This window comes from Leopardus geoffroyi, chromosome E3 (genome assembly GCF_018350155.1).
Source record: "Leopardus geoffroyi isolate Oge1 chromosome E3, O.geoffroyi_Oge1_pat1.0, whole genome shotgun sequence".
In the NCBI taxonomy this organism is placed as follows: Eukaryota; Metazoa; Chordata; class Mammalia; order Carnivora; family Felidae; genus Leopardus; species Leopardus geoffroyi.
In genome coordinates, this window is record NC_059340.1 from 30,474,322 (window position 1) to 30,546,410 (window position 72,089).

Genomic DNA, 72,089 nt, shown 5'->3' on the forward strand with positions numbered 1-72,089 from the left:
AGAACTACCCTATGACCCAGCAATTGCACTACTAGCTATTTATCCAAGGGATACAGGGATGCTGTTTTGAAGGGGCACGTGCACCCCAATGTTTATAGCAGCACTGTCAACAATAGCCAAAGTGTGGAGAGAGCCCAAATGTCCATCGATGGATGAATGGAGAAAGAAGATGTGGTATATATATATATATATATATATATATATATATATATATATACACACACACACACACACACACACACACACACACACTCCCACATCATGGAGTATTACTCGTCAATCAAAAAGAATGAAATCTTGCCATTTACAACTACATGGATGGAACTAGACGGTATTATGCTAAATGAAATTAGTCAGAGAAAGACAAATATCGTATGACTTCACTCATGCGAGGACTTTAAGACAGAACAGATTGAACACAAGGGAAGGGAGGCAAAAATAATATAAAAACAGGGAGGGGGACAAAACAGAAGAGACTCTTAAATATGGAGAACAGAGGGTTACTGGAGGGGTTGTGGGAGGGGGGATGGGCTAAATGGGTAAGGGGTATTAAGGAATCCTGAAATCATTGTTGCACTATATGCTAACTTGGATTCAAATTTAAAAAATTAAATTAAATTAAATTAAATTAAATTAAATTAAATTAAATTAAATAATTAAATTAAAAAAACAAAAAACAGCCAGACACTTAACCAACTGAACCACCTAGGCACCCCAGGTATAACCTTTATTTAACAAACACCTATGCATGGCTTTCTATGTTCCAGCCCTATCCATCCTTCCTTCCTTCCTTCCTTCCTTCCTTCCTTCCTTCCTTCCTTCCTTTTTCTTTCTTTCCTACTTTCTTTCTTCCTTTCATATAAGTTATTACCAAATTAGCTAACATACAGTGTATACAGTGTGCTCTAGGCTTTGGGAGTAGATTCCCAGGATTCATCGCTTACATACAACACCCAGTGCTCATCCCAACAACTGCCCTCCTTAATGCCCATCACCCATTTTCCCCTCCTCCCCACCTCTCCCCCCAATCAATCCTGTTTGTTGTCTGCATTTAAGAGTCTCTTATGGTTTGCCTCCCTCTCTGTTTGAAACTATTTTTTTCCCTTCCCTTCTCCCCATGGTCTTCTGTTAATTTTCTCAAATTCCACATTTGAGTGTCTTTCTCTGACTGACTTATTTCACTTAGCATAATAACCTCCAGTTCCACTCATGTTGTTGCAAATTGCAAGATTTCATTCTTTCTCATTGCCAAGAAATATTCCATTGTATATGCATACACACACACACACACACACACACACACACACACACACACCACATCTCCTTTATCCATTCATCATTTGATGGACATTTGGGCTCTTTCCATACTTTGGTTGTTGTTGATAGCACTGCTGTTAAAATTGGGGTACATGTGCCTCTATGAATCAGCACTCCTGTGTCATTTGGATAAATTCCTAGCAGTGTTATTGTGTTTCAGCACTGTTTTAAGCACAAACACTACCTGGTTTCACCCTCCTGACAATGGCAAGGGAGATACTACTATTAATCCCATATTCCAGATGGGAATATGAGCCCCTACATATGAGCCCCTACACTGAGCCCACTTGCATGACTGCAAGTGTGTAACTTGCAGTCATGCCATTAATAAGGGGTACAGCCAGGATTCAAACCAGGATGTTTGACCCCAGGGTCTGGGCTCTGAACCCCTATTCCAACAGCCTTTCAAAAAAGCAAACTTGGCTTTCTATTCAATGGAGAGCCATCCTTAAAATGGAAGAGCTGAGAAAAGAAAATGCACATGAGCCAGTCGGATCTGACTCTGAGGGCAGTGCAAGCTTCTGGAAAGCTCCGGGGATGGACCCAGCCATTTCCTTCTCTGTCCCCACCATGAAGAGCACCCGGGGTCCCATGCAGGGCGTGTGTTCTGTAATGCGGCTAGATTCTCACAGAGGGGGAATGGCTGCAAAGCCTGAAAAATACTGAGAAATGAGGGAAAGTATTCGTCTCCCTGTAAAAGATAATTAGACCCAGAGAGAGGCTTTTAAAAGCTGCCTTTTAAAAAAAAGGGCAGACACAGCTGAATGCGCTTCCAGTCCTCAGCTGTGTTCTTTGTAAGATGAGCTCAGAGCAGGGGAGGGGCAGGGGTGACAGGGGCATGCACATTTATGTTTGCTCACGAAAGCTCCAGGCTTGGGGCATCCTGGGTGCTGAAAAGGAGCAACCACTTGTGTCTGCTCTCTTGGGCACGGATGGTGTGGTCAAAATTGCTGACACTCTGCCAGCAGGTTCGGGCACGGCTCTGGACCCTGCCAGTGGGTGCATGTTACTGTAATAAACTGACAGGAGAAACAACGTCGGGGTTGCCACGTGCAAAGGAAGTTTCTGTAGGGGCTTTGGGGGAGCAGTGAGGGTCTCTGAGAACGGGAGGCCTCCAGGTGGCTGGAGGCTGTTCATGGGGTCTGAGATCATCAAATTCTCTCTATTCTGGGTTTGAGTTTTGTTGGTGGATATGAAGATGAAGCCAACTAGTTAAAGCTTTTCACGCGTGATGGGGAGAGTGGGTTTAGTTCTCTTACAAGGTGGGACTGAGGGGGTTGTCAGAGGAAGAGCCTGGTGGGAAGCAATGCAGGAGGAGACCCGGCTGGCCTGGGTTGAAGCTGCATCCCTGACTTGATCAGCCATTGAGTTGGGATTTCTGGAACCGCAGCTCTGGAGTGACCAGAGAACCTGGAAAAGTCTTACAGAGAAGGAGCGCTCATCCACACTTCCCAAATTTGGCCTGGAGGGAGAACTCCAAAGCGTACATCCTGCTGGTCCGGGGATGAAAAATACCTAGCACGTATGCTGCCCCTTTCCTGTCCTGTGCTCATGGCAGCCATCGCTAATCAATCCCAACAGGCTGTCTTAAAAGCCTGGATGTGGCTTCACAGCCCTTTTCAATACCCCTACTACCAATCAGATGGACTTGGCATGAGAGAAGAACTGTGTGGGGCCTCCCTGAAGCCCTTCCCAAGACTTCACTCACGTCTTCTTCCTGACCTCCACCACATTGGAGGGAAGCATTAGTTAGGTTCTGGTGTCCAACCACTGGGGTGTGAATCCCAGGCCCACCTCCCACTGTGTGTCCTCTTTGTCTTATTGTTTGTTCATACCAAGCTTCAACTTCCTTTCCTGTGCAATGGGGCAACACCAGCATCTACCTCATAGGAGATGTTGTGATTATGATGGTATGGTGCGTGTGTGTGTGTGTGTGTGTGTGTGTGTGTGTGTGTGTGTAAATATCTAGCATAATGTTTGACCAGATGCTCTACAAATGAGGTTCCTTTTTTTCCCCTACGAGGAGTCCCACAGAAGGTGTGAGGGATGGGTTTGGCATCAGCTGGAAGATAGAAGTCTGAGAGGTGGGATGGAAGGGAGGGAGATGGGGCAGTCAGGGGCTAGATCATGCATGGCCTTGAGGCCAGTGTAGGGACTTTTGTTTTTTTCTTAAGGTCAAATGGATTAGGAGATGGATGGAGTTTGCCATGCTCCCTCTCGCCACAGGGCTTTGGTTCAAGCTTGTCCCCTTTGCTAGAATGTTCTTTGTCTCCTCTCTCCAACCCCTACTGTATCTCATTAACTCCTGAAGGTCTTCCAGTTGGCTCTCAACCATCACCTCCTCAGGGAAGCCTTTCCTGATCTCCCACCCCCTTCTGTTCTATGTTCTCAGGTGGCCACATGGTCAATCTCCACCCGACCCCACCCCCACCAACTTGCAACTTCATACTTATTTGTGTTGTTATGTGACAAAACCATTCTCCACACTAGATTGTGGTTGGTGAGGCTAGGGGCTTGGCTTTGTCCACTGTTTTCTCTCCAGGGCCTAGCACCTTGCCTGATATGTGGTAGGTACCCAATACTTGTTTTGTTCTAGAAATGTTGTTCAGATCATATGGTAGAAGGGACATAGGACCGCAGTGGAGGCAGGGAGATTAGCGAGGAGGCTGTTGCTCCAAACCACGTGAAAGTCAAGGTGGCCTTGAACGAAGATGGTGACAACATGGGTGGAGGGAAGTGCATGCTGTCAAGAGCTAGGAAAGAAGCTTTGTCTTGACAAATTACCAGCAGGCATTTTTTTGTCATTCCTCTTTTCTTCTGTGGATTTTACAACTGCCTTCTTGCTTAATACAAATTCCCAAAGGAGAAGAAGGAAAGGAAAATAGGAAGTATTCGCAAAGTGGGATGGTGGAAGGCTTATCATCCGCATGCTAATCAGAAGTGGGCAGAGCCCATGTGGTGGACCTTTCCTCCAGTTCCTCGCCAAGGTTGTTACCAGCCTTGCACCTGCACCTCGCTCTGCCAACTCGCAGCTCAAAATGCCCAGTAGGAGTGTCTTATGAGTTCAGGGAATTAACCGCTGAGTGGCAAGGAACAGGCTTATTGAAGTCGTCAAAGCTGAAAGCGTGTTTGAACTGTGATGCGTCCTGTTGAGCATTTTATGAATATGCAGAATCAAACAGGAACCTGCGGACGCCAGAGGGAACAGGCAGAAAGAGGCTGTCTTTAAAATCCCAGCCAATGGAAGCACACATTTCAACTCATTAAAACACACAACAGGCTGTTATAGACACTTTCAAACAGGGCTTTCTATTGAGGAATATCCTGGGGGACTTTTATTTATTTTCTTCTTTGTAGAAAGTTTTCCAGGGGCGACACCCACTGTTCTAAGGCAGGTGGTTGTCTCAAAGGGCTGGACGGAAGCGAAGGGCAACTTTCCTGTGGGTGACAAATCAGATCCCCGATTTGGGCTTTCAAAAGGCACTTTCCTCCTTTTCCAATTTATCTGTCTAATCTCCCTGATTCATTTACACATTTCAGTTTGATGGTCTCCACTTGACAGTGGGGCCCATATGCTTGCTGCTTTTGATGGAAATGGTTCTGCCTGAATTGCCTTATTTAGTTTTAATTTCCTAATTTTAGGTTCAGCTCTTGGTGCTTAACCACTTGGGGAAGTGCACGGCTTCCTCTCCCGCCCCATGCCTCAGTGGAATGTTCCCTCTCTCCCCGCAAAGCCTGAAATCCCTGCATGGGGTCACCTTGAGAATTTCTTGGGGAGAAGAGCTGGTGTGGAGCAAACCCTTATTGCCAATTCCTTAGGAAGGATACACCCTCCTGGGAGCTCCCTCCCTCTCTTGTGGGGTGGCAGCAGACGTTGTGATTTTCCTTATTTGGTTGGAAAGTTTTCTCTTCCTTCAATTCCTTTGGAATCCAGGGTTTTCTTACTTGACATTCCAAATCCACAGGAGGCTTCTATTTCCATATTCCCTCTACACAACAAGCACGTAAGGAAAAGTAAAGAAGATGTAACTACTATGGGCAGCTAAAATCTACTTTCATTGCCCAATACCAGCTAATTAGACCCAAGACTGTCCTTACCACCACCTTCATGGCAGTTTCCTTGGATGTAAAAATGGTACTGATTCTTTACCTCTCCTGAGAGCTGTGTCACATGACTTTGCACCTTCCTTCCCCCTCTGACTCTGGACGGCCCTGTGGCTTGATTTGGCCAATGAGATATTAGCAAATGTCACACAAGTGGAGGCATGGAAATGCTTCACAACTGGCCTCTCTGCTCTTGCCCTTGGTCATTGCCATGAGAAGGGCACTTCCAGGCTAGCCTGTGGTCTCAGGGGAAAGATGAGAGACAGACACAGAGGGGCAGAACTGAATCTCCTAGTCATCTCATCTTCTGGTCTAGCTGAGACCAGAAGAACTGTGAAGCCAAGTGGAATTGTGAGCTAAAATTGATGTGGGAAACAAAGGCAGAAGGAAATGGCAGATAAAATTAAATTTCCTTATAAGCTGCAGCCCCTTGACAGATACTTGAGGCCAGCAGAGTAAAACATTTCTCCAGGAACTCCCTATGTCTTCATGCTGATGCTTTGCTAGAGGGCAAACGACCCTCATCTGGCAACAGCTAGACCTTCCCTATTCCGGGAGTGTTCTTTAGCATATGAAAATCTCACTGGAAACTTCCCCTGGACTTTACCTCCCCCAACCCCTTTAGTATATAACTTGTCTCTCCTCATGGTGCCCGAGCAGCTCTTCCAGCCATGGGTCCTGTCCCTGTGCTTTAATGAAATCACCTTTTTGCAGCAAAGATCTCCAAGAATTCTTTCTTGGTCGTTGACTCTCGTCCCCCACCACCACCCCAAAACCTCATCAAAATAACTATCTGTTGTTTCAAGACACTGGGTTTTGGGGCTGTGTGCAGCATTGTTGTAGCAGTAGATAACTGCTATCTCCTGAGACGTCACCTATGAATTCACGATGGCTCTGTATATTGCTTCCTGTTGCAGGGAATACAAGTGAAGCAGTTGTGTGGGGGGGGGGCTGGGGGGAGAAAACCATGGCATTGACAAGAGTATGTCAACTGGGCTGGTTTCTTTAGGAGAGACACCTGAGAACTTTCAGCTGAGAAAACGCAGAAACTGAACCCCTGGAAGCCAAAGGAGGTCTGCCCTAGTTTTAGCTTGTTTCTCCTTTATTCTCTTGGTTGGACAAGGTCCCACTGAGAGATGATGAATATCGCTGACACCACACCACCTGCTTGTCGCGTGTCTGGCATGTATAACAATGGTCAGTGAGAGTCTGAGTGGATGCTTTTGTTACCACATCACATCCCCCCGCCCCCACCTCCGCTTTATTGAGATACAATATTGTGTAAGTTCAAGGTATACAACGTAATGGTTAGATATACATATATACCGTGAAATGATTATCACAGTAAGATTCGCTAACACATCCATTACCATTTTACTTATTTGTTTGTTTGTTTGTTTATTTATTTATTTTTGGTGGTAAGAACTTTTAAGATCTACTCTTTTTTTTATTATTAATGGATATTTATTTTAGAGAGAGAGAGAGAGAGAGTGTGCACAAGCGGGGGAGGGTCAGAGAAACACGGAGACAGAAACTGAAGCAGGCTCCGGGCTCTGAGCAGTCAGCACAGAGCCCAACGTGGGGCTCGAACCCACAAACTGTGAGATCATGACCTGAGCCAAAGTGAGACTCTTAAATGACTGAGCCACCCAGGCACCCCTAAGATCCACTCTTTTAGCAACTTTCAAGTATACGTTATAGTGTCTTTACAGTATAGTTAGCATGCTGTACATCACATCCCCAGAACTTATTCATCTTATAACTGAAAATTTATACCTTTTGACCAACCTCTTCCCATTTCTCCCCCTTTCTAGCTGCTGGCAACCACCAGTCTACTCTTTGTTTCTATGAATTCAGCTTCCTTTAGAGTCCATACGTAAGTAAGATTGTACAATGTTTGTCTTTCTCTGTCTGACTTACTTCACTTAGCATAATGCCCTCAAGCTTCATCTATGTTGTTGTAAATGCAGCAGGATTTCCTTAATTTTTTTACGGATGAATAATACTCCATTCTCTCTATAGACATAGATATATAATATCTAATTTCTTATTCATCCATCCATCAGCGGACAGTTGGACTGTTTCCATGTCTTGCCTAATGTAAATAATGCTGCAATAAACAGGGGGGTGCAGAGATATCTTAGACATAGGGATTTCATTTTCTTCAGATATATACCCAGAAGTGGAATTTCTGGAAGGTATGTAACCATATTTCTTAATTCCTACATGCTGTTGACTGCAAGACAAACTATTGACTTTAATAGCAGCTCTTTTTGGGGGGAAAAAGTGACATTAAATACACATATCAGTTACGTGACATATCCCAATTTCAGAAGAATTAAAATATGAAGGAAAAAAAAAACCTTAGAAACAAGTAAATAGAATACAGTTTACTCTTGAACAATGCAGGGGTAAGGGCGGTCCAACCCCCATGCAGTCGAAAATCCATGTATAAATTTTGACTCCTCCAAAACTTAGCTAGCAGCCTACTGTTGGCCAGAAGTCTCACTGATAATATAAACAGTCAATGAACACATTCTGCATGTTATATTTATTATGTACTGTATTCTTGCAATAAAGTAAGCTAAAGAAAATGGTATTAAGAAAACCATAAGGAGGAGAAAATACATTGCATGCATTTATCAAAAAATGACCATGTAGAAGTGAACCCGTACAGTTCAAACCCATGTTGTTCAAGGCTCCACTGCATATTCGATTCCACAGTATCGACTCTGTCCACTTGGGTTCAAACCCCAGCGCTGTGTGTGACCTTGGGCAAGTTACGTGACCGCTCAGATTCTTCCTCTGTAAAATGGGGTTGCCAATAGCACCTACCTCACTGAATTACTGCAAGAATTAAATGAACTATTGCATGTAACGTCTTAGACCAATGTCTGGCATGTGGTAAGGACCATGTGAGTCCTACCTCGTAGTAGTATCCACATGATTATCAGGCAGACTGGACGGGGTGAGGCAGAGCCTCCGTTGTGCTGCACTGACTAAGCTTAAGACCTGAGATGCATGCTTTGAGTTTGACTAAGCCAAGCTCTGGTTAGCCCCAGTGTGCGATGTACCGTGTTTTTAACCGCACTTGCAGGTGTGTCTGTATACACACGTAGATGCTATAGAGAAATGCAGGTTCGTCTCACGCCAACAAAATGGATGCAGGTGGATGGAGGCTTGCTCCCAGCTGTCCCGTATCCAAGGAGTCGCTCGGCCAACCTCTGGCTCTTCTCACGCTCTCCTGTCCTGCAGTGACACTGCGTGGTTTCTTAGCAAAGTAAGGACGAGCAGCTGTTTCTCAAGAGCGTTCTAGCAAGTCATTTTCGGCTGGCATCTGGAAGCTGCCGATGCCACTACTACATGCTGAGTCACCACGCTGCTCTGTCAGAGCCAAGGTGTGCAGAGAGGAAGGCACCGATTCGGGAACCATCATGGAAGCCATCGCCTTATTCTCCAAAGTAACTGGGTGTGGTGACCTTTTGCAAAAGACATTCCAGAAGACCATTCCAGGACCCCGTGGACCAGTTATTCATTGGGATTTACCCAAATTGTATTACCTTGAAGCCACTTAGCCTTCTTAACCTTTAGTTTTCCTCATCTGGAAAATGGGAACAATGGTGGTTCTTGTCTCAGATGGGGAACGGCAGGATTACAAGAGAATGCATAGAGCAGGGGTTGGCAAACTACTGCCTACTGGTGAAGAATGGATTTTACATTTTTGAATGGTCCAAAAAAAAAAATCAAAAGAACAATAATATTTCACAACCCCGGGGAAGTTATATGAAATCAAACTGCAGCGTCCACAAATAAAGTTTGTAGAAAACACAACCACACACTCACCACTTTGCACATTGTCTCCACGATCTTTTGCTACAACGGCGGAGTTGAAAAGCTGCCATAAAGACAGCCCAGCTCACAAAGATGAACGCGTTTACTAAGTTTGCTGACGCTGCTGTAGAGCATGACCTTGGTTTGATTTCCCACAGAGGCAGGCCTTCAGGCAAGAGTCGGAATACAAGCGCTATATATACACGAGGTGATCCCAAGAAACATCATTAAAGAGTAACAGCATAAAGCAAGGGAAGGGAAGCCAGTAAAAGGTTTAGTATCCCAGGTGGGTCCCTGGGGCCCAATCCCATTAGACATCTCTGGGAATCAGGGTAGAATACAGACTTGGTGCTATTCAAACCGAAGAGTAGGTTCACTTGTTGGATGAGGGCTGACCTGGGGAAGGAGGGCGGCCTTGATTTCCTGGCACTTCTGAGAACGGGCATACCATCTTGAATGTAGTAAGGGCTCCATAAGTAGTAGCTATTAATAAAAAAAAAAAAATGATAAGAAAGTCCACTTTGGAAATTGGCAACGTGCGTCAGTTAAGTCAGGCTCTGTGTGACCTTGGGCAAATACTGAACTTCTCTGAACCTCATCAAGACTGTAGTCAGGATTAAATGAGATAATCCTTGGCACCAACTACACATGCCATAAATTTTAATTGCTACTAATACTTGTTGGATTGAAATATGTTCACATATTGAGCCAGATTCATAAAACTTTTATGAAAATTGTGTCTGTTTCTTTTAAAATCCCTGAGCATGTAATAAGATTCTGTAATTAAAATATTCAAGATATCTGAGGGTCAGAGAAGTCAAATATTAATGAGTTAAGGAAGGGGAACATGGTCCGATGGTCCCATTCTGTGGGAATGTTATGGAAGTGCCTGGATACCTGTGTCTGAGCACAGAAATGTCCTAATAATTAATTTCCAAGGTCTCTGCCACAGGTCTCATTTTTATGGAAGCCAGAAGGCTCAGGAAGTTTGGGACACACTGCTAAAAATCCTCTTGGTATCCTGGAGAATTTTCTAACCAGTTTACTTCGACAAACTATTGTCTCGGTACACTATGGGCCAGTCATTGTGAGAGACCGGAGACAGAGCTCGCTGAGGCAAAGTGTCCACCTTCAAGGCATTCCTAGTCTGCATGAGATGTTTTTACCGTGAACCCATGAGCCCAACAAATGCTATTGAAAATAGTGGAGGGAGGTTAACTCTGAGCTTGAGAGTCAGCAGGGAAAAGGCGTGGGCCTGGAAGGAGGAGGCAGATTTTATAGTCACCAAAGAGAAGAAAGGACAGATTTCCGGCAGAAGAGGGAAACTTGAAAGAATGCTTAGTGTCTGTGCTTTTAGTCCATTAGGAGGGAGACTGGCTCATGTTGCAATGGCGTCGTCTTGCAATGGCGTCTCCCATTTGATTTTGAACTTTATTGAATTAGCAATGGAGAGTGATCTGCTGTTTCGGAGCAGGGCGCTAACGTGATAAAGTGTTCCGTTAAAAATTCTTCTGGCCCGAGCATGAAGGATCTTAGGTGGGGAAGAGCGGGAAGCTGGAGAGGGACTGTTCCAGTCAAAGGCCCAGATAAGAGGCCGGAGTTAGAGAAGTACTAGAAGAAATAGAAAGGTGTGCCTGTGGTGGCCTGAGTCTATTAATAATGAGCTTTTCGCCAGGGGGCAAAAAGGAGAAACAGAGGCAGGGCACGGATAAAATGGTACGTTTGTTGCCTTGCCAGTTAGATGTCCATTCCACCGTCCCTAGTGGGAGCTACTCTTCCCTTTGAATACTGGGTCTTCTTTGTGGATGGGCTGGCGACTTAATCCTTTGGCTTGGTCTTTTGGTCAAATTGGTGCTTACGAAAGTTAGTCACATTTGAACATGGATGGAAGAGGGATGATGGAAGGAGAAAACCAACAGGTAGCACAAAGGCTAGGAAAAGACAGACTCCTTGGAAGGGGGGGTAGTCTAATTAGGAGAGAAAGGTGTGAGAAAATAAAGAGGTGGGTGCTTTTTATTAAAAACTTGAGCTAAAATTCCTACAACCTAAAATTAACGTTCACCGTTTTAAAGTTTGCAATCCCATGGCATTTAAAACGTTCATGATGTTTTGCAACCACTATCTCTTTCTAGTTCCAAGACATGTCTACTGGCCCAAAAGGAAACCTCACACCTTCGTTCCTGTCTCCTCTCACTGCCCTCCAGGCCCGGAAAACCATTAATTTGCTTTTTGTCTCTGTGGGTTTGCTGAATCTGGGTGTTTCATATACATGGAATCATTGAACACGTGACCCTTTGTTTCTGGCTTCTTTCACTTTTCATCGTGAACCTCAAAGACTGTCATGCTAGGTCATGCCTTTGATAAGGCGGCAGGTAGACAGTATGTTCCATTTTCAGGAAATTTGCCTGGAATGCTTTGCCTGGAACGCTTTCTCCTGGCACGTACAGGCCCGTATCTGTGCTCAAGTATCACCTCTCAGAAAACTCACCAGAGGGACTGGGAAATGAGCTGAAGAGCAAAGAAAAAGAAGGCCTCAAGAAGGTAGACTTGGACTGTCAGTGAGAGGGAACTCCCCAAGGTCATGATCAGGATAAGCCCACTGATGCTTCATTGATCTCCCTTGTCTCTGCTGGTTTTATCTACTAAGTACTCATGCATGTGCATGGAAGGAAACTCTAAGACCCGAAGATCTCTTGGGGAAGATGGTTCAGACTGTGTTTTAAAATGCATGTTTTGGGACACCTGGGTGCCTCAGTTGGTTATGTGACTGACTCTTGGTTTTGACTCAGGTCATGATCTCGCGGTTGTGAGATCCAACCCTGCATTGGGCTCTGTGCTATCAAGCATGGAGCCTGCTTGTAATTCTCTCTCCCCCTCTATCTGCCCCTCCCCTGCTCACACTCACTCTCTCTCAAAATAAGTCAATAAACTTAAAAAAAATTTAAATGCAGGTTTGGTTAATATTTAAGTTCAGCAAAGTCAACAGATCAGGGGACAGCTGCCAGTGAAGAGTTAAGTTTGTTATACTTACGGTTCCCTGCAGAGGAAAAATGCCACACCACGGAGAGTCACCCAGGGAAGCAATGAGCTTGGTTAGGAGGGGAGAGAAGGAGGGGAAAACGTGGGCTGGAGTCTTTACTGGAAGGTTAATCAGGAAGGAAGGGGTGAGGCAGGGTAAGCAGGTTTAGGATTGGTTTGTGTGAATAATTTCCACAGGCTCTGGGGTGTAAGGGCTCTTCCTGGTTGTCTGGTACATGGATGGCCCTGGGGGTGATTTGGGCGATGGGAATAGTAGCCTGGAATGTGAGAGTCCTATAAAGAAGGCATTTGGTGCTATGGGCTCTGGGATAGTCGGTTTGCATGGGAAAAGGTGTGTTTTGCAGTTGTTTTCCATCTCCAGGAATGAGCTAAATCTGGGAGGGTCGGTCCCTCTAGGGCAGCAGGGCCCTGTGTGCCACAGCATCAAAATATAGAAAATAATTTTTAATATTTTTTAATGTTTATTCATTTTTGAGAGACAGAGCACAAGCAGGGGAGGGGCAGAGAGAGAGGGAGACACAGAATCCCAAGCAGGCTCCAGGCTCCGAGCTGTCAGCACAGAGCCCTACACAGGGCTCGAACCCACGAAGTCTGAGATCATGACCTGAGTTGAAGTCGGACACTTCACCGACTGAGCCACCCAGGCACCCCGAAATACAGAACATAAAAACACACAGTCAGTATCAACAATTGCTTATGGCCACTTGGTACCTTGCCTGTTTTTCTGGCCTATTCTTTCCTCTGAGGAGGGTCCTGCCAGCCCCCAGGAGTTTGGAGGGAAATCAACACAGGGAGTTCACAGGAGGTGATAATGGCTTTTGTCTTAAGCACACCTCCGGTCTCCAGTGAGCCTTGGTGCAGTGCACCAAATATGCTTGGTACAGAGATGCTCTCTTTCTGCCTGAGGGCTTTTCAGGGCTCCTGGAACCTTGGGAGCTGTTTATTTAGTGTTTCTTCATTTAGGGGAGATTGCTCTTTCACAAACTGCTTCATGGTGGTGGCTGTGTCTCTTTCATCTGATTAGTCCTGCTTCTTGGAGACATTCAACACTGTTTTTTTTTTTTTCCCCCTCCCTATCGTACCATATGTTTTTCCTTTGAGTCTGTAGTATTTTGTGCTCAGATTCTGGAACTGCGATGTGGCATTTCTCTCCTGACGATTTCCTAGCAGGTGGCTTATCTCAGCAGCTGGTAATGGCAGGGGATGGCGTTTGAGGGAGAAATCAGGTAATGCCGATCTCTGTGTGTTTGTAGATCCCTCTTTGGCTTCACCTCCAGAACGATTCCTTTCCCGTGTTTACTGTCCTATCAGGTGTCACGTGTGCCAGCATCGGCTGTTGCATGGACATCTGTTCAGGGAATGCTATATCTGTCTGTCCGTGACAGAGACACTGGGGCTTTCTGGGGAGTCGAACTCATGTTTAAAAGATGGTAATCGGAACATTTATTGGGTCCTACTGTGTGCCAGACATTGTGCTAAGGATGTTCCATACACTGACTAATTTATTCTGCCCAACAGCCATTTCAGGTAAGTAAATTGTTATCCCCATTTTACAGATGAGAAAACCAAGACCAAGAGCCTTGGTTAAGGCTGCAGAGATTTGGACCCATATCTGTCTGATTCCAGGGTCGTATTTACCACTTGGATTAGGTCACAGTATGTGTGGGAGGATTCAGAGACTTCTGTGTTGGTGATTTGTGCATGTTCTTCTTTACCTAATAAAATTCTGGGAATTCCCACCCCCCCCCCACACACACACTTTTTTTAAAAGTTTATTTATTTATTTTGAGAGACAGAGAATCCCAAGCAGGCTCTGCACTTTCACTGTGGAGCCTGACGCGAGGCTCGAACCCACAAACTGCGAGACTTCATCTTCCTCTAATTTATTCGACTTTTTTCTTGAGTTGTTCGGTGCCCTCCAGGCCACTCCTTCTCTTGATACTAGGGTACAAGTGAACGAAGCCTTAAGATACTGCTTTACAGGAGTATTTAAATTTTAACTACACTTGAAACCTCAGTGAAAGAGGTAAAGCTCTGAAGGTGGGCTCTCAGGCATTTTCCATTAATTTATTCAACAAATGCTCCCTGAGTGTTTACCTTGTCCCAGGCACTGCACAAGGCTCTGAGGACACAGAGGTACAGACGAGGTGGCCTCGTCCCTTAAGAAGCTCCCAAGTTTGGAGGCGAGACAGGCGTATAAACTACCATGATACTCTGAAGAACACTTTCATGGCAGAACAATCATGGTGTTGTGGGAGCAGGGCTGGCAGCTGGTGACTAACACTGATAGGAGTAAAGAGGACAGTCCTGGGAAAGGGACATTTGAAGCATTGAAACACTGAGTGGGCAAAATAAAATTAGGCATTCCAGGTAGAGTGATGAGCGTGTGTGTCATGGGGACGAGATTTTTTAAAAAATGTGTGAGTGTTCCCAGCTCTTCTCACCTCCCTCCTCTGCCATCATGTTAGAGAGCATTGAGTCCTTGCCAGTCCAGTCACCTCCAGACTCTTCGGGATGAGAAATGGGGGGGACGGGGAAAGAGGAAGACAGGGCTCTAGGTGGCAGGACAGGATTCTTCCTTGAAGGAGAAAAGAAGAGGAGGGGAGAGGAAGTCAGAAAGGCAACAGATAAGGAGTAGACAGAACATGGGGAGAGGACAGAGGAAGAATTTATTTTTAGTGTGGAGGTTGGGCAGAGTTTTCCGGCAGGTTGGCAAGAGAGGGGATCTGGAGATGTGTTGAGGCGAGAGAAATTGGAGGGGAGGAAACGGTGGTGTGAGAAATCTGGCTGAGGTTTATGACTTGGCTCATTACATGGAATATTACATGTTCTCCAAGAGACCCAAGTGCAGAATGCAATTGCTTTGGCTGCCAGATTGTGCTTCACTATATATGACCCCACGTGGGGCCTGAGCCCCCTGGACCCTCAGAATTTATTTGGGTTACATGTACAAGTACTAAAAATCATTCAGTAACATGGTTCATAGATGGAAAAGGATTTTGGTTGTTGGTGGTGCATTTCATCAACCGACACATGCTAATGGTTCCTTTAATGGTGGGAAATAATCACCACCATTTTGAATTTGTTCATTCATTCAACAAATAGTTATCGAACACCTGCCATGTGTCTGATCCATTTTAGTGCATGTAGTTTATCATTCTGCACTCTAAAGGGTACCAGCAAAGGGAAAGAAGGGATGGTCAGTCTCCAGTGGGAGGAGTTACTGTCAGATGGTTTTAATTTCCTCCGGGAAGGAAACCTAAGTTTTGGCTACTCATTGGAAATTCTTTATGTTTCCAGTCTATGTTACTTCTGTTTAGATTACAAAAATTATATCCATTAAGCACTTACTATGTGTCACTGTTTTCCATATAAAAATATGAAAAATATTTCATTCTCATTCTTAAGGAATTTACAGATTAGTGGGAGAGACACAAGAGAACATGAAATTTCACTATAACATGGTAGAAACAAGGACAGAAGTAGGCACACAGGGGAACCCGCTGTGGGAACACAGGGGAAAGGCACTTAGCTTTTCCGGGTTGTTCATGGAAAGCTTCCTAGAGGAAGAGATGCTTGGGCTGAGTATTGAGACATGTGCAGGGATTGGTCAGGTAACAAAGGTGTGTGTGTTTGGGTATCCCTGGCAACAGAACCAGCAAGGGTAAGGTCACGGCAATATGGAATAGCACACGTGTGGAGAGCTTCACAGAGTCTGTTATTCATGGGACTTCATTCAGCGTTTATTGTTGACAATATGGCATTAGAATGTAGGGTATATAATACAACACTAGAATATGGTATCTGTGATCTATCGATTGGGTATTCTTTATCTTTCATGTCTATAAATATATAGACGAAAATATTTGCAATGGTGTTACAAGCAATGTAATCATAATGCAAGTCTCTACAAGGCAAGTTTTTTACAATTTCTTTTTTTGTGAGTGAATGACACTGCAATTCATTTATCAACAGTGGCAAAATGTGTCCACATTCCTCACTCAGTCCTGCCCTGCGATGCGGTTGACCACCAAAAAAAAAAAAAGTTCTGAATCTATTCATTTCACACTGTGTGCATCGTGACAGGGATTGCAAACTCAATACTTGAAAGGTCCATGCAGGTAATATCAATGAGTAGAGTGGGCTGAGTGGATCCTGGGATGAGATAGAAAGTTCCAGAATGCCACAGTGGGCAGTCATCTCTCAGTTTGCCTTGTGGGGACCTTGATTTTCTAGAGAAGTTGGAAACACAGATTTTTTTTTTAAATGTAAAATCTCCTTACTTTTAAATGCTGGCAACTAACTCAAATAAAAATAATATTGCGGGTCCATCAAGACACATCTGTGGGCTCTCTGTGGGCCCAGGCGCTGGCAGGTGGGGACCACTGACATAAATAATGTGAACAGAGGGAACTCTGCGGTCTTATTGGCACAGCTGACTCGGGGCTGTGAGGACGCGCCCTACAGCTGGGTGAAGGTAAAGAAAATTCATTTCTTTCTCCGTCGGGGGTGGGATTTAGCAGCGGAATCACCGGGCGCACCTGATCACAGGGGTTTGTCACTGCGTGCGTCTGAGCCCGTGAAGACAGATTGGGGTTTCTCCTCTTTGGCGTATTTCTTCTTGTTATTTAGGAAAGGAACCAATGGGACGGAAGGCCTGAAAAGATTTATGGGCAAGGAGGGGGATCAGCATCTCTCCCCCACGTCCGTCACGAGACACGAAGACGGGTGGGGGCTTGGTTTCCTCTTTTCTTTCAGGATCTGGTGATGGGAGGAGGCCATAAGCAGTCGGCTCTCTGTGGCTTTAATAGGGCCTCGCGGGGTGCATCCGCCTGTGATGTAATTTCCAAGTCAAATCCCACTCCCTTCTTGAGCTGCCCATCTGGTAATTGCAGGACACTCTCTATCTTTCATGAGCCACTAAACCATGGAGGGAGGGTTAAAGAGACATGGTAGAGGGAGAGGTGCGTGCCTGAGCCCAAGGGCTGCCTTGCCTCCCTTACCTCATTCACGGGTTCCTTCATGAGCTCCTGTGAGGTCTGAGCTCCATGGCAGGAGCTGGGGGTATGACGGTGGTCGTGACCGGCACGGTTTTTGCTCTCAGACAGCTTTTGCTCTATTTGGAAGAGCAGGTATTTTTTCAGAAACCGGTATGTGCTTCTAAGAAAGCAAAGCAGATAGAATGCACACGGGGACTGTGAGCGCGAGTGATTTGGGTGGGTCTGGGGAGGGCCCTCTGAACAGCTGACAGCAGCAGGCAGTGAGGTTGGAGAGACAAGCAAGGAGTGGATCATGGTTTGAGGTCCCAATTCCTTTCCAAGTGTGATGAGTCCCCAAGTTATAATCAGGGGAGTGGTGTACTCTTACTTGGGTTTTAAAACGATCACGCCGGCCACTGTTTGGGTAAGGAGTTTGCTGTGAACTGAATTGTGTCTGCTCCCCCACCAATTCGTATGTTGAAGCGCTAACCCCCAGTGTGATGGTCCTGGAGGTGGGAGGCTATTAGGTTTGGGGACCTCAGGGAACTTGACCAGGTTTACCAGCTAGTAAGTGACAGAGCTGCGACTTGAGCCCAGGTGAATCTAAGTCCGGATTCGATTCCCTTCCCCTAATACATAGCACACGCTCCATAGCCTCCTGATGAAGAGCCCCGACTAGGGAATCGAAAGCAGTCTGGATTCTGCTTTGCTACACACCAACTCACGCAGAATGTCTCTGTGCCTCAGTTTTCTAATCTGTGAAATGGGGTGGTAACAGTTCCTCCCCCTTAGAATTGCAGTAAAGATCAAATGAGTTGCTCCTATGAAACACTTAGAACACTGCCAGGCACATATAGGCCGTATGCACGTTTGCGGAATAAATGCCAGAAAGGAAAGTAATGTCCAGCTCTAGCAGCCTTGACCCTTAGGTCCTGGAGGGAAATTACATGATGTCGTGTGTCAGACACTTGGTAGACCTACGTCTTCATTTTCCTAGGTCACCCATCAGCCCCTCTGGGTTGCCCATGGATGGCTTTTGAGCACTGAATTCAGCTTCCTCCTCTCCTCTATGTAGGTGGGTCCCAGAAATAGACCAGAGAGGTCCTGGAACAAAGAGGCAAAATTCAGTGATATGTACGTGTGACGATGAATGGAGACACATTAATTGTCGCAGCTGGGGTGGTATGCCACTGACATCAAGTGGGTAGAGACCAGGGATGCTGCTAAACACCCCGACGACGCAAGGACACGAAATTATCCAGCCACCGTGTCAGTGGCAGCAGAGATTGAGAATATCCCCACCAAATCTGACCTTGGCTTGACATCACAAGATGGCCGTTTTTAAAATGCATTGGGTCTTTCTTGAGATACACAGTCATTAGAAATCAACGAGCTTGAAAAACCCCGTGAAGGCTCTCTGCTCCCAGGTGAGGCTCTTTGTGCCGACCGAGCACCTCTCGGTGTGTCTTCTTTTAGTAGAAAATTTACAGAAGAGAGTTGGTGGGAGTCAAAAATCCATCAGCTCCCATTTTACCAGGCATTTAGGAAAATAACTTTTCTCCTGCAGAAGAAATTGCATGAATTATATTAAAATCAGTGCTAAGGTAATAAAATTACATGATCAGGACTCTTCTAAAAAATCTCCTTTGTCTGGCAGGGTAATTTGAGGGTGGGGAAGACAATCTCCCAGCTGCCACACTTCCACACAAAGATGGAACAGAGGAAATTGGCTCAACCCTGCTCTCGCTGCGTGTAGCATTCTGTGAAATTCCAATTTTTCTTTTACATCTGCAGATTTAATCATAAGGCAAACTTCCTGATGCAGATCCACGAGAAGAAGAATTTGTTTGTTTGTTTAATGCGTAAGAGGAGAAACTTCAAATCACCAAATGGATGGCAGTGCCTGAGACCAGGGTAGACACCTTGGCACAGAGCAGAAATGGACTCTGATGTCATGTGAATCGTCCTCATTCTGGGTGTCGGTGCTCTACTGGTTTGAAAGGACATGTATAGAAATGCACGTGTGATGAGAGAAAAACTCTTCCGCTTCTATTGCAGTGATAATTTTTAGCTCCCAAGGGGTGGGGGGTGGGGGGGGGGGAAGTCCTTGCTTTAATGTATGAGAAAATGAAAAGGAGGAGAGAAAAGGACATCTGTTCTTAAGATTCCCGGTAAAGGCTGAGAGGCACGTTTGATACCCTGATGTGCTGGCCAAGGCCAGGTGGAATGAGGCTGGTGAAGAAGGAGAGGATGCTCGATGGAGTCCCAAGAGGGCAGACTCCGGAGCCAGAAGCCCCAGCTTGTGTGAACAGCGGGGGGGTTTGAGATTTTACAACAGTGGATCTCAACCGGGGGGGGGGGGTCATTTGGCAACATCTGGACACGTGTCTGGTTGTCCCGTGTGGCGGGAGGGCTCTGCTGGCATCTCGCGCGTGTGAAGGCCACGGGTACTGCTAAATATCCTGCGGCTCGTGGATCAGCCCCCACCCAAAGACCTACCTGGTCCAAGATACCAATAAAGCCCAAATCCGTAACATGGGAGTAGATGCCGCAGAGCTCTTCACCCGGTCGCTCTAGATATTAAAGTTGGCAGTCTGTGCTGGGGCACTCTCTACAAGGGGTGGCCGTCTGCATGGAGGATTGAGATCTCTAGGGCCACCCCAAATTTTATTTCTCTACCTCATCCACCGTGGTCCCAGAGCTCTTCCGAATATGCAAATCTGACCTGCCTCTTCTCTCCTTAAAAGCTCTTTGTGGTTGTCCAGGGACTCCCGTCGTTGACCCAAAATGACCTTTGCAGCCTCATGCTTCGACCCTGCCCCTCCCCACTGTAACCTCCTCCTGGAATGCAATACGTGCATTACGCCCTCTCCCACCTCCACACCTTTGCATCCTTTCCTGAAACTATCCATCACGCTGCCTCACTCAGTCAGCTCCTGGCTGGTTCCAATGGCCTCAGCCTCCATGTCACCTCCTCCAGGAAGTCCTCCTTTACTGCTTCGCAGGAGAGAAGGCACCCACCATCTGTGTTTCCGCGGTGCCTTCACGCTTCCCCCATCCCAGAGCACGTAATCCCGTATTGCAACCGCCTTTGAAAATTTTCTGTCTTCTCCTCCAGGCTGCGAATATCTCACTCGCTGTCGTGTTCTCAGTGCCAGTAAGGTACTGGAGGCCAGTGAGTAGCCTCCAGTACCATTGAGTAAATATTTGTTGAGTGAGCCAATGAATAAACGAATCAATGAGATCTTCGAACCTAGCTGCTTCCAGCTGAAAATAACTCAATTTGATTGATCTCTCTTCTCCTTCCGTGGGTCACTCTGTTACGATTATGCTAGTGGATGATGGTCCACAGGGAGAAGGTTGTTCAGAGCAGCAGGGCAGAAGGTTGAGATACTCTTTAACCTTGACCAACAGCCCTGAATAATACAGAGAGAAGTGTCTTTGCATGAAGATAACCTTTTTTGCCTCTAGCGTGAATTAACGGCTATTTTCTGGAAAGTATATTAGTCAGGAAGGGACGAGAACTTGGTGAGTTGCCAGTAGCTCTGAGACTTTGTGTGTGTGTGTGTGTGTGTGTGTGTGTGTGTGTGTGTGCATGTACGTGTGCATGTGTAGTATGTGTGTGTTTGTATTCCAGACAATTTTTCACCTGTGTGTGTGTGTGTGTGTGTGTATTACAGACAATTTTTCCTCATGTGTCCATATGAATTTCACTTTCTTTGCTACATAATTACACTTGGGGAGGACAGGACAACCTCTACTCTGTCTCAGAGAGCCCTGGCCATATTTCGGTGTATCTCATCAAAGTGCTTGATGAAGAAGGCTTCCAGGTAACTCTCTCCCCCCATAAGGATGTGCGGTGCCCCCATTTTTACAAATGAGTCAACTGAATATTCTCCAAGAGGGTAACTGTGTCCATATAGCAAGTTAGCAACAAAACCAGGACTCAGAAAAAAAAAATGGCATAGCTTCATTGGAGACAAATTATAGAAGCTGAGATGTCTTTAAATTTAGAAAACAAAGTTAGCTTCTGCCAGAATCGCAAGGCAGTTCTGACGTCTTCTGAAAGCCTCTTCTCCCATCCAATTTTATTCTTAAAGTAGGAAGCAAAAGCTCGCAGGGACACTCTGGTGCGTCTCCCCTTCCATTTATCAGTATTTTTTTTTTTTGCCTCTCATTATACTCATGGCCTAGTTTTCTCCGGCTCTTTAGATGTCAATGAGCGTCTTACGCTAGGTATTGTCCTTGAAACTTTTTGAAGTTCTTTAGGCATTATGAACAAGGTCTGAAACCCCAGCTGAGTGCCACTGACTACTTTGGCTCTGCTCTATTTCCTTAAGAAATCTAAAGGGCGGCATTCCCATCTTCCGAAGCAGACAACGGAGGAAGAAAGGCCGCCTTCATACTGAGCACCTGCCCCCCCTTTCTCGGAGGCAGCAGAGAGATTGCTAAAACGGACTTTTATTGTGCAAGAGGCTGCTGTCTTCTACTGACAGAAAGCAGTCTGGTAGCTTTGGAAGCAAGGAGCACGATTTGGGGGAGGCAAGACCACTGGTGCTGGAGCCGGCAGGGGGAGGAGTGAACGTTCTGCATCATAATTCCAGGCGGCGCTGGACGGGGGAGCAGAAACCAGCCTGCCAGAGCTTCCTGCATCCTGGGCGCGTGGCACAGGGATGCTGGATTCTGTCTTTGGATCCAGATCTCGGGGTTACTTGTGGGGCTTCCCAAAGGGGACCCGGCTGGGTCTGTGTCTTTTCTTCTCCTCTGGGCTTTAACCAACCCAGTGTCATACATGATTAGCAATTCTCAGCAGATTCCCTTGAAGCTGTTTTGGCATCTTACAGGGTTGGAGGAGAAGACGGAGGGGTTTGAGCTCCAAGGTTTGGAAGGGAGTGTGTTATGCTGAGCGTTTGCTCCTGAGTGGGTGCTGTGGGTTCAGGCAATCTAATTTAAGGGACTCCAAGAAGACCCACTCGAGCCCCAAAATACCACCCCTCCAGACTTTGAAAATGTCAGCTTTAGCGTCTGTCCCTACACATCCATCACATCTTTCCACAACTTCCTGTGAGGGGGCAACACGTTAAGTCTGTGCCGCTGCCACGTGGGTGGTTTCCTCTGGGCAGCTTTTCCCCCTGACTGTGTATAGGGGGCGATGGGGGGAGGCACCCAAGCCAAGAGATGCAGGGGAGTGGCCGTCACTGCTTGTGGCCCAGCTGCCTCTGGGTTTCTTTGACCACACCAATATGTATAACAAGGGCTGGTGTTTCAACAAGTTGGAGGAATATGCAAAGTTGTATTCCTTTTACCATTCAACGTTTTAAAAGTGGGGAAGTAGAAGCTAGCCGCAGTGGATTCGCATCCCAGCTCTGCCATTTGTGAGCTCTGTGACCCTGGATCATTTACTGAACCCCTTCCATCTCCGATTCCGTATGTGTAAATACATAAGCTCCTACGCCCTAGGCTTATTGGAATGATTAAGTTAGAAGTACACAGAACAGAGGTGCCTGGGTGGCCCAGTTGGTTAAACATCTGACTTTGGCTCAGATCACGATCTCGCGGTGCATGAGTTTGAGCCCTGCATTGGGATCTGTGTTGTCAACGCAGAACCCGCTTTGGATCCTCTGTCTCCCTGTCTCTCTGCCCCTCCCCTGCTCACATGCTCTCTCTCTCAAAAATAAATAAGCATTAAAAAAAAAAGTACACGTGATAACACACCCTTTCTATCCTAGTGCTTGCACATATATGCAGAGAAGCCATTACAACCTTCCAGTAATGGAGGGCAAAGCAAAGAGCTTCTGGTAGCAAAGTGGGAACACTTTGAGCCACAAAGTAAATTAGTATTGGACTGTCACCCAGAGTATAAAATAATTATCCACGAGTCCACACTACAGTAAATTAGTGATTGAACAAGTAAATACATGGGGAATAGAGACAAGTGTCCTGTACAGAAGAATTCCAAATAGTTTATGTAGACACTCTATCCTCAAGGAGGGAGGAGCACAGCTGCCCACTCCTTAAGTGTGGGTTGCACGCAGAGAGTTCCTTGCAGGGAGGACAGTATAAAAGGCAGACGTTGGTTAGTGTGCAGTGGAGAAATTTGACAAAGACCACCTCAGTCAGACGATCTAGGTTAAGATCAACAGTGATACATCATGTAGATACCATTTGCCCTTGATATGAGGTGATGAAAATGGTGTTTATCTCTGTGGTCTTCCTCCCCCGATATCTAAAGCCCCAGCCTAATCATGAGAAAAACACCAGACAATTCGCTAGAGAGGGGAATCCTACAAAATACGTGACCATTACTCCTCAAAACTGTCGAGGTCATCAAAAACAAGGAATGTCTGAGAAATTGTCATAGCCAAGAGGAGTCTAAGGAGACATTGACTAAATGTGACATGGTACCCTGGATGGGAAAGTGGGACAAAAAAACAAAAAACAAAAAACAAAACCCAAAGTAGGTGAAAATTAAGGAAATCTGAAAAAACTGTGGACTTTGGTTGATAGTAATGTATCCATATTAGTTGGTTAACTGTAATAAATTACCAAACTAATCTAAGATGCTAGTAATAGGGGGGCACTGGGTTCAGGATGTATGGGGATTCTTTGTGTCGTCTTCTTGAATTTTCCATCAGTCTAAACATTTTCTGAAAAATAAAGTATTTTTAAAGTTATTATCATCATTATTATTTGTTCTCTGGAGTTCTGTCTCCTATGAAAATGTTAAGGCTTCAGGAGGACCCATTAAATCCAAGATATCAGTCCCAGTCGCTAGTGCCTTTGTTAGCCATGAAGTGCTGTTCTTTCTGGTTGTGGCTAGTGTGGCCCCCACGTGGTACAGCTTGGGTGACCTAGCTGAGCTCTGGCTAGATGCCCGTCTAGGAGAATACACACGAACTCCGAAAACGGTAACTGAGCAGCATGACGGCACCTGTGTCCACTAAGGAAAAGTGTTTGAGGCAAACAAGCTTCCATCCGAGGCTAAATCGATCATTTCTTTCTCTGACTGTATACATCTTGGCTGAATCACTCAACGCATTGGATTTTCATTATTCATCTTCTCTGCCCATCTGTGGACTCCCCGGTGGAAGAGAGTTTTCTCATTTATCTTTGTACTTCCAGCTACACCTAACACCAATGACTCAAAAATTGATGATTGAGTGCAAGGCCAGACGCCAGTGTTCAAACGTGCAAGGCTGCAACCCGCTTTGATTGCCTGCGCCCAAAGAGGAGAGATGGTGGGACAGATTGTGTTTTCCAAAGATGCCGCAGCAACAGCTCTCCTCCCACTTGCTCTTCTTTCGGTGTGACCTTCATGATCCTCAGGGCATGGGGATGTCTGTACCCCCTTCCCCTCGAAATGGGTGGGTCTTTGTGACAACCTTGACCAATAGCACATTGCAGAAGTGACGCGTGTGAGTTCTGAGGTCCTGTCATCAAAATTTCACATACTTCTCTGTCTTGCTCTCTTGGAATGTTCACCTTCGGAACCCAGCCACCATGTTGTGAGCACGCCCAAGTAAGGGATGGGAGAGATACCCATGGAGAGGAAATGAGGCCCTGGCTGGCTCATATCTTCAGCTGAGCTTCTAGCTGACAGCCAGCCTCAACTTGCCAGCCATCTTGGAAATGGATTCTCCAGCCCCCAGCCAAGCTACTCCAGCTGATGGCATGTGGAACAGAGATAAACCATCCCATCATGGCTTGTCGAATTTGTAGATTCATGAGTCTAGCCAGTAGCTATTGTTGTTCTAAGCCCCTCTGTTTTGGAGGGTGTTACGCAGGAATAACTAACAGGAATGGATGGACAAACAAAATCCTCAGGTGATTTAAAATAAGGCTTGTGACTTATTTTACTTTCCTTCCCATTTCATGCAAAAAGCCTTCTGACACTGGGGTTTATTTTTACCACCAATGGGATTGACAGGGAGGGATAGAACCACATTTGGAAGAGAGTAACCACAAGGATCTCAAAAATGATAATTGATGCGTTTATCGATCAATTATTTCAGCAATTATTTGAGTGCCTGTTGTGGCCCAAGCCCCTGGCTAAGTGGTGGGATATGTTGGTGAATAAGCCAGACATGGTCCGCTGTCTTTATGAAGCTTAACATGCTAGTGAGGAATCCAAATAAACAATCAAATAATTATTTTAAATTAGTAATTACTTTAGTCACTGTGGTTGAAAGAACTAAAGAGTATCCTAGAGAATAGCTTCTCCAAGTGTCTAAGGATCATGCTGTGATTCATTCGCATGGCTTGGGCTTCCTTACAGTATGGTGAGTGGGAGGCTTCTCATTTCATATCAGTGTGGTTCTGTGGGATGCTTTTCTACTCACCCATCCACAGGTGAGCTCCCAGAATCATCTGTAATAGGTGACTCTGTCCCTTGGCCAGAGGTGACTAGTCCAGGGGCAGACACTTGACTCAGGTAGAGCCAATTACATTCTTGGAGGTGTGGATAAGGCTTATTAATGGTAGTGCTAGAGATGAAGGCCTGGAAAAATTGGTCCTGATCTTGCTTGATTCCTGCATTCTCTGAGCCTGATTCTCCTCCTTTTCCTTCCATTTCCCCAACTCTTCCTTCTGCCTTTCCTCCTCCTCCTCCTCCTCCTCCTCCTCCTCCTCCTCCTCCTCCTCCTTCTCCTCCTCCTCCTTCTCCTCCTCCTCCTCCTTCTCCTCCTCCTCCTCTCTTTCCTATTCCTCTTCTCTCTCCTCCTCCTCCTTGATTTAATCAGACACTCCAAGATCTTTCCAATTAATTTCCTTTAATGCTAAAGCTTCTTAGAGTTCTTTTTCTTCTTCTTTTTTTAACTCACAATAAAACCCAACTTTCAACTATTACAAAGTACAAGAGGGATTATTTCTGTCTTTTAAGACTCCCAAAGGATAGAACTATAAGACTAAGGAGCAGAAGCCACAGTGGGAGAAATCTCAGCTGAATACACACAAGAACTTTCTAAGGGCTGGTGGTATATACACAGAATGCAGGATTGTGAGCTTCATATCCTCGGAGGTTTCCAAACAAAGGCTGGGCATTCACTTAGATATAATGTCATCAAGAGGATTTAAGCATTGACTCCAGGATCTGGCTGGTCGTTGATGATGATGATGATGATGATGATGATGATGATGGCAGCTAACAGTTTTTTGCACTTACTGTTTTCCAGGCACCATAATAAGTGTTTAATGTTCATGATCTCACTTAATCTTCACAAGATCATTCATCCTATGAGGCAGATTTAGACTCCCACTATGAGAACCCAGGAAGTATGCTCTTTAGTCTTAGGTTGAAACTTATTCCACTCCAGCCCCCAAGGCTCATAGGACTTCGGCTCCTTTTCCTTACTCCACCTTCCAGACATGGCCCCGAGTAAAAAAAGGGAAAGCAAATACTTTGGATCATTGGGCCCTGAGTAATACAGAATACTTCATATGAAAGAAAATTCAGGCATCAAGGACACACTAGACTCAGAACATGGTCAAAACAAATAGCCCTCCGTGCACAGCGAGCCCAGTACAGGTGGGACAGCTCACTAAATCTATCCACCTGTGGGTCTGGACATGTGATTCTTTTCTTCTTTTGTTACTCCTTCCAGGTTGAACATTTACCTGGATCATTTCTACTCTTCCGTTCTGAGCTACGTTAGCTTTATGATAATTACTATTGTTGTTTTGTTTATCTTTGAAATGCAGGGCCTCCCTCCCCATTCGGAATGATTCATTCCGTGATGGATATTGCTACTGACAAAGGGTGTGTTTGTGTGGGGGGAGAAGATTTGAATTGCCAATAGTCTGTTTGATGACTGTTTCCCAGAAGCAGGCATGATTAAATTCAGCAGAAGTTTCTTTTAGAAATGTGCCTTACAAAAAAAAAAAAAAATCCCCAAACTCTACCTGATCATTTATCATTATTTTAAATCGTAGGGAAAATTGAAGGTTCCTATCATTTCCTTAATTGAATAAAGGAGACAGACTCGGAGGGATCCTACTGAATGCTGAACAGACTCCAAGCTCCTAATTAGAGCATTTACCTGCAGAGTTCCCTCTGCAGAGGTGGCTCAGAGCCCTGCTTCTCTCCCCACCTGTTTCTGACATGCCTCTGCGTGCGTAGCAGGTTAATGCCGAGGCCAACCCAATGTGTGCTTCTTTAGGAGAATATTTAAGCCCATTCCTGTTGCAGAGGGAACAGCAGATCGGAGAATCTTTTGAGCTTTTCTTAAGCCTATTATGATGTTTCCAAGGAGATGTAGTCCAGCAGAAAGCAAGGGATGGCCATTGTTGTTGGGACCTTGTTTACTGAACCGGGTTTGGAAACTCATTTCTTTATTATTCACCTCCACTTCCCAGACCAGGTGGTGCTGCTTGAGTTCGGGAAGGAATTGTATGCCTTCCATGTGTCATGTTTCTGAAACTCCCAGCCTCATGGCCCTGAAATAGGCTACTTCAGATTAAGAGAAATGTGTTAAATTCTCTGCTGGCTCATCCTATAGACACCTGGCCCCTTAAACTTCAGATGGAGTTTGGAGTCCAGACAGGGGATGGTGCATACATTTGGGGACCCCTGGATGGTGCTGATAATAATAGCTAAAGTGTATTGAGTGCATTGAGTATATATATTAACTATATGCTGGGCACTGTGTGGGGGAGGGGAGAGCACAGGCCAATATTGTGCTTCCATTGTTCACAGAGAAGACAAAACTGGGGGTCTCTTCATCCCCGAACCGTCAAGAATTTTCTCTAAAATGTTTATTTATTTTATTTATTTTTTGAGAGAGACAGCAAGAGTGGGGGACGGGCAGAGAGAGAGAGGGGGGCACAGAGATCTGAAGCAGGCTCAGCACTGACAGGCTGACAGCCTCAAGCCCGATGTGGGGCTCAAACTCACGAACCATGAGATCATGACCCGAGCCAAAGTCGGATGCTCAACCGACAGAGCCACCCTGGTGCTCCAAGAATCTTCTCCAACCATACAGAATAACATTGTGAATACCACAATTCTGGTTACATTTTCTGCATCTGTGGGGCAACTCAGGGTGACTGTTTTTAGGACTATGGAAACCTTGAAGTAGCAGACAAACAAAACGATAAAGTCTATGACCTTGGGGACCTATCTGTTTTTTTGTTTTGTTTTGTTTTTTTGCTCACTGTTGATTTCCAAATCCTAACAGAGCCTTTCATATGGCACAGGAGTCTGCAAACTTTTTTTCTGGAAAGAGCTAGATGACAAATACTTTAGACTTTGTGGGCCATGTGGTCTTTCCCGCAACTCTGTAGCACAAAAGCAGCCACAGGAAATAAGTAAAGGAAGAGACGTGGCTGTGTTTCAATAAAACTTTATTTATATAAGGAGGCTGTGGCTTGAGGACCATAGTTTGCTGATCCAGAGATAGCACAGAGCAGGTGCTTCACAAATATTTGTTGAAAAAATAAATCTACGGTAGGTCCGATGAATGGAATTTCAAACGCAAAACCAAGCTTTATAAAAAGCTTTTAACAGTGAGTACCTGCTGATTGTAGACATTCTGGAAAATCCTAAATAGTACATTAAGAGTAAAATAAAAATCCTAACCAAAAGATAGCCCCAGTTAATAATTTGTTGTCTTTTATTTTCTTTTAGTCATTTTTCCTATGAATGCCTTTCTAAAACACAGGGTAAACAACTGATAAAAATTTTAACATATCACAATATGTATTTGTTCTGTTTTTATGGAAGGGGACAGACGAAACCAGCTTCCTTTGGCATGTACCACAAGGGGCAAGTCTTCTGTCCAAGGAGATTAGAAGATCAGCCCAAAGTCAGCCCAATCACCTCTCTTCCTTGATTTCCAAAAGCAGATTTCTGCCCATGATCTGAAAAATCCTAAAGCGCATTTTGGATCCTAAAGGGAGATGTAATTAAGAAGCTCAGTAGACCTTCAGCATCAAGTGCTGTGTTGCCTGTGTGTGGGGTAAGTCATTGAACCCAAACATGGCATCTCCTCTCTAGTTCTGGATGCTTGGGAGTTCCCGCAAGCATTCTATTTGCAAAGGCCAGAACATTTTGAGAATGTGTTATTTCAAAATGGGACAAGAAGGGCTGTGATGAATAGTTGAGCCATAAGAATTAATAACTTGGTGTGATAGGGAGCCCTTAGGAATTGTTTATTTCACGGCGGGGAGAGCAATCATCTTCCAGTCACCCCAGTACACACACACACACACACACACACACACACACACGACATCCTGCATGTATCCTTGAGTGTGTTTGACCTGCCCTGCCCTTGTCTGATAGCCTCTGTTGCCATACACAGCCATTGCCCTGCTCATCCCATCTCTTTCCAGCACTGCCTTGTCTTTGCACAGACATAATTAGCCCTGAATTGCTCTTTTTAAAAAAATATTTTATTTTTAAGTAATCCCTATACCCAGCGTGCAGCTTGAACTTACAACCCAAGATCGAGAGTTGCATGTTCGACCCCCTGAGCCATCCAGGCACCCCTGCATTGCTTGTTTTTAGAAGCCAGCAAGCACGTGGCAGTCTGCAACAGTTCCAAAGCATGCTGAGAAGCATCTGATGCTCAGAAGACCTACAGAAGTGCCAGGCAAGTGAGGGCCACCTCTTTCCAAAATCGGGAGTGGAAAACCAGTAGCAAACCTTCATGTTTTAAACCTTTTAGATCATGGATACTTGGCTCAAAGAGAAGGGAGGTGGCCGAATCATGTGCACGAGGCACATTTGATATGCGTCCATCTGGGCTCTCCCTATTCTTGATGGTGACTACACAGAATTCCACCCCCTGCCCTGAACGCCTCCTCTGTTCTCCTCAAAGGCCTGTGATAGCCATTTGCCAGATATACTGCACCATTTCCCCTTTGAGCAGCTGGATGCTCAATCTGGGGGCCTCCCTTGCACGCCAGGAGGGATTAGCACAGGGCAAGAAAGCAGGGAGGGGTAAAGTGCCCATCTTGGGCCTTGTGCTCTGGGCTCAAGCTCTGATTTATTCCACCCAACAATGCTCTCAGTAGGTGGAGCATCTATATACTACGGAAGTGGATCGGCTTTTTTTTGTTGACAATGACCACATTTTCCCCTGTTGCATGTGCCCCCTTTAAAGCACTGGAAACAGTGCCCGGTTCAAGGTAAGCGCTGTGTAATTGTTAGCCATTCCTCCTTTCTTTGCTACTGTTGTTTCTGTGCTCAGCAGAGCTGTGTGAGGCAGCAGGGTACCCATGAGCATCTGGTTGGGCCTCAGACAGACTTGCGTTCGAGTCCCAGCTCTGCTGAGCGCTCTTGGGCAAGTTATTTTCTGATTCCTCATTCCCTCCCCTGAGAAAGGAGGGTGATGCTAGAACCTCCATTACGGAGTTCCCGTGAATGTGCTTGAGCACAAAGGAAGATCATTCTGCAAGACCCTGGGCCGGCACGAAGATCTTTCACTCACCAGAGGTGTGTGCCAGTTAGCTCTGCCAAGCTGCGGAAAACATCTGGTCAACCATTCCTTCCATCAACGTCCACGTGTCTGTGCTGTGCCTGCTGGTATTCTGGCCACTGGGGAAGTAGTTGAGAACTTCCATCCCAGTTAGGAGAAGAGTCATTGAACTAATAGTAACTAATAAACAGGTCAATGAGCGAGAAAGGGAATAGATAATTTTAGACAAAAATGAACATTATGGAGACACTGCCCTGAGAGCGAAAGGAGGCGGATAGAGGAGGGCAACATTGACAGGGCAATCTGGAAAGAGATCTGCGAGGGCTGCCACATGGGCTGAGAATGACGAGAAGGACTGGCCAGGGAAAGGTTTGGGAGCTGAGAACAGAGGACACAGCAGGTGCAAATCTTAAATGACTTTCTGGCTAAAGTCTCCATTAACTTCTCAGTCCAATGGGTAGCCTAACAGCACAACACTCCAGAGCCCATCAGTCTAGGGACACTCAAGTTCCAGTGCGAGACTTGAGAGCAAATCCAACTTGGGGATGAATGGTGATCTTCATAATCAGCAAGTCCTGTTTGGGCTGACATTTAATTTTGGAAAATCCTTAAGCCCCTGATGGACTTCTGTTGAAAACCAGAACCTTGTTTCTCCCCCAGAGACAGTCTCAGGTGAGTGTGGGCACAGACAGGCCTGGGGTCTCCAGCTTCCAGCACGTGAGATAAAAAATCAGTGAGGGGCGCCTGGGTGGCTCAGTCGGTTGAGTGTCCGACTTCAGCGCAGGTCATGATCTCGTGGTTTGTGAGTTCAAACCCCATGTTGGGCTCTGTGCTGACAGCTCAGAGCCTGGAGCCTGACTCAGATTCTGTGTCTCCCTCTCTCTCTGCCCCTTCCCCTCTCATACTCCATGTGTGTCTCTCTCTCTCAAAAATAAATATTTAAAACAATTTTTTAAAGAAATCTTTTCAATCATTATTCAGGCTTCATCCCAGGGGTCCAAGCCTCTGGGCTTGAATTGATGTAGTTAATTTTTTAGAAATAGACTGTAGAAGCATTTTATTCATTTAGCAAGCATTTGTTAAGCACCCACTGTGTGCTAGGCAATCAGCTGGGAAACAGGAGTGGAAAGAGAGAAAAAGACCTATTGTTTGCTCTTAAGGAGCTCATCTCATATGGGGAATTGAGTCATGGCTTTTGGCTACTGGTTATTTGGTTTGGACCATGCTGCTTCTTATCTCTGGGCCTCAGCTCTCACCTCTACGGGACTCTGCCAGGTGACTGGTGGGATCTCTCTGGTACCACAGGATCAGAGGTTTACAAGGGAAGCCAAAACAGGGCTGCATTACTGGAGCAAGAAAATGAGTACTAACTGATCAGCGCTAACTTGCCTATGGACTGAAATAGGTTTGGTTTCTTAATTAAGGAGAAAAACCTTCTGCAATGCTCCCTGAGGTGAATTCTCTGGTCTTAATTTTTTAAGTAAAAAAAAAAAAAAAAAAAAAAAAGGCATATTCTCACAACTTACTGGTAAGTTTCCCATCAAATTTCACACTGGATTTGGAAACATGGTTTTTAAGTAAATGGAAAGAGAAGCAGTGATCCTTAGGAACCAGCATGCAAAAGCCACTGTGCAAAAACCATTCATTAATTAAATCAACAAATAGACTTTGAGGATACTTTACATGTATGTTCTTGGTACCATTTTATTATTTTTTTTAAATGTTTGTTTGTTTATTTATTTATTTATTTATTTATTTATTTATTTATTTTGAGAGAGAGACTGTGTGTGTGTGTGTGTGTGTGTGTGTGTGTGTGTGTGCATACATGAGCAGGGGAGGGGCAGAGAGAGAGAGAGAAAGAGAGGGAAAGGATATAAACACTCTCTCTCAAAATAAATAAATAAACTTAAAAAAAAAAAGAGTTGGGGAACGCCTGGGTGGCTCAGTCAGTGAAGCGTCCGACTTCACCTCAGGTCATGATCTCGATTTGTGGTTTGTGGGTTCAAGCCCTCTGTTGGACTCTTGTGCTGATAGCTCAGAGCCTGGAGCCTGCCTCAGCTCTGTCTCTCTCTCTCTCTCAAGAATCAACATTAAAAATTGAAAAGAAAAAAAAAAGAGTTGGATGTTCAACCAACTGAGCCACCCAGGCTCCTCTCCTGGTACCATTGTAGGCACTAGAAATACAACAGTGAATAAAATTAAATCCTTTTTTTTCATCTCTCACGGTATTTACATGTAGAGAGGATGGCGGGGAAGTAGCAGATAATAAACGAGATAAATAAGTGAACTATATAGTGAGCAGGATGGTAATGAGTCATGTGGAGAAAAAGCAGGGAAGGGGAGAGTGATGCTGTGGTTTCTTGACTGGTTTTTGCTTTTCAAAAGGGTCATCAGCTGACAATGAGGAGTGACCGTTTAATGATTATTGAGTCTCTTTTTGGGGGGATGAAAGTGTTTTGCAGCTACACGGAAGTGATGGCTGTATGACACTGTGAATGCACTAAATGCAATGAACTACACATATAAAAAGGGGAATTTGGGGCCGCCTGGGTGGCTCAGTCGGTTAAGCACCCAACTCTTGATCTCGGCTCAGGTCGTGATCTCATGGTTGTGGGATAGAGCCCCATATCAGGCTCTGTGCTGAGCGGAACCTGCTCCGGATTCTCTCTCTCCCTTTCTCTCTTCTTCTCACCTATGCTTGCTCTCTCCCCCGCTCTCTCAAAATAAATAAACTTTAAAAAAGGGGAATTTTATGTTATGTGAATTTTACATCGATAAAGAGTCACTAGGGAAGGACTTGAAGAAAGAGAGGGAGTCCTTTTTCTTTTTTTTAAGACTCCATACATAAGTGAGATCATACTTATGTTGGAAATATCTGGTAGCCCCCATCTGGTAAGGTTACTGCTGAGGCAGGACCGGGGCTCTTCACCTGACCCCACTGTCATGGCCAGGGTTGCGATAACTCTTAAGTGGAAGCAGGGAGTAGACTGCCCCAGCAGAGACTCAGAGGGCTCTTCTGGGAGGAAGATGAATATTCTTACAGTCTGCACATTACCTAAAGGAATGTTTAAATTGTTGTATCCAGCTTGAGCAAATTTGTGTGTGTGTGTGTGTGTGTGTGTGTTTTCCTGCTACTGAGTAGGTGGAAAGGTCGTGAGAAAGACTGGATCAGTAATAAAAGAATCTGCATTTTATCTGTATATCTAAGGGGTAATGTGTGTGAATCTGAGACCCTAAATCAGTTTGGTATGTTCACTTTTTTATAGGCTGAAGAGCAATGAGGGTCCTCAGCTGTTTTTCTAACAGGTATATGGCCTGAAAAAAATTAGAATCTCCAAGCTCCCAGCAAGTACAAGGAAAATTGTTCTGTTTGCCATAAATAGAAATAGGCATGTTGGGACTGTGGTATTCAGGCTTGGTTCCTCTGAGAGGACTAGGGAGAAGCATGGGGGGCAGTTACTTTGTTTTCATCCACCACTGACAGAGAAGTTTCTTTGGGTGACATCTGCACTCACGAAACTTCTGGAATGTACCAACATGCTGTGCCCTTTGGACCAAGACCACTGCCAGGAAGTAAGACATACAGGAACTGTGTAGGAGAGTGTTTTGCTCCACTAAATTCCTCTTGAATATATTAATGCATGGGGCAAGATCAAACCATCCTACACTCTAAATATGAACTGTAAAAGTATCTTTTCACAAAGACCCGTATGCAGGTATATTGACATGACATTGTCATGGAAAAATATTAAATACAATCCGTTCATCTATCAGAAAGCTGGTAAAAAAAAATTATGGTTCATCCAAATAATGGAATGGTAATGCACAGAATCATAATAAAGTTGATTCTTGAACGATGAGGGCTTGGGGCACCAACACCCTTGTGCAGTCAAAACACTGCAAACAACACTGGACTCCCCCCAAATTTAACTATGCTTAGACCAGAAACCATACCAGTAATATAAGCAGTCAACACGTATTTTGTATGGTATATGTATTATGTACTGTATTGTTACAATAAAGGAAAGAAAATGTTACTAAGAAAATCATAAGGGGGCACCTGGGTGGCTCAGTCGGTTGGGTGTCCCCCTCTTGATCTTGGGTAAGGTCATGATCCCAGGGTCAGGGATCGAGATCTGTGTTGGGCCCCATGCTGAGCATGGAGTCTGCTTAACATTCTCTCTCTCTGTCCCTCTCTCTCTCTCCCCCTATACCCCTTTCCCCTGCAAGCACTCTCTCTCTTTCCCTAAAACAAAAAAAAAAAAACCAAAAACAAAAAACAAAAAAAAAAAGAAAGAAAAGAAAAGAAAATCATAAGGAAGAGAAAATACATTTATAGGACTGTATATTTACTGAAAAAAAAATTGACATATAAGTGGACCCGTGTAGTTCAAACCTGTGTTGTTCAAGGGTCAGCTGCATAGCTATTAAAAGGTCGAAACAGGTTCATGAATAGTGAAATAAAACAATCTTTAGACTACATTAGAAGAACTCTGTATACAGTATGCATTAGTATAAAAATGAGTCTGCAGGGGCGCCTGGGTGGCTCAGTCGGTTGGGCATCCGACTTCGGCTCAGGTCACGATCTCACGGTCCGTGAGTTCGAGCCCCGCGTCAGGCTCTGGGCTGATGGCTCGGAGCCTGGAGCCTGCTTCTGATTCTGTGTCTCCCTCTCTCTCTGCCCCTCCCCCGTTCATGCTCTGTCTCTCTCTGTCTCAAAACTAAATAAACATTAAAAAAAAAATTAAAAAAAAAATGAGCCTGCAGATTTCTATCTCTGCATGAATGTCTGTATCTACACCTATACTTACATCTATCTAAAACCATCTTTGTACCTATTTGTTTACTTTCATGCAAATAGCATATTTCTGGCAAGATTTATAGGAGCCAAATACCCTTGGTTGCCTTTATGGAGAAGAACTGAGGGTGGGCAGGAAACCAGAAACAAGAGGAGAATTACCTTTCATTCTATCTGATGTTAAAAAAAAACTATTTGCATGTATTATTTAAATCAGTATTATTTTTTAAATTAGAAACTACTGGATTAAAGTGCGTGTTTTCCTGGTTGAAAAAAAAAAAAACAGTCAGCTACACACAAACACATAGCTCCTGCAAGAATGACATGTAGTGGCTGGGACGCATATTTGGGGGACAGACTGTCTCAGTTTGAATCCCGACTTTGATGCTGAGTAGCTGTGTGCCCATGGCCAAGGTGCTGAACCTCTAGGATCCTCAAATTCTTCCTATGTAAGATAAGAATAAAAATAGTACCTACCTTATGGAGTTATGATCATGATTAAAAAGGTTAACCTACGTGCCACGCTGTTAGAACCATTCCTTGCACATGACCAGCACTGAGTGTTTAGACCATCAACAGAGGTCAGTAGGGCAGTGCTATGTCTCAGATGGAGACTCAAGTTCAAGGAGGTTGGGTAACTCGCCCCAGTCATTCAGGTAGGAAGAGGTATACCTGGGGGATTAGATTCTTTGGGCATCACTGCTGCCCAACCTACCCTGCGAGATCATCTGCATCATGAAATCATGAATTCCCTCCCAGAGTGACCAGTTTGCTTTGCATTTCCAGTGGTCTGTGTGTGTTGGGCTGATATGTAGATGGTGGGGCCAAAGGGAACCGCCAGAAAAGCCAGACTGTTGTGTTGGATGAGGGGGTGTGTTGTGGGCAGGGCAGTGGAAAGAAGACTGGGGGCTTGGGAGACTGGCCTGCCCTTTGATGACAGAATGGGATTGCTTCTTATTCCCGGGGAATGGCCAGAAGCAGATGAGACAGAGAGCTGGGCTGCTTCTTTATGGGGTGTGTTGGAAGGGAAGGGACACTTGGAAACCCAGTTCCACAGTCTCCTGGACCTTATGGATGCGAGTCCATGGGTAATAGGTGAATCATTCACCCACCAGGCAACTGGAGCTTTCCAAAATAAACTATTCTCCTTCCCACCACTTGTGACAAGTGCCTGTGTATCTCTGTAGTAGATTGCAAAGCTGGCCATATGCTCCTCTCCTCAAGCAGTGCAGCCTGTTTCTCTATCCTTTGAATCAGAGATGTCCCTGTGATTTGTTTTGGCCAACAGAAAATGGTAGAAGGGACAGTGCCGGTTCTGAGCCTGGGCCTCCTTGAAACTCACTCTTGATATTTTTGAAACCCTCCACCACCTGTGAACAAGCCCAGGGTGGCATAATGGATGATGAGAGATACTGAATCAGGGATCCCTATCGTCCCTGATACAGCCTGCCAACCGCAAGCCACATGCGCAAAGCCAACCCAGGCAGCCCCAGCTGACCATCAGCTGATCACACACCCACCCACAAGAACCCCGCTCAAGATCCGCGAAGGTGGCTGAGGCCAGGAGAACCTCCCAGATGATCCCAGTCCAAACTGCCAATCCATAGAACGGTGGATGAAATAAATGATGGATGTTCTGAACCACAAAGTTAGGGGGTCATTGTTTCCATGGCAATAGGTAACTGGTAAGCTGACCTTGTAGCAATGGGTGGCAAAAGTCAAGTGGCCAAAACAGCCAGGAGAATCCAGGGCTTCGTTATGAAAATTTTGATTTTGCATCTCTGACATCCAGTCAAGATTTTTCTGGATAAGGAGCACTTTTATTTTAGATTCCACTTGTCTCCTGTCCTTGATTCTTCATGTATGGCAGGCTTTAGACCCAAGGAAAATCTGGACCCTAGCCTCTTCGAGGGGAAGGGGCAGGGTGGGTGGTTTGACCCAGTGGTTTTCAATCTACAGTTGGCTGCTTTCTTTCTTTCTTTTTTTTTTTTTTTTAACGTTTTATTTATTTTTGAGACAGAGAGAGACAGAGCATGAACCGGGAAGGGGCAGAGAGAGAGGGAGACACAGAATCAGAAGCAGGCTCCAGGCTCTGAGCCATCAGCCCAGAGCCTGACGCGGGGCTCGAACTCACGGACCGCGAGATCGTGACCTGAGCCGAAGTCGGACGCTTAACTGACTGAGCCACCCAGGCGCCCCTTGGCTGCTTTCAAGAAACGACAGAGTTGGGGCAAGGAGCTGGCGTTCCAGAACCTCCCCCCACCACCCCCTCCGTCCCACCAATTTTAATTAGAGCAGTTCCACTTTTATTTGTTTATATGTACATTCATGTAAAAAATACATTTTTGAGGGTGACTGGGTAGCTCAGTCGATTAAGCGTCTGACTCTTGGTTTTGGCTCAACTCATGATCTCCCAGTTGGTGAGTTCGAGCCCTGCGTGGGGCTCTGCACTGAGAGCGCGGAGCCTGCTTGGGATTCTCTCTCTCCCTCTCGGTCTGCCCCTCCCCTGCTCGCACCCTATTTCGCTCAAAAATAAGTAAACATTAAAAAAATAAAAATAAAAAAATACATTTTTGTGTACTCACTCTGCTCCAGTCAAATATCTCTTTGACACTCTGGCTGCCAGACTTAAATGATGAGCGTGTTGGTTCACTGACAGTAAGGATCGTCTGGGTTTAAAGAAGGGCTTTCTGTGTCCTTTTCAGAAGGTGGGAGCATTTTCCTGGGAAGGTAATTTTGGCTGTAGCTTAGAGTCATCTGTATGTCTGCCAGGAGGCCAGACAGGCAAGAGCTTGACTTCCTGGAGGTCGGGGTGGGCGGGGAGTGCAGGACAGAGGTCTGGAGGGGTCTGACTGGTTCACAGGGTCCCACCAGAGTCCCCTGTGCAGGTGTGCCCATGTGGGTCGAAGGGAGTCCTGAGCACCAGCTCCTGGCCCACCCCAGCTGCTTCCTGGCACTGTTCCTCCTTCTCCGCCCTGCACACACCCAGAGTGTCCCTGCTGCCAGTGACTGTGGCCAGAACTGAGCAGGCTTCCCTGATAACGGGGACTTTGACTGCTTCATTCTTCCTTCTGTTCCCCTCCCAACCTCGTCTTCTTCCCCGGGACCTGGCGTTGAGCAGCTCAATCAGTGAAGGCAAGGTCTACCCTCCTGTCCCCTTTTCTTTCTCTGCCGCCATCCATTTACTGATAGACGGTCTATTTCCTCTCCTGGTGGTTCTTGCCTTCACACACAAGGGGCAGAGGCTGGATAAGCATTCAGGAGATGGGGTTCAGGAGACTAGCTCTGGGCCTCCCTTTCCTCGACTGTGAAGAGAAGGGGTTGGTCTTGTGTTTTGTTTTGTTTTAGATTCCACATTTGAGTGAGATCATACCACATTCGCCTTTCTCTGCTTGACGTATTTCGCTCTGCATGGTGCCCCCAAGGTTCAGCCAAGTCGTCACAAATGGAAGGACGCCCTTCTGTTTACTGTCTGTCTAGTATTCCATTGTAAGTGTAGAACATAGCTTCCATACCCATTCATCTGTTGACAGACACCTAGGGGTTTCTTTTGTCATTGCCGTTGTGAATAATGCTGCAGCGAACATGGGAACATAGACATCTTTTTTTGGTGTTGTTGTATTGTTCATTTATACTTTTGAGAGACAGAGAGAGAGACGAGAGAGAGAGAGAAGAGTGAGCAAAGAGAGAGAATCCCAAGCAGGCTCTGCCCTGTCAGTGCAGAGTTTGACCCGGAGCTCAAACTCACCAACTGTGAGATCGTGACCTGAGTGGAAATGAGTAGTCAGACCCTTAGCCAAATGAGCCACCTGGGCACCCCCGGACATCTCTTTGACATTGGGATTTTGCTTCCTTCAGATCTGTACCCAGAAGTACATACAGCATAATGACTGTACTTAACATTGCTACTTGGCATATTTAAAAGTTCTGAGGCAGTGGATTCTAAAAGTTTTTACCACATGGAAAAAAATGTTTCTTCTTCTCCCCCCTTCCCCCTGCCCCTCCCACTCCTTCTCCTTCTTCTCCTTCTCCTTCTCCTTCTTTCCTCCCCCTCCTCTTCCTCCTCCTCTTCGTTCTTCTTCCTTCCCCTCCTCCTCCTCCTCCTCCTCTTCTGTCTCTTCTTCTTTTTGTATTGATATGACACAGCAGATGCCAACTAAACCTCCCGGGGTCATCATTTCACAATCTCTGTAAGCCAAGTCATTGGTGGTATACACCTTAAACTTCCCCAGTGTTATATGGCAGTTATACCCCAGAAAACTAGAAAATGAAGAGGGAGCTGGCCCCACTCCTCCCCAGACAAGTCAACCCGAGCCACCTGCACCGTTTTGGTCACATCACGATGAAGTCTGCCCAAGGTTCTAGTCTGAGGCCTCCTCCCTCTTGGTTAAAAAGGAGATTAGCAGGTGGAAGTGAGGTGTTACACACGGAAAACAACACCAAACTGAGCTGTCATTTTTTACATAATAAGAAGGGTTACAAAGACTTGAAAGGGAGATGAGGCCCCTGTTTTGTGAATCTCTGTGTCAATGCCTTCTTTGGGTCCCCATAAAAGCACTAGCACCTTAGAGACCTAAAGGCAACACCGGGAAAGGGACCACACGGGACTCACGGTTGAAACTTATCTAATGGTTTAATATCTGCACTCCTTACTTCTTCTGAGTTATTTAAATTCCCCTGTTTTCTGTGGCACTGTGTCTGTCCCCGGCTAGTGCCACCAGAAGCACTAAATGAACTTGGAGGCCAACTGTGGGAGGGGCCCTGGAAGGTCCCACAAGAACTTTCTCTCTTCTCTCCTGTCCACCTTTGTTCCTCTGACTTCTGTTGACCCTAAGTACACACTCATTAGAACACAAGCACCCATACGTTATATGAAAAGCATTTCTCAGGCTTAATTGCTCTTAGACCCTGCAGGGAATATGCAGAAGATGAAGTTCAACAGTACCGCTTACTTTAACACCTGCACCGCTCTACAGGCCAGGGAAGCAGCCATGAGAGGGACAAAGTATCCTGCCCTCACGGAGCCAATGGGGCGGCTGACAACAGAGCGAGGGGTCAAGAGTGTGGGCGGATGGCAGAATAATGGTTTCCGATGATGTCTGCATCCTTGTCACCAGAACCTGCGATGATGTTGTGTTCCGTGGCAGGTAGCAGTTAAGGCGGCTAATCAAGTGACCTTAAAACAGGGGGATTATCCTGGATGGTGCAAGTGAACCCAATGTAACCATAAGGACCCTAAAATGTGGAAGAGGGAGGCAGAAATTTGGTCAGAGACACAGCATAATGAGAAATACTTGACCAGCCATTACCGGCTTTGACAACAGAGGAACAACATGAGCCCAGGAAGGCAGGAAGCCTCTAAAAGCTGGGAAAGCCAAGAGAATGGATTTTCCACCCGAGCCCCCAGAACAGAACATAGCATTGCCGGCACCTTGTTTTTAGCCCCCCGAGACACATTCTGGACTTCTGACCTCCTGAGCCGGAGGATGATACATTTGTGTTGTGGAAGCCACTAAATTTGTGACAGATAAGCTACGGCAGTCACCGGAAACTCAGATCGTGGTTTCCCCCCTTTTCATTTCAGCGATCTCTTTCTTTTCCCATGTGTCAGAGCAGAACAGTATCCTGGGGTCTTCAGAAGTCCTCTCCATTCCCCAGGAGAGGCTGGAGGACACAGAGGAAGCAAACCCTGCTGTGTTTCCTAAAAAAAACACCCCAAACCCCCGAAAGGCCCCCACATCAAAACCAGATATGATCTTAAGTGGCACTTGAAATCTCATTTTCTTCCCCACCGCTGCAGGCTCCCCCACCTAAGAGCCTTGCCATATGGCAGTGTTTTTCTGGACTCCTGTGATGCAGACAGCCTTTGACAAAAGCCACCGTGCTGAGGGGGCTGGGGGCTGGGGGCTGGGGTGGGCTCAGAGGTCTGATTTCAAAGGCCTGGAGCTCACAGCACCTCCGGATTTGCTGGGAAAGTAAGAGGGTAGAATTCTTTTTTAACACGATTTAGATGTTCCTCCTGCTTTTTGTGTATCTGTAAAATAAGATTTCTATTTTTTCTTAAGTGTATTTATTTATTTTGATAGAGACAGAGACAGCGTGAGTGGGGGAGGGCAGAGAGAGAAGGAGAGAGAGAATCCCAAGGAGGCTCCGTGCTGTCGGTGCAGAGCCCGACGAAACCAGGCTTGAGCCCACAAAACCGTGAGATCATGACCTGAGCCGAAACCAAGAGTTGAACGCTTAACCTGCTGAGCCACCCGGGCACCCCTTGTAAAATGATATTTTAATACATTTGTGTTGTGATGTAGAACACCTATTCAGCAAAGTGAAAATAACTCTATGTGTTCAGCTTAATGGATTATTACAAAGCAAGCTCTTGAGAAACCATTACCCTGGCGAGTGAAATAGAACATTTCTAGTATCCAGAAGCAGGCTTGTGCCCCTCTGCTATAACCACTCCCTCCTTCCTTCCCCCAATGCAACCCCTCTCTCCCTCCTCTCCCATCTGCTTCTTTTTAAAATTTCAAAAATAATCAAAAATATCTTCTTTTTAACCTTTAGACTTTAATTATAATTAATAATTAAAATTTCTTCTAATATTTTCTTTCTAAAATTTCAAAACTAATTGAGAATTCAAACGATATGAAAAAGGGGAATGATTGATCATGTGGACTCATTTCTTGTTAGTAATTCCTCTTTCGATCGAAATTATTACAAAATAGTTTATATATAGTGTTGTCTATAATAATGTACGTGACAGCTGGTACCCACCACACTGCTTAAGGAATGAAACATGATCAATGCGATTGAAGCCTCATGTGTTCCTTTTCCAGAGCCATCTCTCCTCCCCCAAGCTTGGTATTTATTACCTAGTGCATTTTGTTATATTTTTGCTACCTAGTGACACATTGCATGCTTTTATGTGTTTTCACACCATATCATACTGTGCACATTGTTTTTTTGCTCCCACACTGTTTGTGAGATTCACCAGGTTGATACATGAAGTTCTTGTTCATCCATTTTAGAGTGACTTGAGCCTCTCTGGATTAAAAAAAAAATTTTTTTTTTTTAATGTTTTAAGTTTGAGAACGAGAGACAGAGCGTGAGTGGCGGAGGGGCAGAGACAGAGGGAGACAGAGAATCTGAAACAGGCTGCAGGCTCTGAGCTGTCAGCACAGAGCCTGATGCAGGGGCCTGAACCCACAAAACTTTGAGATCAAGACCTGAGCTGAAGGCAGACGTTTAATGGACCGAGCCACCCAGGTGCCCCAGCCTCTTTGGATTTTTAAAAAGAAGAAGGAAGTCTCTTTCAACTCTGTCCTATCCCAAGTAACTATCACCGGAGGTAAAGGTAGGTAGAAGTTTGGCACATATTATTTCCCAGCTTTTTCTATGCAGGCATATGTCCACATGCACATACCTGCAAAAACGGATCCTCGGAGCAGATGGGAGCCCAGACTCTGGATCTGAATGCCAGCTTCATCACTTAGCAGCTCTGTGACCTTGGGCAAGTTTCTCCCTCTCTCCAGGTTTCATTTTACTCAACTATAAAATAAGATAATAAATATAGCTATGTTAAAATGTTGGTGGGCAGATTCAACGAGATGATGGATGGTAAAGTGCTTACCTTAATAAATGCCTGCATTTGGTGCTCAATAAATGTTTGGGATTGTTGTTATTCTCTTATGTGCTTTTCCCACTTAATAATTTATCATGCCGGGGCGCCTGGGTGGCGCAGTCGGTTAAGCGTCTGACTTCAGCCAGGTCACGATCTCGCGGTCCGTGAGTTCGAGCCCCGCGTCAGGCTCTGGGCTGATGGCTCGGAGCCTGGAGCCTGTTTCCGATTCTGTGTCTCCCTCTCTCTCTGCCCCTCCCCCGTTCATGCTCTGTCTCTCTCTGTCCCAAAAATAAATAAAAATGTTGAAAAAAAATTAAAAAAAAATAATTTATCATGCCATCTTTCTGTGTCTGTAAATATAGGGCTATCCTATAATAGGTAAGTACACATTCACACATATACACATGCATACACACACACACACACACACACACACACACACACACGCACAGTACTTTTAAAAGAGGTCTTGTTTGGAAATTCCTCAGTCATGATCAATTTCAACCTATTTTACTGGTCTCTTTGTGTACCTCCTGTTTTTCTGTTCTGTAGCCCGTGGGCAAGGCAGGTTGGAATATATTCTTCATAGACTTTAGGAGTTCTCAGCCAGGGATGACAATCCTGGTCTCCCAGAGTCCTCTAGGTAGAATATAAAGGTTTACTCAGCTTGGATAGAACATTTGTTTTTCAGTGACCTCTCACTGATTTTCAGCATTTCTTCGGTTACAAATGTAGGCAACAAACCACAGTGGAAATGATAATTCCTGTGAGTTTATCACCATTGGAAATCATAGCTATTTTCATATCTCATTTTCATTGCTACAGAATCTACAAATATCCTTTAGACTCATCACTTTTTGAAATTACACTAGTTGTTAGACTCACTCACTGCGAGGTTTTCTTTTTTCTTAATGTGCTAATAAAGAGTAATGTGCACTACATACACACTCCTATTTCCCAAGTTCATTTTACTATTTCTCTAACTACATTTCAATATGATTACTCTCCTTTCTAGTCCAATGTATTCTGTTTTGTTCATTTCTTAATTACATTTTCTTCATTAAAAATTGTTATCTCAACAGGGGCGCTTGGATGGCTCAGTCGGTTGAGCGTTTGACTCTTGATTTCAGCTGAGGTCATCATCCCAGGGTTGTGGGATCGAGCTTCGTGTTGGGCTCTGCACCGAGTGTGGAGCCTGCTTAAGATTCTCTCTCTCTCCCTCTGCCTCTCTCCCCTGCTCGCACTCTCTCTCTAAAGTAAAATAAAAATAAAAATAAAAACAAAATAAAATAAAATAGGGGGCATCCGGGTGGCTCAGTGAGTTAAGCGTCCGACTTTGGCTCAGGTCATGATCTTGCAGTTCATGAGTTCAAGCCCCACGTCAGGCTCTGTGCTGACAGCTCAGAGCCTGGAGCCTGTTTGGGATTCTGCATCTCCGTCTCTCTCTCTGCTCTCCACTCACACTCTGTCCCCCTCTCTCTCAAAAATAAATAAATGGCAAAAAATATTTAAAAAATAAAATAAAATAAAATAAAATAAAATAAAAATTATTATCCTGAGAAAGTGTTTTGAGTCTTCACCATATTGTCAAAGGGACCCATGCTGCTACGGAGATTGAGAAACCCTTTTGCTGTAAAGAGACAATAAGTCTATGAAGGCATGTTGCATGTAAGTAATGAGCAGAGAAATGCTGAGTCCAACCACCTGTGCCTAGGACCGTGACTGGCACAGCATCGGCGCTCAGTATGTATTTGTTGAATACATAAAACTTATAAGACATGAGGGAGAGCATATGTGGTGTGAACACGTAGAGAAAGCGCTTCTAGGCAGCAGGAAGGGCAAGGCAAAATGTCACAAGGATGGAACAAGCCCGGCTTGTGTGAGGACGTTTGGGAATGTTCTGTGGCTGGAGCAAAAAGAGCGAGGGGGCGGAATCAGGGGTGAGCCTGGACAGGCCCTGGGGGATGTGAACAGACCTGTCAGCCATTGTAAAGTCTTTGACTTCTACTCCCAGTGAAATAAAGAGACAGTAGGGGGGCTTTGAACGGAGGAAGGACATCTTCCCACTTGCTTGGCTGCTGTGCTGCTAACGGACAGAAGGGGCAAAGGGTGGACTTGGGCCAGACAGCCGTGGAGATGGTGACAAGTGGTCAGGATTTAGATGTGTTTTTGCAGGTAGCACCAGGGCATGTGACCAGTGATGTCACACGAGTTCCCTTGCTCGGAAGTACCCCAGCCTTGGATTCATGTTCTGCTGTCGCCATCTTGGAATTCTTAACACCCTTTGGACAAGGGCCCTACATTTTCATTTTGCCCCAGGGCCCCACAGGCTATGTCCCCCGTCCTGGATAGCACTGATAGGATTTGTCAACAGATTGGATGTGGGGCAGGAGAGGAAGAGAGGTGTCAGGGGAATGCCAAGAGTTTTGTCCTCAGCCGTTGAAGCTGGAGTTGTCACTGAGTGAAGTGAGTAAAACTGTGGGAAAGCGAGCTTATAGCCGGAGGGATCTTTCTAGAACATTGGTCTCTTGGGAACAATGCTGGAGCCTTCTTTGAGGAGAGCTATCTCCCCCCCCCCCCAAGTTTCCAGCAGAGGGGTGTCCCCATCCCAGTCTGAGTCTGGCCTGATTGGCATAACAACAGCAACAGCTGTGTCCTCCTTGGGGACAATGATCTGACCTGAGAGGCCCTGTGCAGGCAGCAGGCTTATTTTTAGAACATCTCATTTCTCCTCAACGGCAACTGGAATGTCTGGATGAAAAATTCTAAGGCTGGATGTGAATGGCTGAATAAAAACCTTTAATTAAGAGTTAAAGACTTTAATCTGCCTATAACTTGGTTTTATTCCTAAATCCTGCAATTTTTAAAAGAAAAAGGAACAGAGAGAACACAAAATGCCCGCCAGCACCAAGCCACGAACATGTTGAGCCAAAACAATTGTAGTCTCTTTGGCAATGAAACTCTCCACTCTCCCCATCATTGCGAGAAAACGTGTTTTTCTCTCCCTGCCTGAACTGCAAATTTTTCCTCCACACTTGCCAGTTTTGCAGACTCAGCATGGAACATATTTCTTCCCCTGCCCCACAAACACCCCTGCATGCAGCTGCCTCGTCCACTTCTTCCCTCCTCTGCCCTCCTTCCTCCCTCGTATCCCAGATGAGCCATCTAACTAAAAGGAAGTCTCTTTTTGGCCAGCGAAAAGTAGGGGAAAAAAGTGCCCTCACTCCTTTTTTAAAGATGCAAATTTCCCACAGTTGGGGGGAAGGAGGCAGGCACTTCTGACAAGGGCGGAGGGTGGCGGGGAGAGTGTTGTCTGGGAGATGCCAAAGACTTGACATGATTGAAAGGGAGAAAAAGCTCTTGAGTTTCTCAGATGTAAATAATTGAAGGTTTGCCAGCACTCACCTCTGGACCCACTGGAGCTGCTGGGCGCTTGTGCAGTGGGGTAAACAGAATTGCTCAGACAAGCAGGGGAGAGGTAAGCTTCGTAGCTTGGACTTGACTCAGCTAGGAGAGCAGCTGATGAGCACGGCAGAGGAACCCCGCCAATTCAGAAGCTTCGGGGAGGACTGCGGGTCCCCAGGCACATGGGGCGGGCTGTGGATGTAAGTTGCAAATTCTCCTTGTTACAAAGAGAATTGTGGGGGCAGATGACTCCTATCGTGGTGGAAGAGAAGAGGAAAAGATAGCAATATTAATATAGGTCTTACTACATACCAGGTTACCTTGTAGGTTAGTAGCTGGTAAATGTTTTTCTGTGTTGGGCCAGGCAGTAGATATTTTAGGCTCCGTGGCCCATATGGTCCCTGTAGGAGCTGGAACTACTCAGCTCACCTCCTCTGGTGTAAAAATAACCACAGGCAGTATGTAAATGAACGGGCGTGGCAGTTTCAATAAAACTTTATGAACACTGAAATTCGAATTTCATTCTTCATGTGTCATGAAATATTCTCCTTTTGATCTTTTCCCCAGTGCTTTAAAAATATAGAAACTATTGGGGTGCGTGCGTGGCTCAGTTGTCTGGGTGTCTGACTTTGGCTCAGGTCATGATCTCACTGTCTGTGAGTTCGAGCCCCGTGTCAGGCTCTGTGCTGACAGCTCCGAGCCTGGAGCCTGCTTCGGATTCTGTGTCTCCCTCTCTCTCTGCCGTTTCCCTGCTCACACTGTGTGTCTCTCTCTCTCTCTCTCAAAAATAAAATAACATTAAAGAACTGTTTTTAAATTTATAGAAATGCTTCTTAGCTTGCTGGCGGTGCAAAAACAGGTGGCAGACTGTACCTTGGGTAGTGGTTTGCTGACCTCCTGTTCTAGATACTTTCTATATGTTAACTCTTTTAATCCTCCTAACCTGAAAAAGTGACTATTTCTGTCACGTTGACAGAGGTGTGCATAGAGAGAAAAAGTAATTGCCAATGATTGCTGTTAGGAGTTGAATTGTGTCCCCGACTCCCCAAATTCATATATTCAACTCCTAACACTCAGTTACCTCTGAATGTGACTTTATTTGGATGTAGGGTTGTTGCAGATATAATTAGTGAAGATGTTATTGGGGTGGGTCCTGATCTAACATGACTGGTGTCCTCATCCAAAGGGGAGTTTTGGACCTAGAGATGCACACAGGGAGAACTCCATGTGAACATGAAGACAAAAGTGGGGCTGATGCTCCAGTAAGCCAAGGAATGCCAAGGATCGTGGGGAAATCACTAGAGACTAGGCAAGACCCATGGAACAGATTTCTCTTACAGTTCCCTGAAGGAGCCAGCTTGGCTTGGGTCCAGAACCTCAAAACTGTGAGCTGATAAAGGTCTGTTGTTTAATCCACCCCTTTGGTGGTACTTTTTTACGGTGGCCTCAGCAAACTCATGCAGTTACACAGCCAAAAAGCGGCATGTCTGGGGTAGGCAGTTTGACATCAGAGGCTGCGTGCTTAACCCCTGTGCTACTCCTTCAAACCGTCACTTTATAACAAAAATCAAATCAGGTGTGGCTTTGGAATCTGACAGAACGTGGTGCAACTCCTGTCTCCAATTTCTGTAGGCTGCGTGACCTCGGGTAAGTTACCCAATCTCTGTGAGCCTTGCTTTCCTCATCTAGTCAAGTGGGAATTACCAGAGAGCCATTTTTATAAGGATTCGTGGGGAGGAAGTTGGTGTATCAATAAAAGATCATCTATAACACGAATAATTAAAAAAAAACCCCACATGGCACACAGTAGATGCTTCAGGGCTGTTAGCTATTTTTTGTTATTTACTTATATATCCTCAGACTGTTTTACTGCAATTTTCCAGTCTCCCCAGCTGCTGTTTTGTAGCCGCTATGCAGGCAGGCTCTGTCCCCAGCACAGTACAGCAGGCTTGAGACTCTGTGCCCTTGCGTATATAAGGACACTATCACCTTGGATTAGGACACACCCTAATGACGTCATCCTAACTGATATTAGTTAGCGCCTTACTTCCAGGTGATTCCATTGGAGGAAGTCAACCAGAGGTCATGACCCAGGGTTGACCCGAGGGCTGGCCCGGGGCAATTAAGATTCCTCCCAAACTTCCTCGCCCTCTCCCCTACCACACCCCGCCCCCATCCTTGAAATAGATAAGTCTCAAGGTGGGAGCTATTTTCAAGGCCGCAGGTTTGAGAGAGTGAGGTGCCGTTTAGACCATCTGGATATAAATGTGACTGACCCCCTTAAGCCCCCTTAGGGCCTCCATAAACTTTTCAGACACTTGCAGGCCCTGTGGAAATCTGCTTGACCTGCGGCACCCAGGACAAGTCTCCCATGTAAGTTCCCTTTGTGTACTGACTGCTATCTGCCCCGCTGGAGTGGCCTGCCTCTCTCTCTTTGCTCCCTCCCTGTCCTCTGTGCTCAGGGATGGTTTCAGATTCTCCCCCTCCCCCCCCCCCCGGAGCTCCAGAGGTTTTGCACCAACAGATACTCTGGGGCCGTACCTACTCGAAGATTCTCACTGCTCCCCTGTTCAGCGCAATGAAAACAGCCTGTTGATTTGATCTGCTCAGTTCGTTGCTTAGTGTTGGTGACGCAGAGGAGGTGAGGGGAGTGTGCAGGCCTTCTCTGGCTGTGGCAAGGGAGACCCGTGAGGGAGGGGAGAAGCCCGGGGCTCTGGTTGTGGAGAGAGCCCCAGAGTGTCCTGTAAAAGGTTTTTTTAGGGAGCACTGTCTTCCACTGCCCTGTCTGTTGTTTGTGGTCAAGTTAGGGTCTTGGTCTATTCTGAGTCCACTGAGCTTCCAACTGGGGTTCTTGAGACCAGATAGGAATTCATTCATTTGGGTGATGAGGGAAGTTCTGTGCTCCCGTCCCCAACCATGAGTTCCTGGCTGGAATTCTATCAATGGAATATTTTCAAATTGGACGAGCAGCAGAGAGCAGAACATGGGCAGAACCAGGGCTGGGCACCTGGCAGGTGAGTTCTGACGGGGACCCAGAGTGTAGACAGTGACAGTGGCCAAAAAAAAAAAAAAAAAAGAGAGGAGGAAACTGCTTGTGGAATGATGGCCACAGACACTGGCTGTAGGAAGGACCTCAGTACCTAATGGGGGAATGTGCTAGAGAAGACGAAGAGAGACACATAAAGGGAGAAAAACGTTGACACACTTAGAGTTCTGATAGACCCTGGTTTTGATGGGGTTTTGGAGTGGCAGGGGTCTGGAGCTGATGGACAACAAAGAATTCTTGAAGACGTGTTTGGCACAAAAAAGATGATTTTGTTAAAGCATGGGGACAGGACCCGTGGGCAGATAGAGCTGCCCTGGGGTCGTGAAGAGTGACTGCTTGTATACTGTGGAGTTGGGGGAGGTAAAGTCAAGAGGAAGTTTCTTAAAGGGATTTCCATATGCTAAAAACTCAGATTATTGGAGGCCTAGTTGTCAAGCTAAGGTTGTTTTTCCCTCTAGCAAAGCATTAGCAGTAAGACAATAGGAAGTTCCTGGAGATGAGGCAGTTGATAAGGTTGCCTTTTTCTTATAATTTACTAAGATATTTGTAAACTGAGGGGGCCATCAGTTCCACCATTTGTTTTCTGGCCTTTGCTTTTCTCTGGGCAGCCAGGAGTGTCTGAGGAAGGTCACATAGATCCCACCTGTTAGGGAGGGGTGGTTTGTCGGGTGTCCAGCTTGCCTTCTGCTCCCTCATCAGTTTCAGTCCCACTGCTGTCTCTTTGCAGCTGTGTGGTCCGGAGGAAGTTACTTAGCCTCTCTGAGCCTTACTGTTCTCATCTTGAAAATGGAATTAGTAATAGCTACCTCGCGGAGTTCTCTCCAGGGTTAAATAAAAATAGAGGAATGATAACAACACTACAGATATGTCAGGGTTGTGAAAAGCCTAGCAGGACACCTGGTTCAATAGATAGGTGCTCACTAAATGCGGGTGAGGAATGCATTTGGTGCTCTGCCCCGATCCACTTGGATCCCATTTTTGTGGGACCCCCTGACTTTGGTTAGCTTCCACTTAAAGCAGCTCTCTTTCGGAGAGACCCAGGCTCTTGGGTTAAGGAGCTGAAAAGGGAAATGCCTGGAGATGTGTGTCCCCACGGAGCAGCCTCAACCAAAGAGTCGGAGGCTTGGTCTACCTGCCATTGCTTAGGACAACTCTGAGGTGGGACTTGAACTTCTCGGTTCCGCTGTGGCATCAGACTTGAGCCCCGTTGGAGGGGTTCTGCCTGTTTTGCTTGACTGCCTTTTAGCTGCGCTGTCCTCTCTCACTGGTTTCTCCGGAGGGTCCTTATAACGCATCCCTTGCACATGAACCCTGCGTCTGGGGAACTCAATTTAAGAACCACAACCCTTTTCATGTTATATGCCACTCTGAGTTCGGAGCCTCTGGAAATAGACAAATGAACAAACAAGAACATCACCCTGTAGTCCTTTTTGCGGAGGAAAATGAAGGGCAAATGAACTATGGCTGAGATCTCTGAGCAGAAGACAAAGGAGATGTCCACATAGAAATCATTTTGGGGAGAGAAGAGACCGAGGTTCTATCTGGCTTATAGAACTTGAGCCAGAAGACTGAGGTGGGAGTTTTCATTCCAAGGTTTTTGGCGTTCCAAGGAGGGAGCCCTGGAGAAAGAGGGTTATTTGGACTTGATCTATGAAGAAGGGTAGGCTGTATGTCACATTTTCTTTTTGCATATGACACATTTTATTCTTGTGTGTCTGTTAGAGTTACCGATTAAGGCGGTGGTTACAGTTAGAGAGATTTTCTGTGAGAAAGGAGAATCGGAATCCCCATGTATTTATGTGCTATCTACATGACTGGTTTATTTTTCCCCTCGTCTCACATGGGGATACTTACTGAATAAACATTTATAAGCAAATAAGCACAAAACAGGCAGGTAACGTTTTCTGTAGCTCCAACTGCCTTTATACACCTTCCTCAAAAATCAATTGACTATATATGTGTGGATCTCTTTCTGAACTCTATTTTCTGCTTTGTTGATCAATGTATTTACCCTTTTGTCAATACGATTTGCTGGCCAGGACCTCTAGCGCGATGCTAACTAGGATTGATACCCTTGCCTTGTTTCCGATTCCAGGCAAAAGTGTTGACACTTTCACCATTGAGCATGGTAATACCTGTAGCTTTTTGTAAATGTCCCTTATCAGTGTGAGGAGAATACCTTTAATTCCTATCTTGTTGAGAGATTTTATGCATGGACACTGAAGTTTTAGACTGCTTTTTTGGAGTCCTAGCCTCGTGTGCTACATATATTTAAATACAAATAGATTCAGTGCTTGCATAAAATTCAAGTTGTATCTCCTCAGTTATGCTAGTCCTATCTCAAGGGCTCCAGAACCACATGTGGCTCATGGCTACCGTATTGGACAGAGCAGATATTTCTACCATAGCCAAAAGTTCTGTTGGACAGCATACTTGTGGTTTTCTTTTTCTTTTTTCTTTTCTCTTTTCTTTTCTTTCTTTCTTTCCCCTTTCTTCATCTCTTCTTTTCTCATCTCTTCTTTTCTTCCTTTTCACCTTCCTTCCTTTCTTCTTGTAATTTCTTTGCTTGGTTTGTTGTTATAATGCTTGCCTGAGGAATGAAGTGAAAAGTCTTTCCTTCTTTCCTATTTTCTGAAAGGATCTCTGTAAACCTGTATGTAGAAGAATATGGGCTATCTTGGGGAGTGTGCCCCGTGCATTTGCAAAATCCATGCAGGCTGGGATGCCTGGGTGGCTCACTCTGTTAAGCCTCTGACTCTTGATTTTGGCTCAGGTCATGTTCTCGAGGTTTGTGAGTTTGAGCTCCACGGTGGAGCCTGCTTGGGGCTGTCTTTCTCTCCCTCTCTCTCTGCCCCTTCTCTGCTTGTGTGCTCTCTCTCTCTCAAAATAAATAAATAAATTGAAAAAAAAAAAAAGAAAAATAGACGCATTCTGTTGTTGGGCGGGGTGATTTACAAGTGTCTGTTAGGTTAGGTTGGTCGATAACGTTGTTCAAGCCTCCCATCCCTGCTTGTTTTCTTTCCCACCTGTCCTATCCAGTAGTGCTGACCACAGTGCTGGTCTCCACCTGTATTTGTGCATTCATCTATTTCAGATTGACCCCTTTTCCCTTCATATATTTTGAAAAACTCTTTGGTTCTGTATATAGATGTTTAGGAGTGTTGTCTTATTGGTAACCTGATCCCTGCATTGTTAGGCAATGCAACTTTTCTTGCCCTTTTCCACCCCTCCCCTTCCACCCCCAGGGCTGTGTAGGGTCTCATCTGTGCCCTGGGTTTGCTGCCCTGCTCCCTCCTCCCTCCTCCTGAGTTTCAGTTGTGTTGGGGAAGCAGTTCTCTCGAAGAGAACTTCTGAATTTACCCCCCCCCCCCCCAGCACAGCTCTGGGACTGAACCACTGAGGACAGCTGTTAGTCTCATTGCACCTGGCTTCTGATCTTTGTCCCAAGCCCCCACTGGAGGTCTACAAAGGAATGCCTGTGAATGGTCCGGCTTCCCTGTCTGTGACTCTCAGGGGCTCCATAATCTCCCGCTAGCGCACACGTGGCCTTTAGCAATATGTTACCAATTTTGGCCGAATCGTTCTTACCCATGTGTATGGTCCCCACTGTCCCCTCATGTCGTGCTCTGCCCCAGATGATCCTTGGACGAGCCTGTCCTTCCCTGGGGCTCAGGCCGCTTGGTCTCACTGTTACCTGGAATTTTGGACAGGCTTAAGGAAAGTTATGATTTTGAAGTTTGTCTGCCTTTTTCTTGCTCTTAAGGTGGGCATGATGCCCCTTCCAGCTCTCTCTAGCCTGGGTGGAAGAGAAACTCGACATGATTGATGATAGCTTTTTTGGTTCTAAGAGTGCTTTGGCAAATTCCCAGTATAAAAGAGGTCGTTTCCGTATTGGATGAAAAATATACTTTAATTAAAAAAGGAAAGGATTTTAGTTTGGCTAATGCTGAGATGTATCAGTTAGGGTTCTTCAAGGATGCATAGTTTCAAAACAGTATCTTGCAAGCCAGGTTTTAACCCAGAGGAAAAAATTTTAGAGTTAATTTAATAAGCCACTGGAAAGCAGGTTTATTCAGAAAGTGCTGAGAGGGGCGCCTGGGTGGCTCAACCGGTTAAGCGTCTGACTTGTGGTTTCTGCTCAGATCATGATCTCACAGTTCTTGGGTTCAAGCCCCACATCGGTCTCTGCAATGAGTGTGGAGCCTGCTTGGGTGTGTGTGTGTGTGTGTCTCCTCCCCCCCCCCCCCCCCCCCCCCCCGCCTCTCTCCTGCTCACTATCTCTTTCTCTCAAAAATAATGAAGAAAATTAACATTTTTTAAAAATTAAAAAAAAAAGTGTTGAGAAATCTTTCCCTGGCACGGTATAATTTGTTGCACTGTAATTTTGCCATGATTCCATAGCCCTAGCAAAAGGTATTGTCCTAGGATGTGGTATCTGTCTATCCTTTGCCTTGGCAAATCCTCAGGTATAATTTTTTTTTTTTTTTTTTTTTTTAACGGCGCACACTCCCTTTCAATAATTAAACCTCATGTTCAGAGGGTGGTAAAGGCATAGAGATCACAGAGAAAGAGCATTAACACTCAGGCAAGGCTCAGAAAGGCTGAGGACTAGGAGTTTCAGAGAACAGTATGTTGCTTAATAAGGATAAAAAAGAAGCTTTTACTTTATCCAGAGTTGTTAAGTAGAGTCAGGAGACATGGAGTGAAGACAGTGTTTCTAGGAAAGGGTTTCTATTTCAGAGACTTCACACCCACCCAGGTCTCGGTGACAGCCCTGGTGCCCTTGATTAATTAATTTAGTTTTTTTACGGAATACTGGCCCTGGCAGAGTCCAGCAGGGTATACTGGGTGTCTCTGGGGACACCAGTCGCTTCGCAGAATATGTCCCTGCACTGGTGCTGGGTTAGACAAACGTGGATTTTATTTGTTTATATTTTTATTTAAAAATTAAAAAAAAATGTTTATTTTTGAAAGAGAGAAAGACAGAGTGCAAGTGGGGGAGGAGAGAGACAGAGAGACATAATGAGAATCTGAAGCAGGCTCCAGGCTCTGAGCTGTTAGCACAGAGCCCGACGTGGGTCTCTCAAACCCAAGAACCGTGAGATCTCGACCTGAACAGAAGTCAGATGCTCAGCCGGGTGAGCCACCCAGGCACCCCGACAAACGTGGGTTCTAATGCTAGTTTTTCTCCTGCGTGACCTTGGGCAAGTCACTTAGCCTCTCTGACCGTCAGTTTACTTCCCAGTGACCTGGAGCCAATAATTCTTACGTCTCACCATTATTTGGTGGATGAAGTGATCAGATCTAGAAAACACCTGACACGAGGCAAGACCGTAAGTGCCCAGGAAGTGTGAGTTCACTCCCCCTTACCCCCTTCTGCCGAGCTTTGCAATCAAGGGGACAGGAAGTCAGCCGTCTGCCCAACCCTGTCCCCTAGGATGTTGATTTTATGAAAATATGCAATTTTACACCTGCAATTTTAGGAACCTGGCGGCATTTTTGTTGAATGGGCTGAATTTTGCCTGGTGCCTTAAGGTGATTTCACTGTCGGGGGTGTGAGTTTATAAAAGCTTAATACTCATTTCTGTTTTGCAGCTTGGAGGTTGGGGGAGTTCTCCCCTTGACTCGTCTCTCTCCCTCTGTGAGCTGGTTTAACTGGGGCCAGGGATTCCCCTGGGCTTGGGACGTCTGTGCTGACAGTTTACTAAATTAGCAAAGGTTGTCTGACTCACACCAACCTAGGTCTGAACCACGGCTTTGCCAGTTTCTAGCTGTAGGATCCTAAGCAAAGTCCTTTTTGGAAGTCTCAACTTTCTTGGCAACTAAGCAGAAGAGGGTTGCAATACCTACTTCATAGAAGTGTGATATTCAATGAGATCATGCACTGAGAAATGTTTATATAAACAATTTATTGAATACTTACTATGTACTGGCTCTGGACTAAGCACCTTATTATAGATTGTATAGTTTATTTTTTGTTTTTTATTTAAAAACATTTTTTTTTTTTTTTTTACACTTGAGAGACAGAGAGAGACAGAGCACAAGTGGGAGAGGGGCAGAGAGAGAGGGAGGCACAGAATCCGAAGCAGGCTCCAGGCTCCGAGCTATGAGCACAGAACCCAACGCGGGGCTCGAACTCCCCAACCGCGAGATCATGACCTGAGCCGAAGTCAGAGGCTTAACCGACTGAGCCACCCAGGTGCCCCTAGATTGTATAGTTTAATGACTCTGTAAGAGAGATGCTATTATTATTTCCATCTTACTGAAGAGGAGGGTGGGCTATGGAGAACTAAGTAACTTGGCGTAGCCAAGGTGTGTGGTGAGGGGATGTGGGTCCTGCTCCTCACCTTGTGACTAGACTCCCTTTTAATTCCTTTAGTTTCTGCTTCTTCCCAGGCAAGTGGAATTTAGAAATAATTTTGGGTATTTGGTGACATACTGGTAGTTTGAACGCCTGATATTGCCTTCTGAGAATGTTTTGGGGGCTATTCAGCTACTCTTAAAGTGGTGAGAGCAGCAAAAGGTATTTTGGGGGATAGCCTCCCCAGATGGTCACACTCAACGCCCTGATGTCTTAGGCAATTTTTTTTTTTTAATTTATTTATTTTGAAAAGCACCTGGGTGGCTCAGTTGGTTACGCATCCGACTTTGGCTCAGGTCATGATCTCAGAGTTCATGAGTTTGAGCCCTGCATTGGGCTCTGTGCTGATGGCTCAAAGCCTGGAGCCTACTTCAGAGTCTGTGTCTCTCTCTCTATCTCTGCCCCTCCCCTGCTGACGCTCTGTCTCTCTTTTTCTCTCAAAAATAGACATTAAAAAAAATTTTAAATTTATTTATTTTGAGAGAGAGATCGAGAGAGAGAGAGAGAGACAGAGTGAGCAGAAGGGGCTGAGGGAGAGAGAGAGAATCCCAAGCAGGCTCCATACTGTCAGCTCAGAGCCTGCCACTGGGCTTGAACTCACAAACTGTGAGATCATGACCTGAGTGGAAACCAACAGTTGGATGCTTCATCAACTGAGCCACCCAGCTGGCTCAGCCTCTTAAGGGATCTGAGATCTTAGGTTTGTAAGTCAGGCATGGGGCAAGGACTCTGGGAGATGGGCAGACTGAGAGCAGAAGCAATAGTCCATGATTCCCACAGACCAGAGGAAAGATGGATTTTTCAGGGGAGCAGAATGATCAGAAGGAACTCTGAGGCCTTACCTCTTTGAGATCATTCTGAAGTTCATTCTTTAGATCCAGCTTGTCAGTGGAGGGGGGCACCCTAGATGGGAAAATGACACTGTGTGCTGAATCAGAAGTGTCTGCCCTGGGTGTACTGTTGGGCAAGAAGAGATGCCATTTTGTCCTAATTTTTCTTACCATTTTCCATCAGGTTCTAATTAGCACACAGCTGGGACTACAAAGAGCAGTGGACAACGATTCCTTCCACCTCCGAAACACTGTCTGCTGGAGAAGGTACCTTGGGAGGGGTTCATCTGCAAGGGACTGATTCCAGGAGTTGTATCTAGAAATGTAATCTATAAGCATATTTTTGACACTCTTTAGATTTTTATCAAAAACTGTGTTAATGAAGAGGAGTACTTATTTTTTATTTATTTATTTTTTCAACGTTTATTTATTTTTTTGGGACAGAGAGAGACAGAGCATGAACGGGGGAGGGGCAGAGAGAGAGGGAGGCACAGAATCGGAAACAGGCTCCAGGCTCTGAGCCATCAGCCCAGAGCCCGACGCGGGGCTCGAACTCACGGACCGCGAGATCGTGACCTGGCTGAAGTCGGACGCTTAACCGACTGCGCCACCCAGGCGCCCCTGAAGAGGAGTACTTAGACTCAACATGTTAGCCATTGAATAGTACCATGGTACTGATCCATAGTACCTGGTCCAACAATCAGGGAGGTAACTTTTTCTTTTCCCCAGATAGAATCATGCATAGTCTTTCTTGAGTCTCCTTTTGACTTATGTAATCTACATTACACAGCTGGGTTAGTGATGCAGACATAACATGAGAATATTCTCTATGTGAAATTCCTTTCTTTATTAAAAAAAAAAAATCAAGGTGATGACTTCAGCCTTAAGAATCTTAAGTACTTATGGGGCACCTGGGTTGCTCAGTTGGTAGAGCGTGTGACTTTTGATCTCAAGGTTGTAGGTTCGAGCACCACATTCGGTGCAGAGATTACTTAAAAATAAAAAAATACTAAAACAAGGAAAAGTAAGTAATTTCCCACCATACAAAGGGATGTCAGAGAGCCCTCCCAGAGAGATGGGCCTCCCCCACATAAAGCACCAAATCCATTCTGTTCGTCCTCAATATACACTTTTGGCTCTTAAAGACCATTTGTGAAAGATGAGTGGAACCAATAAATTCTTCCTGTAACTCTTTCAAATTGATAGACAGAAACAGATCCTTGCTTATGGTACGTTTGTTTTAGGCCAGCTCTCTCTCTGTATGTCCTGTAGAATATTTACAACTCTGAAAAATGGTATTACTGCACTTAATAAAAGAGGCTGCATAGGGTTAAGTAAATGACTTAATTCCTTGTGGCTAGTATGTTGTGGAGCCTGGGTCTGGACTCCGTGACCGACTTCAAAGCTTATGCCCGTACTATTATTCCTCTATAACCACTAGAGGGTATCATGAAGGAAAAGACTCCGTTCCTTTCTTCCCATACCCGACATGACAGTTAAGGATCTAAGACATAGCCATCCTAATAAAAGGCTGAATTCACTGAGAACTTAATATGTGTCAGGATCTCTGCTAAACTCTTTGTGTAGACTTTCTCATTTAATTCTCTCAAAACAACCCCATGAAGTGCATGGCACCACTATCCCAGATTGGCAGGTGACGTTAACTGGCTTCTTCCCCATGGTGAGCTTCAAACCCAAACAGTCTGAAGCCAGAGTCCACTCTTTCAACCACCCTTGCTTCCGAAGACTGCTGATCTGGGACACAGATTGTTCAGAAGACATTTTAGTGGAAGTCAGGCTAAGTAAGGGGTCAGGCCATGTGAATGGAATCAATGGTAGCTGCAGTTAGGGAGTTCAGGGTCAAGGCAATGATAGGTGGTAAGTTGTCCATGGTGGCAGAACTTGCAGAACAATGGAGAGCTACCCAGAGAGTTGTTTTTATGGTTTGACTAAGTCAGGGAGAGCTATTATCCTCACAGAAAGTTCCTGTCATCTGTTCACTCTCTTTTTCATCCGTTGACCTTCATGCCTTTCCTACTTGGCTCAACTCCTTAGAATTGATGGAATCATTTCCAGTACCCTCAGGACTCTGGATGTCTGTAGTTGGTGTGACCCATTATTTGGAGCTTCCAGAGAGATACAAAATGTCCAAAAGGGTGGCCAGGGATGTGTGGTGGGTGGAGACGGTGTCAGAGAAGGAAAGGAGAATTCTCCACTCTCTTAAGCCATTTTCTTCTAGCTCAGGGTAAGGCTACAACTAGGGCCAGGGGGAATTATACAAACTTCCAGTTTTAAAATAGCTAAGGCATGGGGATACATTGTCCAGCAGAGGGAATATAGTGAAGCATAGGTAACAGCTTCGTATGGTGACAGAGGGTAGCTAGATTTATCGTGGTGACCGCTGTATCATGTATGTGAATGCTCCATCACTATATCGAACACCTGAAAGTAATTCAATACTGTATGTCAACTACACATTAACCAACGAACAAACAAGCTTCCAAAGTAAAAGAAAATAAAACCTAGGGCCATGGTCCCTGATAAGGCGAACAGTGAAAACAGTTCAACTGAGGAAGCAGGCAATGTCCCAAGGGAACTCACGATTACTTGCCACACACAAGGTGCAGTCAAATGCCACTGGAGGGTGGAAAACCGTTGTAGGCTGCAGTGGTCTCAGGAGACAACTGAAGGATGTATTTGGATAAGTGGAGATAAGAGGGGGGGTATTTCAGGAAAAAGTAAAGAACACATAAAACAACTACAGAGGATGAGGAGCTATTAAATGCCCAGTGCAGAAAAACAGGCTGGTTTTTTGTTTGTTTCCTGGAGACGGTGGCTCCTATTTCTGTGGGATCAAATTGGATTCCTCTTCGTATGTATATATGCAGAATGTTATCAGAATGGAGAAGCATTCAGATAGGCTTTCAGGCTACTGGGGTGCTGACATGGGGACGTGAGGGATCATGAACCTCTTGAGCCAGACAGCTCTATTAACATGGGGTTTCTGCGACAATTATAAAATGTCACTGGGGACGAGCTGCACAGTAGCATTGCTCCCCAAGCAACTAGGGGGCCCAGGGAAGCTGGATTGTCATTGGCAGGAGACAAACGACGATGATCCCCTGAGATGTAGTGTGCAGAAAGAAAACAAAATCCTATTATGAGGCTGTCATTGTGAAGGTTTCTTCTTGTTCCCAGCTCAGACAGAGGAGGGAGACAAGGTACCACGTTAACAGGACTGAGATTTCACCCGGAGTACCGAAAGATCAACAGATCCCTGCCATTTCTGGAAAACAATCCTTGCGGGTTGAATCCAATTAAATGCTTTAGGGAAAAAAGGGATTTGATTTTCAAGAGAAAGGATATAGTTTAACACCTGCAGTTCCACTACTGATGGATCCAGCAAGGCTTCCTGAGGACATTTCATTTCCATTCTTTGAAGAGATCACAAACTCCGTTGTGTGGTAGAAGGGGCTCCCAGGTGGAATTCTGGGATTTTTGACCTTTTTTTTTTTTTTTTTTTAGAGATCCATTGGCTAGTGAGGGACATAGTGAATGAGGAAAAAGAGAGGGATATGTGTTTCTTTGGCTTTATGTGATGTGTCTTGGGAAATAGAGGGTTATGTCCGTTCATTCTGGGCCACTGGAAAGTGTGTGAGTGTATCTGTGCATGAATATGCATACATTGGTACCTAGATTGCTATTAAGATACTCACCCTTCACCAAGCAACCATCCAGGTTATTCCCATGCCTGATGCCCTCTACTCAGTAAAGCAGCAGGGTGGTGTATAGGAAAGGATAGGAGCATTAGCATTGGAGAGATCTGGGTTCGAGTCCCAAATCAGCCACTTTGTAACAGTGTGACCTTTGGGCAAGTTACTTAAAGTTTCTGAGCCTCACTTTTCTGATCTGTTCAATGGGGACACTGATGACGAATCCTCTCTGCAAAGCACTTAGAATGGTGCCTGACATATATTAAGGGCCCAACACATGTTCACCATGTTTCCCCATGTTATGATATAAAACCGTTATTTCATTGTCCTCTGGGTGAGGTGGACCCTTTTTGCTAATTGTCTTCCGATATCTTTTCCCTCCTCTTCTATTAACATCACTTTGATTTTCCCTAGAAAAGCCACTGTCTTTCCTTCTCAGTCCGTGTGGTTTGGGTGGAGGGCTTTTCCTTAATGCAGAATTGGACACCCCTTCATCAGTCATGGGATTCCATTTTCTTGCCCACGATGATTGGCGCAGGGATGCACATGTGACCTTAAATGCGCCAATGAGAGGAGAGCCCAGGACTTTGCTGGATCTTCTGGGAAGGAAAAAAACTCAGACTCTCTGGTGGTTGCTAGGAATGTATTAGATGGTTCTTCAAAAAATTACACTTAGAATTACTGCATGGCCCATCAGTTCCACTGTCCCAGGTGCATACGAAAAAGTGTTAAACAGGTGTTCAAGGAAAAACTTACCGCGAATGTTCGTAGCAGCCCTCTTTGCAATAGCCAAGAGGGGAAAACAATGTCCATCAAATGTCTGTCAACCCAAGAATGGATACACAGAATGTGATCTACCCATATGATGGAATATTATTCAACCATGAAGGAATGAGGTACTGATACATGGTACAGCGTGGAGAAACCTTGAAATGATTTAGTGACCGCTTTGGAGGCCCCCACGTCCTGCTGAGAGCAACAACAACAAAAAACCTCCTATAACCCTCTTAAAACAAGTGGAAGGAAATTATCTCCAGGGTCAGACAGCCCCACTCTCCCCACAAAAGGAAAGGAAGATGCTCTTTGAATCTCACTCTCTATCGTTCCCTCCTCATGAGCTCCTTGAACGAGAGCTTGGATGCTGCCTTTTCCAGAACGACTTCAAAGTCGAACTTAGTCGTTCCCTGCCTGAGGGAGAAAGTTGTTTTTTTGTCATTGTCTGTTTCCCCTATGGGATGTGGGGTCTGCTGGTGGCAGAGACCATGTCCTGTTCTTATTGATAACCCTCCCCCCGGGTTCCCGTTACCGTGCCTGCCACGTGTAGCGTTTGCTCAGTGAACACTAACTGCATTCTCTATCTAGCTTTGTTTGGCGCTTAGAGTCATTCTTGAAAGCTTTAAAGTATGTGCACATTTTATTAAGTACAGCTGTATGTAGATCTACCTAGGCCTACACCTACATTTCCATCTATTCCTGTACCTACACCTGTATCTGTATTTGCATGCACACCCCAATGTATTTCCAAATCTATATCTGTACCGTCTGTCTCTGGCAGGGAGGTACTACCTGAGGGAAACAGAAAGCTTTCGTTCTCTAGGAGGCTCTCTATACCTCTGAACTTGACCAACAAGTTCAAAACTCACTGAACACACTATTCTGCATATCCCAGAGGTCAATTATTGCACGACCTCCCACTGTGGGCACTATTCTCATCTTCAACCATAAAAAGAATAATAATAGTAACAACAACAACAACGGCCATAATAATGCAAGATAGTATCAGCTGCTATTTGTTGAGCATTTGTTTTGCCCCGGGGGCTCTTAGTTCTTCATCTACCTGATTGCCTTCAATCCACACCACAGCCGCCTGAGCCAGGCTCTCTGGTCATCCTCATTCACAAGATAGATGAGGCTGAGGCGGGTTCAGCGACTTGTCCGAGGCCACACGGGCCAGCTGAGGGCAGAAGTAGTGTTCAAACCCCTCTGACCTCCAGCCCCACATTCCTAGCAGCCCTCCCTCCCCTACCATGTTACACCCATCTCCAATTTTGCTTTTTCTCCCCCCACCCACTTGCATGTCACCTGGTTCCCCGAGCCTATGGAAGTTTCCAGGTGGGAAATTCTACCGTAGGTGGGTAATCTGCTTTCCCTCCCACCTCCTGCCTTCCACCACCTCCCTCCTGACAGCAAGCATCTGTGGGGCCTACCTGCTGCCGGCACTCCCTCTATTCATGCACGCTCCTCTCCGCTTTCCTGTAGTTCTAGAAGGGGCTCAGTTTGGGCCACTTCTGATCTGGTAACTTCATGAAGTCCCCTGAGAGGGTGGGAATGGTCAGGTGTTCTTGTCCTTGTCACTACCCATTATGTGTGGAGATGTGCATGCTAGAACCCCGCCCCCCATTATGTGGGGGTGACCTGGGTGATGACCCAGACGGGATGGCACTCCTTTCCCTTCGAAATCCTTTGCCAGGCACGGCCAGCCGCCATCATCTTGGTGGCAATCTCCAAAACAGAAGCCTGTTGTCCTTTAGAAATCAGGTTCCATATCCCAATCCTCACATTTCTTGAGCTCTTGGGGGCCAGAGAGGGATAGTGTCAAGCACTCAGGCCACCCTGGGCTGATTTGACTTTGAACAGATTCCTTGCCTCCCCCCTGCAAACTTTGGTCCCAGGCTCCTGTGTGAGCAGAGTTACAGCTGAGTTTGGCCGGTGGGAGGCAAGGACAAGCCACCGTCTTTTGTCTTCTCCATGGCCTCCCGTGGCAGCTCTGTGATGGCCACGTCCCCTGTGGGGTTCCAGATGGTGTGGCATGGGCGTAGCTTTTGCCACGGGCTCCATTGGCCATTGTTCCTCTGTCTCTTGTCCTAGGTGTTGTAGTAGATTCTCGCTGTCTACCCGTCTCTGGCAGGACTAGGTCGTGGATAAAACAAGTGAGGCTGAGTTAGGGGTGGGTGGGGCCAGATGCTATTTTTATTTAGAAAGTTGACATTTTTTTCATTATGTTTTTTTTTTTTTTTTCTGCCTCAGTTGAGACTTTTCAAGGTATTGCATTAAAGTAGGATTGGCTCACTGTCTCATTTAGCTTCTTGGTCTGTTGCCCCATATACAGCTAATTCCTTGCATTGAAATCCTGCTGTTGGAAATACATGGTTTCTCTTCTTGGTTAGGGACTGACAGTGAGTGCCTCACAGATTCTGATTTCTAGGTCCCTGTGAGGTAGGGATTAGTATTCCATTCATTTAACATAGGAAGAAAGATGCTCAGAAACCTTCCCTAACTTGCCAGTGTCCCTGAGCTCGGATGGGACAGAAATGGATCTAGAACCCAGGTGTTGGGGACCACGGAATCCTCACTCTGAACCATAAAGCTACCAGGTTTTGTTTTATATAATTTCAAAGGACCCCTCTAAGAACTGAAATCCCTTTTGATAAAGAGGAAGTCTTTTGATTATGCAGAAGTCTCTTCAGAAGGTATTTTCTCTAGGAACTTTCAAACTTGGAATTTACACGCAGAGACTATAAGCTTGTGAGGATGGGTGATATTGGCATGAAACTGGGGAGGTTCATATCTGAGCTGACGTGTCTTAGTAAATCCACAGAAAATCTCTTATCTCCTTTTCCTTCAATCCTTTTGTCTGAGTTTGAGCTGAGGTGTTTGTTGTTTTTTTTTTTTCCTTTTTCTTTGTAAATTCTCTTGATTTTGGTTATGTAACAGGGCCAGGCAATTGCCTTCACTGAACAAAAGTCTCAAATGAACAGATATCCATGCTAATACCAGTAATTAACAGCTTCTCTCGGCACTGCATGTCTGAAACTGCTTTTATTGATTTATTTTGACTCTGTTCCATATAGGACAATTTTTCAGCTCACACAAACATATGCTTATCTCCTTTTGGTTCTGAGCATTCTGGGCCCTGTTTCCAGAGACTGATTCCTCAGGGCAGCTCCGACAGGGGAACAGACGAAACAGGGCTAAGGCACCTCAACTTAACTGTCACTTTGAAGAGGGTATCGATGTGCGGGAAGGATGGGTGACCTCTTGGCTTTGGGGTTTGATTTTCTGTATTTTCTTTCTGATGTGATTGAATTGGAGTTTGGAGCTCAGGGGATTGCATGTGGTGATGGGAAAGGAGGCTGAGAGAAGGGTCATCCAGGCAAAAATAAGAGGCCAAAAAAAAGCTGGAAGAGGGACAACTGGTCACCCAGTTTCCCCTGACTCGGTAGCTTTGCTTCCCTGGATCAATCCCAGTGATACTATTTTCTTTCCCTCATTCAAGGGCTAAACTGCAGAATGTTCAAAGGGCAAGTTGTTGGGATGGTTAAGTATGTTAAAGGGATTTTTCTCCCAGGATTTGAACCCCTTTTATTCTTTGATACAGAAACCTCAGATGATCCACACGGAAGCAGAGGAGGTAAAGGAAGTTGGGCAGGAAAATTGTGTTCTGTATTTCCCAACATTCTGTGGTGCTGTGTGTGATGCATTTCCTACCACCGTTTCTATCTCACACACGCATGTGTGCTTGCACGAGCACGCGCACACACACGCACGCTACACTTGAGATCCTGTGGAATATACCTGGGTCACCTCTTCTGTGACTTGTTTTTCAAATTAGTGATGTATCACGAACCCATTTGCGCGTCAGTCATTATACCTATGTATCATCGTTTTTTATGGTCCAATAATGCTCCTTTGGATGGATGCATACAACGTACTCAACCAATCACCTAGTGTTGGATATTTAATTTGTTTCTTTTCTTTGCTGGTCTCTTTGGCTTTCTGGATCTCCTTCTCTCCCTCCTCCCATTCTCCCTCCCTCCCTCCTGCCTTTCCTCCATTCTTCCTGTATAACCATTCGGAAATAAAGGCTCTGGATCTTTGTACATGTGCAGATCCTTGGGTCAGACCGTGCCCCTCTTTTTAGGCTTCTGATACATTCACTACACTGTCCTCTGAGAAGATTGTGCTGAGGCATACAGGAAAGATTGCAATTTGAACCCCAGGATTATACCATCCAGTAAGGCTTCTCTGAAGGTGTAGTGTTTGCAGTGAGAACTCCAGGACGGATATAAGTTAATGATGGTGGTGGTGGTGGTGATGGCAACATTGTTCGCAGAAGAACCCACCTGAGCTGATGACACAGAGCCCGATGAGGGGTCAAGCTCGCGAACCACGAGATCGTGACCTGAGCCAACGTCTGACGCTTAACCGAATGAGCCACCCGGCTACCCCTGGAAGAAGTATCTTTTGATAACACAGTCTACACTGGCCACTTTCTGGTTCTGTCTCGATTCCCCACTCCCCTGATAGGGTTTCCTGAGACCACTTCCCAGATAAATAACTTACACTTAACTCTTTGTGTCAGAATCTGCTTCCGAGGGGCCCCGCCTATGGCGGGGGAGCTTCTGGTTCTTTCCCTGGGATTCCTGCTTCTGCACAGTTTTACTACTGCACTTGGAGCTTGGCCAAGTGAGACTCTGCAATTGGAGGTTTTTTGTGATGAGTGCGGGGCCAAGACTCTGAACATCCATTTGCTGCTCCCACTCAGGACCACAGAGCTAGGGTCAGGGCAGGACCTCCATGGGCAGTGTGCATAAACCTTTCTGCTTGAGGTAGGATTTGGTGGTGGAATTTACCAGCATGCCCAAAACACTGTTGATAACATGCATGGGGCTGAAGGATGAATCGTCAGCCCCCGCCAATTCCACAATTACGCACCTGCCATTCCCTCGCCTCTGACACCTCTGCTACCCCAGGGATTCCCATGGCGACATCAATAATTCATATGATAACCAGCACCACCAGGACTCTGGCACGCTTTCCGACAGCCAACCGGATTCTGGCTTCCTTCCTGCCTTCTGGGTCAGGGATGGCATTCTGTTTTCCTGAACTGCAGGTGACCTCAGGTGAAGAATTATCTTCAGGCCGGACACTGGCCATCTTTTCCCAAGGACACCGTACAGGGGATGTGAATTAAAGGCTCCTAATTAGAAGGCGCCTTTCTGCCAGGCTTCTGTAGGGGGACATTTCCTCCTCACTCTCTCTGATATTCCCATGGTGACGAGGAGGGGGAAATTCATCTGTGGCAGTAGGCAGTGGTATCAGAAATAATGGCTTGAGGCACCAGGAAAATGTAATCAATATTGACTTGCTGAGAGGTCCCATGATGGGAAAGAAATTGTCTCTCTTCCCCACTGCATACATCCCATTTGGTGTTCTGCATCCTTTGTGTGTTTGACCGAAGGGAATATCTTAGTTTTTCAGAGAGAGAAAGAAAAAGTACCCTGAAACCATATATTGTCAGTCTATATAAGATAATCCATTACTGAGGGACAGGAAGCTTTAAATATCCAAGCGGGTCTGCTGGGTTATCTGCTTGGCTTTTATTGTTTGTGTCCAAACAGTTGTAGGATGGGACCTACTTTTTCTTTCTCCCCTCCACCCTTTCCTTGCCCAGAACAAATAATAATTGATGACAATTTTTTTTTTTCATTATCTGTGTCACCTTCCCAGAGGTGTCCTGGAGGAAAAAGGAAACGTATGTGGACTGATAACGTTTCCCTTGGCTGTTTTATCATACATCTGGAGGGTAAGAGTCTAGAGCTCTCCCTACAACTCCACTGCGTATCATGTATATGAGTATTTTTTTTTCTCCCCCCGCCCAGCAGAAATGCACTGGTCTGAGTGTCTGGTTACAAATAAAACGATAGAATGGATGTTAGTGAAATTAAGTACAAACAGATCTATGTTTTGGAAGACTGGTAGGGAGCGAGGAGACATGGCCTGGGGATCAGCCAGACTGCGGTGTCCCCACTGGTGTGGTCAGCCCTGGACACTTGTCATTCTGTAACTGCCGTACACAGCCAGCCTCAGCCACATGAGTGCGTCTGAGGATCCCTGGCTTTGCACCCTCTTTAGATTCTGTGTTCTGGAGGGTGTACCTACCAGCTGAGGTTCACTGTGCCAGCTACCCAGTGTCCAGGCATCAGGGACAGGTACCCGATCCCTTCCACTTCTGTAGGGGAGTCTGAAAGGACCACCTTTTCTGTTACCCACCCTTCATCCATCCCCCTCCCACCGCTCAACTCTCCCTATCCCTCCTCCCCTTAATTTTGCTCTGTAGCTTTTGTACCATCCAACATCTAATTTACTTATCCATTGTGTTAATTGTCTGCTAGAGTCTGAGCTCCTTGAGAGCAGGGATTCCCACCTCCTTTGTTCGTTGCTGAATCTACAGTTACTAGAGCAGTGCCTAGCACATGGTAAGCTCTTAATAAACGTAAGGTGAGGGGCACCTCCGTGGCTCAGTCGATTGAGCGTCAGACTTGGCTCAGGTCATGATCTCGCGGTTCGTGAGGTCGAGCTCCACATCGGGCTAGCTGCTGTTAGCACAGAGCCCCCTTCAGATCGTCTGTCCTCCTCTATCTCTGCCCCTCCCCTCCCTGCTTGTGCTTTCTTAAAACTAAAGAAAACATTAAAAAAAATAATGAAATGGAAGGGATCGTTGGGATGCTGGATTTCTCTAAAGGATAAATACCTGTTGTAAGAAATATTTCCGCATTTGCCAGAAGAGAAACGATCACTTTCCAGAAGCTAGCTCTTTGTCATTAGCAAGATGCGACCGTGTGCCGCTCGTGCGCCACGGAGAAAAATGTTGCACTGGGGCGTTTTTCCTCTTGAGATATTCTGGTATGCAAAGAAGGGTCCACTGACCTCTGTTTGTCTCTAATGTGAGTGGCAGAGACTTCCGCAAGGATCCTGGTGCAGGGCCAAGTTAATGGACAGGGTCACCTCCTCTTACTCTGAGCAGAGAATAAGTGAGGCGTCTGGTTCCTCTGCTCTGGTCTTTGGAGAAATGGCACCAGTTGGCATGGGGCGTTCAGGGTGGCATCATCATGGGAGAGGAAGAGTGGACCTAGTTGGCTGAGCTCCCCAACCCTGATGATGTGCTTACAGAACATCTACTGAGCACCAGCCACTCTTCTAAGCACCATGCACGTTCAGACTCTGGAATCCACCATACGAGTATCCCCGTGTTGCGGCTGGGAGACTGGGGCACACGTGAGATTCGTGTCAGCCATGCCACCTTGCGTGGGGACCTCCGCCACTGTAAGAGTCCTGAAGGTTGCAACCCGGTTGCAACACAGAGCCAGGCCGACTTTTTCTGAGGTCAAGAGACGTAAGTGCCTGCCTTAGGGGCCTCATTCTCCCTGCCCTCATTTGCTCTAAGGGGGTGTGCTAATAGGGACTTGGCCCAATGGACTCTCTGTGTTGGATGTCATGGGGGCAGATAGTAATAAAGATGTACAGAAGAGAGCAAGCTGTAAGGCCTAAGTGTTAGAAGTTTCTAGAACTGCCTATGACCACCCTGTAAAGAAAATTTTTCACTGCAGTTACATACACGTGGGCTATTGATGTCCATACCTTGCTTCTGCCCCTGGTTTACAGTCACAAAGGCAACACCTCAAACATTGGCTATTATGGTCTTTAACACATGGGATTTTAGGCTATACACCATTTTTTTTTCTTGGTATGACTTGGTGCTAATATAGGCACAATTGATTTTCTCTACAGTGGTGTAGTCACTGCAGTCAAATGGACACAGATTCAAGAATGCGCCTTTATTCCGGGACCGAGGAATTAATTAGGCATGACTTGGAAAAGGATGGAGATATAACAAGCCAGATAAGATTCAAGAGGTCCAGTCAAATTTGACTTTTAGAGAAACAATCAAGAGATAATTTTTAAAACACAAGTCTGTCTCACACGATATTTGGAACATACACTCAAAATTATTCATCATTTGTCTGGAGTTACATTTTTATTGGGCATCCTGTACTCTTTCTAAATCTTGTAATCCTAAGAAGGACGGGAGTACTTCTTTGTCTCTGGCTCTTCCTGGCCTTAGATTAGCCTCTTTCTCCCTGCATCCTGCTTAAATGTGAAATCAGAAGTCATAACAGGCTTGACAAAATGACGAGAATTTTAAGGGCCAAAGGTATTAATTCATCCTTGACAGGAGATCTGTCCAATCTACTTAGGTTCAGTGATTTGAAATGGCAGTATTTACCTATTTTCCATCCTCGCTCCATTCCCCACGAAGAACCAAGATGGATCAGGAAGCAACTGTTTGCATTCTTGGGATGTTCGAGGGAAAATTTCACCTTGCGGAGAGGGTGGGGAGGCCCCCTGTGCAGTGGGTGATTTCACTCTCCTTGTCCTCAGGGCTGATTTCTTTAACAGTCATGAGCAGACAGGTGCAGCTAGCAACGTCGAGAAGAGACACGCCCCCGATCTGGGTGATGAAGACACGCTTTCCATTTTCCACACTATAATTTGAAACGCTCGTGATTTTCATTTTGGCTAATCATCAGCTAGCAGTGGCGCCAAACATTTTAATGGTGAAAACCTCTGCCCCCACCTCCCAGACTGTCTCAAGCAATTTATGGTGCCTCCATGTGTTCTGGATCATTGAAAAGGAAAAGTCTGTTACAAGACACCTGCTTTGAATCCTCACACGCAAGTGGAAACTCCTTTTGCCATGCAAATTACCCCTCTTCCCTGTTTTATAGACTGCGTAACTTTTGTGGGTTTTGTACATTGATTTTTAAATTTTTTTTAAGTTTATTTATTTTCAGAGAGAGAGAGAACAGAGGAGGGGTAGAGCACGAGGGAGGCAGGAAGGGAGGGAGAGAGAGGGAGGGAAGGAGAAAATTCCAAGCAGGCTCTGCACTATCAGCCCAGAGCCCAACAGGGGGCTTGAACCCACAAACCATGAGACATGACCTGAGTGGAAACCAAGAGTCGGGTGTTTAACCGACTGAGCCACCCAGGCACCCCTCATTTTTTTTTTTAAAGTGGGATTTTCTTGGACATCACTCGTGTCTTGACCTTGTTTTCCTTTCTTCCTCTCCAACCATCATCCTGCTCAACTCCTCATCATTTCTGTATTAGACCCATTATTAAACATGGTAGCTCAGAGCAGCAGTCTTCAACTCTGGCAACACTTGAGAAATTGCAGGGGTGATTAAGAAAACTTATAGATGCCTAGGGCATCCCCCCTACCTGGACTGAGAATCTGACTTAAATAGTCTGGGATGGGGTCCTATCATCGATACTCTTTACAGGGTCCTCAAAAAATTCTCATTGCAGCCAGGATTAAGGACCATCAGCATAGGGATAAAAAGTAGAGAACCTGAATGGTGGGGGTCTGGATTTCCATCCTCGTTTGGCCACTTGTGATATGTCCTTTGGCAAGTTACTACTCTTTGAGGCTCAGTTTGCTCATCCAAAAAATGGGGATAATACCTGTCATGAAGGAGGTGGTTGTAAGGATTAAATGAGATAATACAAGTCAAATTCTTAGACTCTAGTGACCCTTGACTGGTGTTGGCTGTTATCTGTGCCTCAGGCTCAGCAAACTATGGCCTGCAGACCAAAGTGGCCCACTGCTCGTTCTTGTCAGTAAAGTTTTATTGGACCACTGCCATTTTCATTTATTTCTATATCAAATATGTCCTACTGGGACTGCTTGTGTGTGATAACAGCAGAGTTGAGTAGTTGTGGTAAGAGGCCATGTGACCCACAAAGTCTAAATATTTGCTCTGAACCTGTAGAGAAAAAGATGGCTGTCACTTAACAGCACGTCATGAACTGGCAACATAACTCCTCCTGGAGTTCAGTGGAGTTTATAGTCTAGTGGGTGGAGATACCTTCCATACCTCCCCAAAATTCCAAAAGAGAGGCAGTTTGGAATCGTAAGAGTCTGAGATTGTTTTCTTTCCCAAATGCTCCCCAAATCAAACTTTTGGCCATAAGTGACCTGCTTTTTTTTTTTTTTTTTCCTCGGAGGCTCAGTTTCCTCATTTCTAAGGTGGAAGGGTGGGGCTACCTGATCTGGGTGGATTCTTTCAGCTCCAGAATTTTCTGATTCCATCCTTGGCATTCTGTGGAGCCCTCAAAGCACAGGTCTGTGTCATCTATGGGAAATGGGCCAGCAGGGCTTTTAAATTGGGGATGATAAAATACCAGACTTTCTCCTCCACACAGGACACTTGTTTTACAGCGAATCGATATAATTCTGAATTAGAGCTGGTCTCCCTTCTCCAGAGGTTCAGAGAAAGGTTTATAAATCCCTCTGTGGTCGGGTGAATAATTTCTCCCAGCGATAACCGGGTCCTAATCCCTGGAAGCTGTGAATGTTACCTTATTATGGCAGAAGAGATTCTGCAGATGTGGTTAAGCATCTTCAGACTGGAAGCTTCTTGGATTGCCTAGGTGTGCTCTCAGTGCAATCACCAGTGTCTTCACAAAAGGGGGTGGAGGGAGGGAGATTTTACTACAGAGACGGTGATCATGACAGCCCCAGCTGAGAGATTTGAAGATGGTGGGCTACTGGCTTTGAAGGTGAAAGACGGGGCCACGAGCCAAGGAATGCTGCTCTAGAAGGTGGAAAGAGCAAGTAAATGGATTCTTCACTCTGTAGAGCCTCTGAGGGGAGCATGGCCTTGTTAATATTTTGATGTCACTCTGTGGAAACTGCTTTCAGGCTCCTGACCTCCAGGACTATCAGAGGATAAGTGTGTGTTTGAAATGCCCACGTTTGTGGGAGTGTTGGTGACAGCAGCCATAAGGAA